This window comes from Puma concolor, chromosome D1 (genome assembly GCF_028749965.1).
Source record: "Puma concolor isolate L17-30 chromosome D1, mPumCon1.1.hap2, whole genome shotgun sequence".
NCBI lineage: Eukaryota > Metazoa > Chordata > Mammalia > Carnivora > Felidae > Puma > Puma concolor.
In genome coordinates, this window is record NC_141676.1 from 40,934,048 (window position 1) to 40,999,216 (window position 65,169).

General features: G+C 46.2%; 1 protein-coding gene and 1 long non-coding RNA gene across 3 annotated transcripts; one reads left to right on the forward strand and one right to left on the reverse strand.

Annotated features, from left to right (window-relative positions):
* Nucleotides 1-34,977: 34,977 nt before the first annotated feature.
* Nucleotides 34,978-40,295, reverse strand: LOC147576606 (uncharacterized). The gene is made up of 2 exons (XR_015240961.1): nucleotides 40,162-40,295; nucleotides 34,978-35,449 (listed from the first exon to the last, which is right to left on the reverse strand). It is a non-coding gene; the product is annotated as an uncharacterized LOC147576606 (long non-coding RNA).
* Nucleotides 40,179-57,477, forward strand: E2F8 (E2F transcription factor 8). Of its 2 annotated transcripts, none has more exons than XM_086677819.1 (13): nucleotides 40,179-40,286; nucleotides 41,476-41,602; nucleotides 43,608-43,886; nucleotides 44,268-44,424; nucleotides 46,828-47,142; nucleotides 47,368-47,529; nucleotides 49,122-49,259; nucleotides 50,993-51,196; nucleotides 51,505-51,592; nucleotides 51,843-52,374; nucleotides 55,755-55,887; nucleotides 56,002-56,390; nucleotides 56,697-57,477. In XM_086677819.1, the coding sequence occupies exons 2-13, from the start codon at nucleotides 41,588-41,590 to the stop codon at nucleotides 56,877-56,879; spliced, it is 2,595 nt and encodes an 864-aa protein (XP_086533945.1). In that variant the 5' UTR covers nucleotides 40,179-40,286; nucleotides 41,476-41,587; the 3' UTR covers nucleotides 56,880-57,477. The 2 variants fall into 2 exon arrangements, with proteins under 2 accessions (XP_086533945.1, XP_025784333.1); XM_025928548.2 differs by lacking the exon at nucleotides 40,179-40,286 and adding an exon at nucleotides 40,766-41,146.
* The last annotated feature ends 7,692 nt before the right edge of the window (nucleotides 57,478-65,169 follow it).

Sequence of the window (65,169 nt, forward strand, 5' to 3'; positions counted from 1 at the left end):
CCCTCCCCTGCTTGCATTCTGTCAGTCTCTCTCTCAAAAAGAAATAAACATTAAAAAAAATTTTTTTTTTTTAAACTACCATGGAGAAGGGCGGGGACAGCACAGAGCTACACACATTTTGCATCTGAACGTTGGAACCCCTAGTCCTTTCCTCCCACCAGGTATGCAGAGCACCAGCAGTCAGACACACCTGCCACCCTCACCCATCACCACCCTTCCCCAGGGAAGGGATCAGGAAATTCTTTATCTGGAAAATCTGAACAGTCCCAAAGAAAAAATTTTCACAGGCCATTGTTTGGGTTTCCCCCAGTGCTAGCCTCCCACCCAATTGCCCAATGGTGCAGTCTACCAACTACCAAACCCCTATATCCATACTCACGCACAGATCTATGCATCAGCTTTTTCATGCCTTATGATCAGGTAGGAATGGACAACCAAGACCTTGGACAATGTGAAGAGAGGCTAACTAAACTCAATCAATAGAAAAAAGGAAACAGATATAATGTAGGAAACAAAGACGAAAGACAGACATCTGGTCAGTTTCCTCAAAATAACTGATTGCTGCATTAAAAAAACAACAACAACAACAAAACAAAAACAAGAAGGGGGCACCTGGGTGGCTCAGTCAGTTAAGCATTCGACTTCAGCTCAGGTCATGATCTCACGGTTCAGGAGTTCAAGCCCAGCATCGGGCTCTGTGCTGACACCCCAGAGACTGGAGCCTGCTTCAGATCCCATGTCTCTTTTCTCTCTCTCTCTCTCTCTCTCTGCCCCTCTCCCACTCACACTCTGTCTTTCTCAAAAATAAAAACATTAAAAAAAAACAAGAAGAAAATATTACCAAAAAAGAGGCAATCAAAAAAATAAGAATGAGTTATTGAAATTAAAACTATTGTCATATAGGGTCACCTGGCTGGCTCAGTCGGTAGAGCATGCAACTCTAGATCTTGAGGTTGTGAGTTCAAGGCCCACATTGGGGGTACAGATTACTTAAGAATGAAATTCTTGGGGCGCCTGGGTGGCGCAGTCGGTTAAGCGTCAGACTTCAGCCAGGTCACGATCTCGCGGTCCGTGAGTTCGAGCCCCGCGTCAGGCTCTGGGCTGACGGCTCAGAGCCTGGAGCCTGTTTCCGATTCTGTGTCTCCCTCTCTCTCTGCCTCTCCCCCGTTCATGCTCTGTCTCTCTCTGTCCCAAAAATAAATAAAAAACGTTGAAAAAAAATTTAAAAAAAAAAAAAAAAAAAGAATGAAATTCTTGGGGTGCCTCAATGGCTCAGTCAGTTGGACATCCGACTTCAGCTCAGGTCATGATCTCACAATTTGTGAGTTCGAGCCCCGCATCGGGCTCTGTGCTGACAGCTTGAAGCCTGGAGCCTGCTTCGGATTCTATGTCTCCCTCTCTCTGTCCCTTCCCCGCTCATGCTCTGTCTCTCTCTGTGTCTCAAAGATGAATAAACATTAAAAAAATTTTTTTAGTGAAATTCCTTTTAAATGAGAGTGTATATAAATAATAAATGATGGCTTAAATTAATAGATGAAAAAATAGGAAGATAAAGTTGAAGGCTCTTATAAGATGTAAAACAGAAAAACAGACTGAAAATATGGGGATAAATAGAAGATTCAACATATGAGCCAGGAGGCCCAATATCCAACTAATAAGAACTCCAGAAAAAGAGAACAGAGTGAAAAAGAGGGAAGAAATTAATACGAATGAATGAATTTCCAGATTAAAGGACCCGCTGCAGCCCTGCACAATGAATCACAAAAGGTCCTCGCTAATGCTTCTCATAATAAAATTCTGAACCCTAGGGATAAGGAGGAAACCCTAAAAGCTTCAGAGAGGAAAAACTCACTATTTACAAAATACCAAAACCAGACTGACAAAGGACTTCTCAAGAATAGCACCTTATAGGGGCACCTGGGTGGCTCATTGGGTTAAGTGTCTGACTTCGGCTCAGGCCATGATCTCATGGTTCAGGAGTTTGAGCCCAACATTGGGCTCTGTGCTAACAGCTCAGAGCCTGGAGCCTGCTTCAGATTCTGTGACTCCCTCTCTCTTTGCCCCTCTCCTGCTTGCTCTCTCTCTCTCTCTCTCTCTCTCTCTCTCTCAAAAATAAAATAAAGCATTAAATTTTTTTTTTGTTTTAAAGAACAGCACCTTATACTAGAACAGTGCTTCTCAAAATATGAATCAAAGAATTTGCTTATTTCCAATCTGTCACTGGCTGCTACTTTTTTTAAAATAGAGTAGAAAACAATTCCTAGACAAAACAAAATAAAAGCCAAAGTAAAATGTTATCATCAGCTTCAATAGACAAACAATGATGCAAATTAGTATAAGTTTTGGAAAGCTTACTCTCAGTTTCTGTACTTCTCACGGATGGATGGCAGATAGTTTGCAGACTGATGCTGGCCCGAGGACCACACTTTGAATAGCAATGTGGAAGAAGAAATGCCTTCAAGATTCTGGTTCTCAGCCCCAAATTGCATACCCAAACTATCAATCGTCAGAGAGCTGAACAATGGAATGTCGAGGCTGGCAAAAATGAAGACAATCTATCCTCTTGGATCCTTTCCTCCGAAGCTACTAAGAGGTGTTCAAGCAAAATGAAGGAGTAAATGAAGAAAGTGTAAGACAAGGGGAACTAAGGATGCAGTCCTATCCGTGTCCACCTGGATGGCCGGTGTTAGTGACAGCCCCCATCCAGAGCCACTCGCTTTTCTATCTCTTGACAAACAATCGCCTGTAGCCTTCAGAGTCTAAACCCACAGGTGTGAACCTCCAATGGGGCTGAGGTATTTGTGCACTTGTTGGAGAGAATCTATGACAACCAGGCAAGGAAAGTGCCAGAAAAAGAAAGGCCTCGGCTTCACCTGTGCCTTTGCGAGGACATTTTGACCTGTGAGCATACCCAGCATCCAGGGGGCCTCGGCCCTCCTGCCATCATCCAGGCTCAAACCCGGAGGTTGCTTCTCTGGGAGACTTTTAGAGGGGCGGGCACGGAGGTGAGTGTGAGCCTTTCCGCCTGGTGCCTGCTCCCTCCCCTTGTGTCTGCTGATGTGTATTTCACTCTCTTCCTTCCACGCTGGCGGTCCCGGAGAACAATAAAAAAATCTAAACTATTTGCATTCCATCCGAGTTAACACCACATTTTCTATAATTATCCCCGCTGCTAAAATCATTTTCTCCTGTGCTTTTTGAGCGAGAAGGGAGAGGCGGGGGGGAGCAAATTAATTCCTTGGCAACAAAAATCTAATTAATCAAAAATGGTTCTGAGTCACTCAGAGCCTCTTCAGCCCATGACAACAGCGGCCAACAGCAGGAACGCTTAGCTTGGTAGTAAGAAAAAAAGGAAAAAGAAAACTTCAGATGGCAGTTTTCATGATCATGCAAGTGGAAGAAGGCAGCATGAGAATAAGAGCAGAGGGTTGGAGCCAGTCTGAGTTGGGCTTGAATCCCCGCTCTGCCATTTCCTGCTGAATAATCTTGAACAAGTTACTTTGTCCCGTTGGGCCTTGCTTCTCCCATCTGTAAAGTGGGGATGACAACACTGTTTCATAAAGTCGGTGGAGAATCTGAAATGATGTCTGTAAAGCCTTCACCATATTTGTCACATGGAAAACACTAAGCATCGGTGATGAGTTATTAGCAACCCCAAGTACTGATGCTATTACATAAATTACAAACTTTTGGGAGACATTCTTCTCAGCTTTTTCAAAAGCTGTCTTTAAACAGCCTCGACTAACTGCATTATATTTTCAGGAATACATCCTAAAGAAAGAATAAGAGATGTATGAAGACATTAAGTTGCAGGAAAGCCCATTGTGCTGTTCATTCTAGTAAAAAAAAGGAAAGAGAAAGAAAGAAAGAAAGAAAGAAAGAAAGAAAGAAAGAAAGAAAGAAAGAAAGAAAGAAAGAAATTAATTTAACTTACTAAATGTCCTAAAATGAGAATTGGTAAGTAAATCATGGCACACCCATAAAATGAATAATCACTCTTCAAAGTGGGTGTCAAAAGGGAAATGCTTATTGATGGAAACATGGGAGTTAGGGATAGGAAAGTGAAGGAAGCCAGTTACCAGTATAAAGTATATACTGTAAAGTATAAGCCATGTGTATTTGCTTCAAAACATTTTCTACCTGTGTGTATATATGTACAGAAAAAAATTTTCTGGAAATATGACCAAGGCTTTTTTCTTTTTTGAGTATTTGCTCTCTTCTTTTGACCTTCTGTATTTGTAAATTTCTTCATTTTGAACATACTCCCTGTGATTTAAAATTTTTGAACATTTACTTTCTATAGAGAACCATAGATTCCCTAATTCTCTCAACCTCACAGCTCTCTGGATGTGACCCTTGAATGATTTAAAGACCACCTGGAGGCTCTGTAAACACAGCAGATGCACAGTTATCTGGGCCCCACTTGTCAGCCTGGCTCCCCGATGATTTCTACAAAAGCTGCCAGCGCTGTGCCTCCCCGGTTAATAGGCAATAGCCCCTATGAAAGAAATAATTCCACATTGATGTTAACTGGGGTCACCAGTGGAGCACGGGGTTTATTTGCTGAGCCATACCTGCTGGCTTCGTCCTCTTCGGGCAGGAGGAGCAGGGGACCCTGCCTGCCTGCCTTCTGCCTTCCCTCTACTCCCCAAGAGAGCTGTCAGCTCTAAGGTAGGACTGGGCTGCCAGTCCACCTGCTGTCCTTCTCCCCAGCCCTCAGCGGCCACCTGCCCACACAAACCCAGGGCTGCCAGAGGGCTATGCCCCCCTTCTCCCCTCTGGTCTTCCTCAACCAGTGCCCTATGTTCCGCTGAAGAAGCGACGTGCCTTTTCCTGCCCTCCCCGCAAAAAAAACCCCACACCCATTCCTGCCTGGGAGAAAAAGACAGCTGTGCTGTCCATCACGTAGAGCCACTATTGCGGTCTCACGGGCAGCAATGGGAGAGTCACGGGGCTACATACCGCCAGCCCTCAAATGTCCAAGACAAGCCTCAAGGCCACAGTTTCAGGTCCCCTGTCACCTCCAGGTACAGTCCATGGAAAGCTCAAGGGGAAGAAAACTCCCCAGGCTTTGAGCATGGCTGGGCAAAGGAGAAAGGCGATGTTGTCCTCAGAGTTCAAGACTCTGACGGACGTTCGATGACATGCCTTCAAGGCTTTTAAGAGCTTTTCCCCCAGGGGGCGCCTGGGTGGCGCCTGGGTGGCGCAGTCGGTTAAGCGTCCGACTTCAGCCAGGTCACGATCTTGTGGTCCGTGAGTTCGAGCCCCGCGTCGGGCTCTGGGCTGATGGCTCAGAGCCTGGAGCCTGTTTCCGATTCTGTGTCTCCCTCTCTCTCTGCCCCTCCCCCGTTCATGCTCTGTCTCTCTCTGTCCCAAAAATAAATAAACGTTGAAAAAAAAAATTTTTTTTTAAATAAAAAAAAAAAAAAAAAGAGCTGTTCCCCCAGAGATTCCCGCGAGGCATGAAGCAGGTGTCCACAATGAAATGGCATCTCCTGGAATCCCTGGTGGAAGGAACAAATCTTGAGGCAAAACGATGAACTAGAACGCTTTGGCTGCAGAAGTTAAAAGCGGAAACAGTTCAGTGGAAAATTGGAAGAAGAATAAAGCCCCCAAAAGAGCTTGAAGAAGAATAAACCGGGTTGAGGTACCCACCAAACACCACGCGTGTCTCCATGTGTTGGGTCTACGAGTGCTACAAAGATGGGGACAAAGCCGCCCTAGCGAGCCCACTGGATGCGTTCCTTTACGTGGCTGATTGTGTTTTCCAAAAGGAACCAGCCATGGCAATATTTCTGTTCAGACATTGCCTTGCTACCCCTCCGCCAACATGTGGAGTCTAGTTCCCCTCCCCAGGGGTACACACAGCCCCCTGTGACGGCCTTGACCAGGGGGCAGAACTGCCCCCCTCCCGAGACCGGGTCATAAAAGCCAGTATGACGTCTGCCTGGCTCTCTCTCTCTCCTTTCTGGACCCTCAAATGTGGGCGCCCCCATAAGGTGGGGAGACATTTCAGAGACAGATCCACGTGGAGAGGAACAGAGCCACCACCCCTCCCCCCTTCAAGCCAGCCTTGCAGTGAGTACAGCCTGCAGCCTTTGAATCTCCCGGCTGAGGCTCTTAGCACCGTGGCGTGGAAGCAAGCCCTCCCCGCCATGCCCTCCCTGCATTTATACGTGAGTCCAATACATGGTAGTCTCATGCCACTGAAGTTTGGAGACATCTGTTACTCAGTCATAGTGACTGGAACATCTTGGTTCCTTGAACAGAGCCTGGGTTTTCAGAGCCAGGCAGACCTATTTTTAGATCCTAGCCCTGCCATTTCCCAGTTGAGGGATGCTGGCAAAGTCACTTAATCTGTCTGAGCCTCGTCTTGCCTGTCCGTAAAATGGGAATAACATCTGCCTCACATGAAGGCTTGGAGGAGTACGTGCCACGTTGAGTATCAGGCGGCTGGCCCAGCACTGCGGAAACAGAGCCTGCTGTGAGCAGTCCAGGCACAGCGGTCATCCACAGGCTACGGTCCGTCAGCCAGGCATCCCTGAAGGAAGGGAGACGAGCACAGGCTTGACCAGTCTGGACAGAAGGAGACAAGGTGCGAGGCTTCCAGGTGGGCCCAGAGCGCTTCCTCTGTGGGCCCGGTTCGGGTGCGGATGGGCCTCCCTGACCCCCTGCCCCTGGGGCCCTGCAGTCCCTGACCCAGGGGCTACCCGCGCAGTCATCCGGACCTTCTGCGTTACTCTGAAAACAGTTCTGGCCTAAGCCAGAGGGCAGCAATTTAGATGCCCCACTTTCTGCCCCCTCTGTCCAACCTCCCCAGCAGACAACCGATAAAGGCAGCTGCTGAGAGCTCAGAAAAATTCCTGACGACTGCTGACGGCCTCCCCACATCTCTGACGTCCCACTCGCTTCCGACCTGAGTTGTGTCCCACTTTATCCCTCTGCCTGTTCTTTGTCTCTGAAAGGGATTGTGGTTTCTCCAGCTTGAACTTAAATGCTCTGGGAGGACTCTGGCTCCTTCCCGTCTTCTGGTTCTTTCTGTCTGACCCCAGCGTCAACACTAGCCTCACCTTAATAATAAAGAGTAGCCGTCATTCATTGACCTTGTAAACCTCCAACAATCTTCTGAGGTTGGTATGACTGGTCTCATTTAAGATGGGGACACACATGCCACTCAGAGACATTAAATCACTAGCCCAAGGACACCAACAAGCTAGTGGCAAAGGCTCTGGGACCCCTAAGATCTAAGATCTCTACCCCTGATACCTCATTGCCTTCGCTGGCCTTTGTAGCATGCACACACACACACACACCCCATAGCCTGCAGTGTGCTAGATCATTCCCCACTGGCTCCCTCCCTCCTTCTGGCCCAGAGTCCTTCCCTGACATCCCACAGGTAGCTGTCTGGACACAGACACTCCAATGCTGCCTGCTCGTCTTGACTCCCTACTCAGCATTGAGGACACCCCCAGCCCCAATGGCCAGGCCATCCAGGATGACGCAGGTGCCAGAAGTGGGTCAGCTGTAGGTGATGGGAAGAAGGTAGGCTGAGACCAGGGAACTCACAGGATCCAAAGAACATAGAGGCAGTCCCTGGGGGTGGCTTCTCCGGGCCTGGCCTCTCCTGGGATGTCATTACGGGGCTTTTGGTAGTCACTCAGACCTACAGATAAGGCTCCAGCCCAGAAACTCTTGGAACCCTGCTTCTTGGGTAGAGAATGAACATGTGCCAGGCTTTCCAGACAGTCCTTCTCATTCACTGCTAGCAATTAATAAAGCAATTGTCAAGCTGTTTATTGGAAACTGCCCCCACCCCTGCTCAGTACAACTGAGAAAGCAAAGGAGTTATTATTACCTCCAACTATCAGAAATCTTGGTCAACTAGACAAAGTCAACATGGCAGGTATTCGAATGAAGGGATGGGTGAACGTGGTCACCTGTAAGCTCCATGAGGACAGACACCACGTCTGCCTTGCCTACCAGGTACTCGCGACGCCCAGCACTGTCCCATGTAATAAAGCCTTCGGGGGACAGGGATTATTATAGTCCAGGGGTGAGCTGATTGGGGCGTGATGAAGGGGCAGATGAAGGAGCCCCTGGGAAGAAAATGCTGGCAGATGGCATGATAGATTTAGCATGTGAAGGAAGAGAAGATTCTCGGACTTCCCCCAGTTTAGAACGTGGGAGAGCAGGAGGCACACCAGTGGGGAAGCAGAGGAGAGGGGATGCTTACAGGAAGGGGCGCTGGCCCAGTGTGAGTGCTCAGTGTGCAGGAAGGAGGGCATGCTGAGCTCTGGAGCCTGGAAGGATGTCACAAGAAAACGTCCCTCAGGCAGCTGGCTAGACAGGAGCCAACCTCTAGGGAGTCATCTGCAGAAGCGATAATTGAGGCTGGTGGAGGAGGGAGGGGAAAGGAAGTCACTGGGGAGGGAGTGGAGTGCCAAGGAGGCCTGTTTAGCCAGATGAGCCTTTTTCAGCTCAACGGAAGGACCTGCCATGTGAGTGAGGGGTCCCGGCGTGACACATCTAGGGGCAGTGAACCAACCCCAGGGTTTCAGAATCCCTACCTAAAGCTGCAGGACACCAAGACCACAAGAGCAAGCAGGGACTGTGCTGGGAGGCCTAAGGCAGAAGGGGCAGAAGGGGAGTTCAAAAAGCAGCCTTCCGACTTCAGCCAGGTCACGATCTCGCGCTCCGTGAGTTCGAGCCCCGCGTCAGGCTCTGGGCTGATGGCTCGGAGCCTGGAGCCTGTTTCCGATTCTGTGTCTCCCTCTCTCTCTGCCCCTCCCCCGTTCATGCTCTGTCTCGCTCTGTCCCCAAAATAAATAAACGTTGAAAAAAAATTAAAAAAAAAAAACAAAAAAACAAAAAAAAAACAAAAACAAAAAGCAGCCAAATCATATAGGTCAAAAGTATCAAAACGGATGAGGCCAAGAGTCTGGAAGGAAAGCAGGGGGTGGGGGGCGCTGCTCAGGGAAGAGAGAGAAAACAAGGAAGGGCTGGATGACTATCTGGGGAAGAGGGGCTCAAACCACCAGAGCAGGGGTGTGGCCACAAAAGGAACAGGATCAGGGAGATAAAGCCACAGGCGTGCAGATTTTTCACGCCCAAAGATGGGACAGAGTAATTGGGAAGATGTGTAATTCCCATCACTAGGGGTATTTGAGCCAAGACAGGATGACTGTGGAATAGACATGGAGAGCACCCGGAATCCTCACCTGGAGCTCTCACTTCTGGCACCTGCATCATCCCGGATGGCCTGGCCATTGGGGCCGGGGGTGTCCTCGATGCCGAGCACATAGATGTTCATTGTATATTTTTAAATGAACAAGGTAAGCCATAAGTTCCATGAGCTCCCAGGGCTGCACTATAGAATACATACTTGTTGAAGGAATGAATGAATGAGTAGATGAATGAGCTAAATGTCCCTTGGTAAACATTTGGCACAGTCCCTAAATCACTACTAAATATAAACTGAGGACACCTAGTGGTACCATGAAAAAAATAGAGGTTTTCAGGCCTAATTACCCATAAAACCCATGGTTTCCAAACCATGTGTCCATGAGGCCATTTTGAAGATGCGTAAATAACTTAGAAATCCTTCCAGAAGACGCGGCAAGAAGGCCTATTGCCTCTAGGGGAAGGGATGGAAGGCAGACCTTTATCCTCTTGCCAGGTCATGACAGGGGCTCTGGAGAATTTAAATTTGCATAATTGTTTCCCCCTGACTGGCTCCTCTCCCTGCTAAGGCTGAGGTCCCAGAGATGCCTTTCCAAGTGACAAGTATATTGTCAACGCAGAGCAGATCCATGCACTAGGCCTGTTGATTGGCAGTCCTATCAAATCACAAAGGAGGCCCCAAATGAGCAACTTTGGGGACCCGCAGGAGAAGGCTGGTGAGAACATGTTCTCCCCGCCCCCACCCCCACCCCTACTATGGCTGTTAATTGAGAAGGGGAGCCTCGATAAATTGTATTGAAAACAGATAAACAACTCAAGCTGTGTTTATTAAAGAAATAGCAAATGGCACGATGCCAGCACGAATGAGCTTCGCTGTAATCAGTGTATTTATTTCACCAAAAAAAAAAAAAGCCTGTCTGGGCTTCTTTTAAGCCTGATAAATTCATTATGCTAAGTTTCAGCCTCCATAGAACTGAGGCTTTTCTATATGTTAATTCATTTTAGTAAATAATTATTCTGTTTGGTTGAGGGAATACATGTCTCTATAATTTAATAATTGGGAGGGTTATTACATGTGATTAATAGGAATCATAAGCAAATACTGAGAGTATAATAAAGAAGGTGGGTGGGGAAGTGGGAAAGATTCTCCATCCCCCACCCTCACCCCTACCCCTTTGCAGAGTTTCGGTACCGGAACAGAGAGATTGTCTTTCTTATTCATCTGAGATCCGTATCGGATACATGACACGCTTCTCTTTGGAGCTTTGAAATGTGCCTCAGTGTGTCTGTATGTAAGAGGTGAGAAAGGACAAGAGAGAAAACCTAGAGAGAGAGAGAGGGAGAGGCAGGACCTTGAGTGACTGGTGCCTCCAGGCCAGAGGCTCCCAAATGCCCATCTGAGCCCTGACCTGTCCCTTCAATGCTGACCAGAAACAACCCTCAGTGAGAGGAGAACAATAAAAACAATCTAGTGGCTTTTCCCCACAGCCAAGATGTCCCCCATTTTAAAAAAATTATGGGATCATCCCTCACCCAACTGGAGTATTAGAAAGTGTCTTGGGGCGCCTGGGTGGCTCAGTCAGTGAAGCGTCCCACTCTTGATTTCGGCTCAGGTCATGATCCCACAGTTTCATGAGTTCAAGCCGCGCCTCGGGCTCTGTGCTGACATTGTGGAGCCTGCCTGGGATTCTCGCTCCCTCCCTCTCTCTCTCCCCCTCCCCTGCTCGTGCACTCGCTCTCTCTCTCTCTCAAAATAAATAAATAAAAATAAAAATAAAAAATGTCCTTTTGTAAAATAAGGATCATCAGTAACATCCGTCTCTATCTCCTTACTTGTAAAAATGTAAAGCTGGCAATGTTTGACCTCTTCCCTCCAATGTTTTTTGGCATTTTTCATTAAGAAATGTACCAGTCTGTGAAGCCCCAAAGGCTTAGAACCTCTGCTTTAGACCAGAGCCCTTTGTCCTCAAGAGTGAGACCACCCTGGGACCAAACTCCCATATCTGACTTTCCTGGGCTATTTCCTTGTTTATTGAATGGTGAAACTGATTAACCTACATATTAATCTAGCAATTCAAAAATATTGAGGATCTACTGTGTGACAGGCACTATTCTTAGAACTGATGATAAAGCACCTGATATATTTCAGTAAATAATTGATGGATTTAGTTGAAGAAATGCGTGGTGCTTAGGAAGGGATCAAGAGTGTTTGTTGACTAAATGAATGGATGCATTACGCATAGTTGTTATGAGATCGTGGATATGAAGGGCATTTATACACTTCAGTGTTGTTGTTGCTGCCCTTGTTCCTGCCAGGAGATGGACCTTCTGGGCCCAGCCAGGGCCAGCTGCCTGCAAGGAGCAGGACATGAACTGGCACCCTGCTCGCATTCCAGACACACGGGCTACTGTGCCGCCGCCCTGCCGGGTGGCTCCCCACGACCTGCTTCCCCTCCCGACCTGCACACAAGACCTGCTCTCTGACCCCTGCCATCCTGATCCTGACCGCAGCCTTTCTCAGGCCTGATCTTTCCCAGCCCTGCCCACCCCTGACTGCTCTGGCCTATGGATCCGCATCCAGCCTCAGGGTCCTCCCGCCACTGCTGGTAACCCTGCTTCTCAGACTGGGACACGAAGCCCCAGCGGTTTCTGGGCCTGGGGCTGCCTCCTGCCAAACGTGCCTCCTCTCTACAAGGGACCGGTGAACTTGCTAAAGTACAAGTCCTGATGCCTTGGAGGCACTGGCCAGCTAGACCAGGATCGGTGTTCCTGTGAACGTGGTGCACCTAGAAGCCACAGAGAGGGGAACGCTTCAGAATGCACTAATTGGCTCACGAAATACATTTCGTTTGTGCCTAATACACGCCAGTCATTCTGCAAGGCGCTGAGCAGATGGCAGTGAAAAGGCACAAGTCCTTGCCGCCATGATGCTTAATTTTCAGTGAACGGATACAAGTACATACATCCAGAGATGTGATCAATGTTAGGAAGAAAAATAAAGCAGGACAATGGGATAAGGTGGCAGAAAGGGCCTCTCTGAGGAGGCGACATTTGAAGTGGACTTTATAACATCTAGGGGAAAGGCATTTCCGGCGGAGGGAATGCCCACTGCCAATGCCCTGAGGCCCAAGCACACCGGAATGTTTTAGAAATGGCAAACGCCAACGTAATAAGACCTCAATGGGCAGTCGGTTCATGTGGCACTTCGAAGACCATTGTGAGGGCTCTGGATTTATTCTAAGTCTTTAAGAGACCGATACGACATTTTCTGATAAATCGAAAGGAAGGGAAGGCTCGAGCTGAAGCCTGGCCTGGCCAACTGCATAGTCATGAAAAAGGGTACCTGTCTTCAGAGAATTCCTTCTAGCTGTTTATTCCTCCTGCCCCTCCAGCCCCACCTGACACCCTTCTTACCACCAGCCCCTACCATAGATCTTTGGTCATCTCTCATTCCCACTGCTCATTTTGGTCACTGACCCATCAGCAAACAATCCTGAAGGTGGGCGACAGCCACCACGTGCTGAGGACCATGCTATGCTCAGGGCTGCTTGCTCAGAAAAACAGCCTGTTTTTTTTTTTTTTTAATGTTTATTCATGTTTGAGAGAGAGAGAGAGCGCCATTGGGTCAGGGGCAGAGAGAGGGGGCTCAGAGGATCTGAAGCGGGCTCCACGCTGACAGCAGCAAGCCTGATGCAGAGCTCCAGCTCATGAACCACGAGATCATGACCTGAGCCAAAGTCGGATGCTCAACGGACTGAGCCCCCCAGACACCCCGGAAAACAGCTTGGTTTGATAGACAGTCCCAGACGTGGGATCAGAGATATTGGTTCTAGTCCAGCTTTGCCATTCAATAGCTGTGTGACCTTGCACAAGTTACTTAACCTCTCTGACCTGTCTTTGTCTTTAAATGGCAGTTGTATCAACTGCTCTGTTAACCTCATGTGGTGGTGAGGATCCATTGTGACAGTGCTTCAGGGAAACTGCACAGTGATAGACTCTGTCAGCTGCTCCTGCAAATTGGCTCTAATCATCAAACCCTAAACTTGCCTAGAAGATCTGGCCCTTACTGCTAAGTGCCTTCAAACACCATCCTTTCTGACTTCCCTGGGCCCTGGGCCCCTGGGTTGTCTCATTTCCCTTCCCTCCTTCAAACTCTTAGTTTTACTGTTTCTTGGCACTCTTGGAAATATGGACACTTGAGGTCCCGAAGGGCACAGAAAACACGTATGACACATGTAGGGCATGGGTTCATGTCTGACACCTCCAGGGCTGGGCTAAGATCTCCTCCAGATACCTACCTTAACAGCTTCACACACACACACACACACACACACGTCAAGAGGGCCCTTGATAACACTCCTGTCAGGGATGATGGGGGAATCATTGTTTACTCATTTATTCAGTCTGGCTGTCAGGAAGGCAGTCATCAAACATTTATTTAGAGGCTTCTCTGGGCCAGGCTGCATGCCAGGTCCTGCGGCCGCATCAGTGAACTAGGAGGGCCTGGCCCTGGCCCGAGGGGAGCCCAGTCAGAGCTACGGTCAGTTTACCAGCACCCAGAGAGCTGTGGGGGACTCCAAGGTCCAAGGTGCAGCAGGGTTCCTCTGAGGAAATGTCTGTGTCCCCTCTCTTGAAGATGGTGTTCCCATTTTGTGGAGTGGTCCATGGGACGAATCACCTTTCTCCATGGAAGCGGCCACCCCTGGCGCCTGGCAGTGACAGGGATTCTGACCTGGCTCCATGACGCCAGGTCAGTTTCTAACTTTGGACACCTCCCTTCTGCTCTCGGGGCCTCAGGATCCCGGGTCTGTCGTAGGAAGGTCTGCAGCAGTCAAGCTTTCTCCACCCTTCCGCTGTCCTGGAACTCTCCTCGTGATTTTGTCCCATACGCCCCCTCCACCTTCAGTTCGCCCCATTTTATTGAACAGTTACTTAGTACGAGCCGGGAAATGTTGTAAGAGCTTTGCATGTATTGACTCATTTAACCGTCAACACCGTCATGAAGTTCGCCCGCTAAACAACAGCTAGTAAGTGCGGAGTTGCGAATGCCACTCGGGCAACTTGGCTTCGGAGCGCATTCTCTTTATTATCATATGCTACTGCCCTAAATATTTTTTTCAATGAATTCACTTTTTAATGTCAATTTCTTTTTTTAAAAAACTCATATATCACGTCCGTCAAGCGAAAAACTGTATGACTGGCCATGCATAGAAGAGACACATTAAAACACATGCCTGTGAAATTTAAAACTCAGTATTTCTCCATGTGACTCCTCAGATCGTCTCTCAGACCACCAGGGGACACTCAGGGACACCTGGAGGGGACACGCTAATGGCTTTTCCAGCCCCATTACATCGTGACTTTCTGTCACTCCCAGACATCTGCAGGCTTCCTGAGGAGGAGCCTGGGGGCAGACGGTCTCACGCCTCTCCCCGCCCACGGGATTGCCACTCTGCCCTGCACACTGTGAGCGTGTCCGGGGGGATTTGGCTGCCACCAGCCTGGGGCTTCGATGACTCACCTACCTCCTCCCTTGTGGATAAAGCGCCCACTCAGGGGCTGGCGGTGCTCCCTTTGCACTTTGCTTTCTCCAAAGACAACCCACCAGAACTGTATCCAACCTCCCGCCAGAGTAATAGAGTCACAGACAATTCTCCATCGCCCTGGGTCCACAGGGCCCTTCAGGGAACACCAGCAGCAACTGCATGTGTAAGGCAGGTGATCAGAGGTGGGTGCAGGCCTCACGGCCCGGGGAACATGCGTGAATCACACCTCTGCCGCTCCAGCTCGTCCCAGACTGGCATTTCTCCCACCCTCCTCCCCCTGCCCTGCGCCGGGCTCTTTATAAAACCAAGGGGGCTCTTGCATTGACAGTGAAAGGAAGGGAGGAGAAGCGGGAACTGATGACACAGGACAAAATGCTCCCCCTCACACTGAACAGTTTTCCTCAACTTGGAGTTCAAATTCACTTGGGCAAGACGTCATTGTTCAGGGAACCAAATTCTGCAAGTGCCAGTGATGGGCAGGCTGGCTGCTCAGGGTATCCAGCTGGCTCCCTTCCAGAGGCACAGCTGAGTCACAGAGAGAAGAGAAAAGGACGTGGGGCACCCCCCTCCAAATAAAGTTTGAACCCTGTCTCTACCACTCTGGCAAGGGTGAGCTTGGGTGAGTCATTCATCTTTTGGCCTCTACTTTTTCATCTGTAAAATGGGGGAAATATCTGGGACCCGCCAAATTCCAAGGGCCATTGTTGGGACAGAGCAAGAGGTGGCTCTGAATGTGTCCTGAAAGCAATGAAACTCCCTGTGGTTGTGGGCATTTGACACGACAAGGTGTTAAACACCATCACCTGGTGACACGGAAGCCAGTGCCGGGGACAAGGGAGGTTGGCTTTGGATTTACCCTCTGAAAATTAGGGCCCAGTCCTCCCCACCTCTGAGGCTATAGTAATGTGTCTAACGAGGCATCATTTAGCCTACAAGATGACCAGACTCTCGGGAGGGCAGGAGGCTAATGAAATGAAGTCTTGACTTAAGCAGGGTTGAAAATATTTTCAAACTCCTTATTTTGTTCTAGAAGGAGATAAAGGCCTGACTCCCACTGTAACTGGTTTACCAAGGAAAATTTGGCTTGGGCAGGAGGGAACAACTTCAGTTCCGTTGGAAATTCCGATAGATGGCCGATACTTGGGATGAGTTGAGGTTCCAAGCAGCAGGGTTGTTTGCTCTCATTTGAGTTTAGGGTCTGTTACATTTGGGTTCCCGGGCCTTTGGTAATGGGGTCTGGCTGAGCAAATGGCATTCATCACACTGTGCCTTTCCAGTACGTCTGCAAGTCAGAATCCACTTGATAGACAGCATTCGGACTTCGCTGTGCCCACTATGAGAATACGCTGGCCCACACAGATGGAGCATCCGCCCACTACTTCATTCATTTCCTCATTCATTCGTTCCACAAACATGTATTAAACCTCTCCTGTGCCAGGCCCTCTCCATAATGCTGGGAACACACAGAGAAGACTTTGTCTCTGATCTCAGGAAGCCCGTAGTCAGGTGAAAAACAAACTCGTAGGGAAATAGATTACAGTGTAGCATGTCAAGAGCTATGATCAAGGCCTACGCACAGAATAGGACAAGGACGAAAACTCAAAGCAGCAGTGTGGGCCAGGTAAGTCTTCCAGGATAAGGTGGCCCCTGGTCTGGACCGTGAAAGATGAGTAGAAGAGTTCATTAGCTCCACGACCTTTACTGCATTCTGATTTGTATTTATTTTCATGGCTGTGCTTATTTCCATGCAGATGTATGCACACGCACACACACACACACACACACACACACACACACACACACACACACTCACAGAGGCCACTAGAACATCAGCACCATGAAGGTGGGGAGTTGTGTCTTGTTCACTGCTACATCCCCAGCACTTAGACAAAGAATGGCACATATTTGTTAAACGAATAACAGGAAGGAGGCATTCAAGTCAAAGAGCAAAGCATGCTCAAAGTGGCCCTTAAGACAAACTAAGTTAAGGGGCGCCTGGGTGGCTCAGTCGGTTGAGCATCCAACTTCGGCTCAGGTCATGATCTCGCGGTTTGTGAGTTCGACCCCCGCGTCAGCCTCTGTGCTGACAGCCCGGAGTCTGGAGCCTGCTTCCAATTCTCTGTCTCCTTCTCTCTTTCTGCCCCTCCCCCACTCATGCTCTGCCTCTCTGTCTCTCTCAAAAATAAATAAACATTAACAAATTTTTTTTTTTTAATTTGCCAAGAAATAGGCAGGCAGAGAAGGTTGGCACCAGCCGTGGGGCAACAGCATTAACCAGTGAGAAAAACGGAGCAAAAAAACCCAATCATTGGTACCTCAATTAACCCTTCCTCCTCTGACAAGCCAAAGCCCCTGCAATGGGCTAAGGTGACAGAGACAGAGCTAAGGAGGCCATTCTCATAGAGCTGCCACTTGGAATGGTTGCAACTGAGCCAATAAAGTTCATTTCAGATTCTACAGACTTAGGACTTGTGACAACCAAGCAGCCACGACGTGGAGGGAAAGCAAAGAGTCTAAACCCTAATACCACACTCACCACTCATCACCGAGCCAGAAAGGACATCGGACATCGTGTCCGACAGCAAAGTAACGTCGGGCCTTGCCAAAAGGTGCAGATGATGTCAGCAGGTCACCAGAGGGTGTTAGCCGCTGTGCACTTGCACAGGATCAGAGGGGAGGCGAAGGAAGGGACTTCATTCTCCAAGAGGAGAGGCTAGTGGAGGCAGGGAGCGCATCAGCGGTGGGCGGTGGGACTGGCCTAACTGTTCGCAGTACAGAACAACGCCCGAGGAAGACCCCTTTCCTGCGGCATCAGGAAAATGCCAGAGAGGAGGAGCAGAGCAAGGAAGAGGAAAGCCCTTGATGCTGGTCACAAAGGCAAGCAGGAGAGCCTCCAGCCAGAAAGCAAGGCGGTGGGGTAAGGAGACAGCAATCGAGAATCACATATTCAGTGGAAACCGAGGGAGAGGGGATGGTCAGAAGAGCTGAAGCATCTCATAACGGCAGCGTCGGGATGAGTGTATTTAACCGACCGTGAAGACGCGCCTACTGAGTCAACGAGGTCCCCTGCACACAACTCTTCCTTTTGAGGGGTGCTGACTCCTAGCGGGAGGGGTGGGGGGGGGGATGGATGGCCCTCGAAATCAATTCCCCGTCTTGCACCAGGGACATCAGTGATGGGGCAGGAGGAGGCCCGGGCTGCCAGGCCAAAGTTCTCCCTCTCACCAGCTCCTAGTCACCTCTGCCTCTCCAAGCTGCAATTTCCAGGTCAGCAAAACGGGAACCAACAAAACATGTCACATGAGAGTGGTGAAGCTCAAATAGCAGACGTGAGGATGCCTGGAAAGGGTAGGCATTTGCCTGTATTTTTAACCGGTGAGGACACTGAGGTTCTGAGGGGTGATGAGATTTATGCCCAAGAAATCAACAAATGGGAAGCAAAACTAAAATTCCCGTGTTAAAGAACAAAAATTCACCTGAGTAAATCTGGAGGTCTAATTGGCCTTATTGATTCATGGATCGGGTAACATCATCTCATCTAGCAGGTAGAAGAGAGGAGTTTAATAGGAATGAGGGTGTGAAGGTGGGGCAAGGAGTTATTAGCAAAAGAAAATTAAGTATTTTTTCTTATTAATTTTCTTAAGTAATTTTTTCTTATTTTTGAGAGAGAAAGAGAGCAGGAACAGGGGAGGGGCAGAGAGAGAGGGAGACACAGAATCCAAAGCAGGCTCCAGGCTCTGAGCTGTCAGCGCAGACCCCCATGTGGGGCTCGAACTGATGAACCATGAGATCGTGACCTGAGCCCAAGTCAGACCCTTAACCGACTGAGCCACCCAAACGCCCCCGAAAAGGTTTTTTTTTTAATGATGATATCTAATGCTCCCAGATGTGGAGTAAAACACGCATTCTTACACCTTGCTAGTAACGATGCACATTGACTGTACTTCTCTGGAAAACAGTTTGGCCATATTTAGTCGATTCTTGTTATTTCCATCAGTTATGTATTATGAAGTCACCGTGAACACTGACTTAGTGAATGCTGAACAACCAGTCCTAGGGGAAATACAAGGTTAGATTACTGTTGAGCCTCTGGTCAGGATGGTTTTGTCTACCAATCAACACCCACCTTGTTTTATGTGTGTTTCTATTCAAAGACACCCTATTTAATATACCGTATATTGTTGATCCATTAACACTGAACTCATAGCCAATAGCCCTATATACCCCAGGCCTGAACAAAGCTTATCCAACACAGGTATGTTCTCCACAAGGCACATCCCAGCTTAGAAACATTAGCCTGTGCTTAGCAACACTAGCCAACACTTAAGCACTAGCTTGGAGGGACACGCTGTGTTGTTATTATTGTTGTTGTATAGCTTGCTCCTCCTGTGCTCACTAGAATGCCCATTTTCGGTACTACTCACCTCGATTGAGATCAGTGGAAGATTTGGAGGGGCTTCTCATTTTTCTCTAAACCTTTTTAAAAATTTGCATTGCAATACAATTGACGTGTAACATTGTGTTAGTTTCAGGTGCACACGTTTCCAAATTTGTGTGTGAGACGGTTAGTCTCCTTAACGACCGTCACCACCCATAGGTACAATGTTTCTCTTGTGACGAGAACTCTTAAGATCTACTCTCTTAGCAAGTTTCAAATATACAATACGGTGTTACTAGCTAGAGTCACCATCGAGGTTGTCTTAACCAGAAACGATTACACTTTCTGTTTGCAAGCTCTTTCTCTTGTTAACTCTAATTTTTAAAACACACCTTAGGAAAACGGGATAGAAATGCTTCAACTTCTTGTTATCAGTCGTATCACCACTTTTCTTCCCACCTAATGCTCTGCTTTTGTAATGCCCTTCCTCAGAGAGCTTTCAGTATAATGGGGATAAGTCTGTGGGTTCTTTTTGGGTGTCCCCCCCCCAACAATAGTCCTTGGTTTGTGGAAAGCACAAGAGGAGGGGAGTAAGGGGAATGAAGCTGCTGAGATTAGATCAGATTCTCTGGCTCAACAAAACCCCTCATCTTTAAAACTCCTGGAAAAAAAATGGAGTTTAAACTGAGTCAATAATGTGATCATATTTATCCCTTAAAAATGTAATTCAGAAATCACGGAGTAAGGATTAGTGAGAGAAGATTGATGGCTGAGAAATCAGTTTTTCAATATTTGCATCTTTTTGCAGAACGGCTATTTCAATATAAGATATTCTCTTATAAGATATTCTAATTATAAGAATATATATAAGATATATCAATATAAGATATTCTAATTATACCATGTAAAAGAGATACAATTTTTTTTTCCTTTCAACCTTTTGACCCCTTCATCCGTTTCTCCCACCCACCCACTCTGGCAACCACCAATCTATTCTCTGTGTCTGTGAGAGAGGTTTGGGGTTTTTGTTTTTCAGATTCCACATATAAGGGACCACGTATGTGGCATTTGTCTCTCTCTCTCTGACTCACTCACTTAGCATAGTGCCCTGGAGGTCCATTCACGTTGCTGCAAATGGCAAGGATTTCATTCTTTTTATGGCTGAATAATATTCCATCTATATATGTGCACAATCTCTTTATCCACTCATCCATCAACAGACACTTAGCTTGTTTCCACGTCTTGCCTATTGTAAATAATGCTGCAATAAACATGGGGACACACATATCTCTTTAAGTTGCTGTTTTCGTTTTCTTTGAATAAATACCCAGAAGCGGAATTTCTACATCATAGGGTAGTTCTGTTTTTAATTTTTTGAGGACCTCCCATTCTGTTTTCCACAGTGGTTGCACCAGTTAACATTCCCAACGGTGCACAACAGTTGCCTTTTCCCCACGTCCTCACCAATGCTTGTTACTTCTTCTCTTTTTGATTCTGACCATTCTGGCAGGTGTGAGGTGCTATCTCATTGTGGTTTTGATTTGCATTTGCCTGATGATGAGTGATGCTGAGCATCTTTTCATGTACCTGTTGGCCATCTGGACGTCTTCTTTGGAAAAATGTCTGTTCAGATCCTCTGTCCGTTTTTTAATGAGATTGCTTGGTTTCATTTTTGTTTGGTTTTGTTTTGCTATTGAGTTGGAGTTCTTTATATATTTTGAATATTAGCCTTTATCAGATATATGATTTGCAAATATCTTTTACCATGCAGGAGGTTGCTTTTTTATTTTGTTGATGGTTTCCTTTGCTGTATAGAAGCTTTTTAGTATAATGTAGCCCCACTCATTTATTTATGTGTTTGTTGCTTTTGCTGTCGGTGTCCGATTCAAAAAATCTTCAAGACCAGTGTCAGGAAGTTTATGTCCTGTGTTTTCTTCTAGGAGGTTTATGGTTTCAGGTCCTACATTCAAGTCTTTAATCCATTTTGAGTTCATTTTTGTGTGTGGTGTAAGAAAGTGGGTCCCGTTTCATTGTTTTGCATGTGGCTGTCCGGTTGTCCCAGCACCATTTTTTAAAATTTTTTTATTATTCTTTTTAATTTTTTAAAAGAGAGAGACAGAGCAGGAGCGGGGGAGGGGCAGAGAGAGAGAGAGAGAAACACAGAATCTGAAGCAGGCTCCTCCAGGCTCTGAGCTGTCAGCCCAGAGCCCAACGCAGGGCTGGAACCCACAACCCGTGAGATCAGGACCTGAGTCGATCGGACGCTCAACCGACTGAGCCACCCAGGTGCCCCCTTCCCAGCACCATTTATTGAAGACAGTTTTAAGCAGTAAAATCACGAAAAGGCACAAAAACGCAAAAACCTGGGCCCAAGGTAGACTGTGAGGGAATCCCTGTTCACAGTGTAACTGAAACAAGGAGGCGGGGCCTCACCTTGCTCCGCCTCACTGGGAATGAGCGCGAAGGGCCAGCTCACTCTTCCACCCGCGCACGTCGGCGAATGACCGTGAAGCCCAGGGAGCCCCGATTCGGAAGTCACAATCAGGTTTTAGCAAGCAGGTGAGTTTGCAAATACAGAATCTGCCGACCACAAGGATCAACTCTGTCTGTTAAGAAGCTAAAAAACTCACCCTGAGATGGAGACAGGTAACGCAAATCTAGACTTGATTTCACAAGTGCTTTTTGAATTAACTGGTCCTATTTCAGGTGAAAAAGATCCATCTGAGCCCCACAGCATGGGCTTGAGTGGCAAGAGCCACTGTGTATTCCAGGCTGCAGCAAAGAGAGTGAAAGGCCCGCCAGTTGGGTTTGGGGACAGGGAGCATCACAAAGCCAGGCACAGGCTCCCCTGCTCCTCACAGACTCAAAGCTCTATCCCTGTGGGACAAATTCCAACCAAGGAGCAAGCCCTTCTCAAGTGTGCGCTGAGCCCATAGTTCTGGCGATGGCTCAGAGGTCAAAGCCCCTTCTGCTCTGGCTTATCTCCCTCCCCTCCCCTAACTTGTTTCTGTCACCCTGGCCTCTCTGCCGTTCCCTGGAACATACCAGGCAGGGTATGTCCCCACCTCAGGGCCTTTGCACTCACTGTCTGTCCAGCCTGAGACATTCTGTCTCCAGATATTCAGGTGGCTTTCTCCCTTACCTCTTTCCTTGCAGCTCAGGGAGGCTTTCTCTGCCTGCCCTCACCCATTCTCCCCTCCTCGTCCCTGTTCTGTCTCCATAACAGGTATCACAGTTTGTTTCACTTGTTCATTTATTGTTATCTCTCCCTGACAAAAGCTAGGGGAAGGGGATTTTTATCTCTTTATTTTTTAAAGTTTATTTATTTATTTTGAGAGAGAGTGACAGACTTTCTCTCTTCCTTCTTTATAAGACAAACTCCAGAAGGGCAGAAACCTGTCAGTGCATCGGGTTTCTCCCTAGTACCTGGCAGAGTTTGGCTCCCTGCAGGATTTGCTGAATGAATGCAATAAGAAAACAGAACCACAGAGTGGGAAAATATAGCTTACCTAAGGTGAAAATCAAGTAAATGCAGGAACTGGAAATCAGATCCGTTCAGTAATTCCCCAGATAATGTTGATGTGCCTCCTTCTCAGAGTCAGGCATGAGCTGGGCACTGGGGTGGGGGTGGCCAAGAGAGACCAGCTCCCTGTCCTGCTGTGGCTTACGGAGCCCAGTTCCAAACCTAGGGGTCCTCCTCTCTGCTTCTCTGGCCCTCTCTGGGTTCTTTCATCCACACATACTTTTCTACCTATGATGAACGCTTTCTCACAAACGATTGTGTTTGTGATTATACCTCTTTTTGGTGTTGCCAGTTAAAATAGAGTTATATCTGAACTACAATGAACAACGAGCAATTCTTTAGGATAAGTATATCCCACGTGATACTCAGGACATACTCATACCAAGAAATTATTCATCATTACCTGAAATTCAAATTTAACTAGATGCTCTGGTTTTTTTTTTCTCTCTTCTCAGTCTGGTAATGCTACACATTTACAGACAAGGAGACGGGGGCTCAGTGAGAACAAGGTGACTTAAAAGGCTTGCCCCGAGGGCACACAACCAGTGGGACAGCCACCACCAGCCTATCCAAAATGGCCTTACTCTTCATTCTCTCTCAAAGACCCTGTGCATCTGTGCCCAAGCCAATTCCTGCTGTCTAAACTCATTGCACTGACAGCACAGATCCTGCTTGGAATTCTGTGTCCCTCTCTCTCTCTGCCCCTCCCCTGCTCAGGTGCTCTGTCTCTCTCTCTCAAAACAAATAAACTTAAAAAAAATACCTGCAATGTATTCACACAATGGAATACTACACATCAGTGAAAAAGAACAGGTTTCCATCACACGCGACAACCAGATTCGTGAGTTTTTCTGTGTTTAGACACATCAACTTAAAAACATGATATTGAACAAGAAGTGTCCAGATACAAAAGAGGAGATCCTGTATAATTCTATCTATATGAAGTTCCAGAATTGGCAAAACTAAGCTATGGTAATAGAAAAATGATTCCTGTGGCACAAAAACAGACACTCAGATCAATGGAACAGAACAGAGAACCCAGAAATGGACCCACAAACGTATGGCCAAGTAATCTTTGACCAAGCAGGAAAGAAATATCTAATGGAATAAAGACAGTCTCTTCAGCAAGTCGTCCTGGGGAAACTGGACAGCGACATGCAGAAGCATGAACCTGGACCACTTTCTTACACCAGACACAAAAATAAACTCAAAATGGATGAAAGACCTCAATGTAAGACAGGAAGCCATCAAAATCCTCGAGGAGAAAGCAGGCAAAAACTGCTTTGATCTTGGTCACAGCAACTTCTTACTCAGCACGTCTCCAGAGGCAAGGGAAACAAAAGCAAAAATGAACTACTGGGACTTCATCAAAATAAAAAGCTTCTGCACAGCGAAGGAAACAATCACCAAAACTAAAAGGCAACTGGAGGAATGGGAGAAGATATTTGCAAACAACATATCAGATAAAGGCTTAGTATCCAAAATCTATAAAGAACTTATCAAACTCAACAGCCAAAAAACAAATAATCCAGTGAAGAAATGGGCAAAAGACAGGCATAGACACTTCTCCAAAGACGACATCCAGATGGCCAACCGACATATGAAAAGATGCTCAACATCACTCATCGTCGGGGAAATACAAATCAAAACCACAATGAGATAGCACCTCACACCTGTCAGAATGGCTAAAATTAACAAGTCAGGCAACAACAGATGTTGGCAAGGATGCAGAGAAAGAAGATCTCTCTTGTACTGCTGGTGGGAATGCAAGCTGGTGCAGCCACTCTAGAAATAGTATGGAGGTTCCTCAAAAAATTAAAAGTAGAACTACCCTATGACCCAGCAACCGCACTACTAGGTATTTATCCAAGGGATACAGGTGTGCTGTTTCGAAAGGACACATGCACCCCCATGTTTATAGCAGCACTATCGACAATAGCCAAAGTATGGAAAGAGCCCAAATGTCCATCGATGGATGAATGGTTAAAGAAGACGTGGTGTGTATATATATCTATATCTATATCTATATCTATATCTATATCTATATCTAGATATAGATATAGATATAGATATATAGATATATAGATATATAGATATAGATATAGATATAGATATAGATATAGATATATCATATGTAGAATCTTAAATATATACATGTATACACACACACACACACACACACACAATGGAGTATTTCTCAGCAATTAAAAAGAATGAAATCTTGCCATTTGCAACTACGTGGACCTAGAGTATTATGCTAAGCAAAATTAGTCAGTCAAAGAAAGACAAATACCGTATGACTTCCCTCATATGAGGACTTTAAGACACAGAACAGATGAACATAAGGGAAGGGAAACAAAAATAATATAAAAACAGGAAAGGGGACAAACAGAAGAGACTCATAAATATGGAGAACAAACTGAGGGTTACTGGAGGGGGTTGTGGGAGGGGGGATGGGCTAAACGGGTAAGGGCCACTGAGGAATCTACTCCTGAAATCATTGTTGCACTATATGCTAAGTAATTTGGATGTAAACTGAAAAAAAAAAAGAAAAATAAAAGAGAAATGATTCCTGGGGGGAGGGAGGGTGACTACAAAGGGACATGAGGGAGCTTTTGGGGGCTTTGGTAATGTACATCTTAATCTGGGTGAACATGACGCATGTGTATAAATACATAAATCCAAGCTGATTGACATTTACACACTTTTCCATTTGTAGGTTATACTTCAGTGAAAAACTAAAAAATTAATACATGCTGTGAAAAATGAACAAAGTGAAGACAAAGCTAAAAGAAAAAAGTCGATAGTCTCGCCACTAGGAGACTGCACAACTGACTCTTAAAGTGTATCCTTCCACATATTTTCCCAACAGTATTAACTTTTCCTACAAAAGGCGCATTTCCTACAAGAGGAATTCAGGAGCTAGCACCAATCACTAGAGGTGTTAATTTATTTAGGACTCTAAATTTCTGGACATGTCTTTTACTTACCCAGAAAGCCCTGACACAATTAGATTTAATTTAACCATTTTTAGAAGAGCATGAAACAATTAATATCAAATAAATGGAATTAAAACCAAATTGAACACAGTCTTTCAATGATATGACTCAGAATTTGATTTTAAGTACAGTAATGAATATAAAACGAAAGTGAGGCGTCGGAGGCTGAAAGGGCTCTGGAGCCTCCTGGGATCCAGAGTGCCACCTGCTGGTCACGGTCTGCAATGACATCCCACCACCCTATCCTGTAAAAGCGTGGCCTCCCTACTTACAAGCCCCAAATATACCTCCTTTTCTTGTAGAAGTTTGTATCTCTCCCAAGAGCTTCCCAGAAATCCTTGCTTCCCTGGTGCATTACACAGTCCCTAGCACAGAGGAGTAAGTTAATAAATATCTGTTAAAGAACGAATGAAAGGATGGATGAGTGGACACATGGACAAAGGACAGAAAGGCCTTCTTGCCCTACCCATCTCTTTGTTTTTAATAAAAATTAGGATTTTATATACAAATATATAGTGAAGTGATTACTAATAAAACTAACACATCTCTTTGCATTGTTACCTTTTTGTGATGAGAGCACCTGCATTCTACTTAGTATATTTCCAGTATGTAATAGTCTTATTAAGAACAGCCATCGGGGCGCCTGGGTGGCTCAGTCGGTTAAGTGGCCGACTTTGGCTCAGGGCTCAGGTCATGATCTCGTGGTCCGTGAGTTCGAGCCCCACGTCGGGCTCTGTGCTGACGGCTCAGAGCCTGGAGCCTGTTTCGGATTCTGTGTCTCCCCCTCTCTGACCCTCCCCCGTTCATGCTCTGTCTCTGTCTCAAAAATAAATAAACGTTAAAAAAAATTTTTTTTAAAAAAAGAACAGCCATCATGCTGTGCATGAGGTCTCTAGACATGGTCATCCCATATTACTGCAACTTTGTGCTCTTTGTCCAACATTTCCCCCACCTCCCAGCCTCCGTTAACCACGGTTCTACACGCTGCTTCTATAGATTCAACTTTTTAAGATTCTACATATACGTGAGAGCATGCAGGGTTTTTTTTTTTCTGCGTGGGCTTTTTTTGGAAAGCGGGTAACCACTGGGGGGAGACCAGATGAATGTGCGGGATTATTATGACAACCCGACACAGGCGGTGGAGGAGTCAAACGGTGACCAGGGTGAGCAGTCAGGCTGCAGAAACGGGCACTGCGTTAGAAACAGGAAACAAATATATGTGAATGTCTTGAGCCAGACACTTAATAGGCATCTGACAGATGTTAGCTCTTTTCCTTTCCCTCTTCCTCCTTCACAGTCCAGCTCACAAATCCTTTCCATGGGACCCGACGAGCTAAGCATGAAGATTTGTCCTTTTCTGGGCTCATTCAGAGGTGAGGTGATGTTCAATGTTGGTCTGGTACCAGTTCTGACACAGGCCAGGGCCACTGCACCTGCGGCTGTGAGCTGGCCCGTCAGAGCCCTCCTGGGTTTGGAAAGGTGGTTTCTGAGACATCACTGTCAGGCTGTCTGATAGTGAGGTGCCCATCTGAGCGTGTCCGCTGTTGACAGCACTTGACAAGCGTCACGCTGGTCTTGCTTTTAGATGCCGCACAGTGGGGCTCTGGCCTGCATAAAGGCGGTGTGATGCAGCGGAAAGAATACGGACAAGGGGTCAGAAGGCTGGGCTCTGCCACTCGCTGGCTAGGTGACCTTGAGCAAGTCAGCTTGCCCTTGACGGTATAGAAACCATCTCTCTGGGACAGCGTGATGAGATAACGCCTGGGAAAACACTTCATAAACGAAAGCATTGGCTTGGTTAAAGTGTGGCTGTTCATGAAACCCCAAATGAGCGTTAGACACTAGATGTGACCTGAGTGGGCTCAAAACTACAGGCAGTGTCGCCTGCATTGGTCTGGACCCGGCCTCTACTTATGGAATCCAATCCCATTTTCGCAGCTGCATCACAATGTTATTCCCCATTGAGCTTAGGCCTGCCACGACCCACCCCCTGCTGGCTTTGGAAAATATGGACCGGGCCTCATACCCCACTCTCTGTTTGGGCAAGCAACTTTTTGAAACCCAAAGTAGATTTTGTGTCACATTTTGCACTAGGTAAATTTAATCTTACTGCTCTGGCCCATCTATACACGTTATTAAAACGTTGTTGGGGGGCCTGGGTGGCTCGGTCGGTCAAGCGCCCGACTTCGGCTCAGGTCATGATCTCACAGTCCATGAGTTCAAGCCCCCCGTCGGGCTCTGTGCCGACAGCTCAGAGCCTGGAGCCTGTTTCAGATTCTGTGTCTCCTTCTCTCTCTGCCCCTCCCCTGTTCATGCTGTCTCTGTCTCAAAAATAAATAAACGCTAAAATAAATAAATAAATGAAAACATGAAAAGAAAATTTTAAAAACGTTGTTAATACTACTTTGGCTTTCCATATGTTCTTTCTCCTTGCCAACTTGAGGACAGCCACACATTTCAACAGCGTCCAGTGCACGCGTTCATTTGTTCCATATACGTTTACTGAGCACCTACTATTTCCTAGACACTGTGATAGGAGCCAAGAGATGCAGAGGGTGTATAGCTGACGGGGGTGGCCAGTGCCCTAGTAGCAGTCGCAGCGCCGTGGCTGCTAGGGGCTCAGAGAGCAGGGCCTCCCTATTGGTGTCAGCAGCAGTAGGAAGGTTTCCCAGTTCGGCAGATTTGGCAGAGGCCGGTAGCCGTTCTCCTCTTCTTTCTCAGCACACCACTGGCCTATATTTTCCAGCCCCAATGATCCTTGGTGCTTCCACATTAATGATCACGTCTTTCTTCTGGGGCAGGTGAAGGGATGAAGTCCACTGTGACAAGCCTCTTGTGATGTCCTCTGCCTTCTAAGCAAAGAAGCTCCAGGTAGCAATAGCTAGCCTCCTCTTACTTTTCTAGCCTCCCCCCCACCTCATCCCCTGGCCGGTGCACATGCTCATTCTGCAAATACTGGAAGAGACCCTGCTGTGGACCAGACGCTTGTGTTGGGCTCCATTGCATTCTCTTAAATCCTGAATTCAAAATCTCCGCAACGGGGAGCAGGTGCCTTCCCCATCGGGGGTGTTCCTTTCCCTAGCCCTCTCATCCCAGACAAGATGACTACCTTAACCTCTGCACCCCTACAGCCCTGGCTTAGCGCTCCCAGGCACGATGTAAAGGTGTGGAGCTAGGAAGGACAAGTGCAAGGTGTCAAGGCACACCTTGTCCTCTTGGTCTCTTTCTTAGCAGAGCGCTGTGTGGAGAAAAACCCGAGCCCCGAGGAAAGAGACACAGACTCAAGTCCCAGATCGGCTACCAACCAGTGCTGTGACTTTAGATGCCGGCCTATAGAGCAAGTTCTGTAGATTAGATCTTTGGGTCTCCACTCAGCAATAATACCATTCTGATTCTCTCTGGGCTGATCCCTAATTCCTGAGTGGATCATCCACTCTCTTTTCACCTGGGCTTGGAGAGGAATAAAATATTTTTCAAGAAGATGCCGAAGGAAGAGGAAAGAGGTTAGCCAGCCTCCCTTATAAGGAAACATGTGCTGGGGATAAGCAGCCTGACACTGCAAAACAATTGCTAAGGGTTGTAACTTCAGGATATCCTAAGATTCTTCCTTGCCAGTAACTTGATTTCTTTTAGGCCTGGCCTAATCTTGTCCAGACTTAAGTTCCACACTAACCACTGAGGCTGGATTGAATTATTCACAGAATTTCTACCCTGGAATGGTTTGGGGGATATTCTTTGCAGATTGCATTCATCCTTCCATGCCTTCGGGACTTCTCAGTAATGAGCTATTTGGATAGGGGGTCCCTTCGCTTTCTTGGGCCTTGTTTCCTCACCTGTGAACAAAAAAGGCCGCTCCTCCCAGGTCTCGAATGTCTTTGGTTCTGTCATTGCAGGTGCCTCAGCCTGTGACGCATGCAGCTCACGACCAGCAGCAAACCGTGGAGACGGACACACACACACACACACACATACGTATGCAAAAAGGATGCCATCTGATAATTAAACGCAAAAGGAATTATGCAATTAGCAAAGGACGTTGATCACACAACATGTGAGGCTAATTGCAGCACATGTAAATGTTTGCTAAATAAGATAAATACGGGTTTGCAGTCACTCTGGTGCACAGATTGAGTTGTAAAGTTAAGAAAAATATGAAAGTTGATTATGAGACAGGAGTGATAAACATAGGGCATGTGCACTAGGCTGATTAGGATTATTAACTGAGTAATCGTCTCATGCCTGAAGTGGAGGGTTCTAGGAGCCCCTGGCCCACAATCTGATGACTGTGTAATGAAGTTGCCATGTTTCCTAGGACGTGGAACACAGGCTCCATTTTTACACGGCGCCGGCCCAGCAGCTGAGACTGGTTACCCTGGCTCGCCAACTTGCCCAGTGCGCATCGCTGAGGTGGGCAAGGCTTTGCGGGCTGACGCAAAAAAGAAAGGCCGGATCCGGACCATCCTCAGAGTCTCCTGAACCCACCTGCTTCAAGTCTGTGAAGCATTTCTTATGTGAGTGAACCTCTCAGGCTCAAGACTGTCCATGGAGAGGTGAAAAAGAGTCCTGGACAGGTAGCCCCAGGGAGAACCTCGGTTCTGGAGACAGACGGTGTGGATTTGAATCCTGGATCCATCATTAATTCTCTGGCAAGTTACTTCAGCTCATTGTGCCCTGGTTTCCTCATCTCTGTCACGGGGACAATAGTATCACCTATCTTTCGGGGTAGATGCAAGGAATAAAGGAATCGTTACCTATAAAAGTACCAAGAACACTATCTGGCACATATTAACACCCAAAAAGTGACTTATTTCTTCGCGTTTAGTTTCCTCCCTTCATTAGTTCATTCATTCAACCAAGTAATGGCCCACTATGCACAAGGCACTATGCAAGTAACAACGACCATAGCGGGAAACACACACACACGTGCACGCGCACACGCACGCGGGTTCCCTCCTCACGTTGGGATTAGGTAGGAAACGTTGGCACACAGATAACTGCAGTGAAGTTACATGTGAGATGTACTGCTTAAGTGTTACAAAATACTCCGGGATGGGGCATCATGCCTGCAAGACAACTGGAGAAGGCTTCATTGACGACAGGCCAGGATGAGATTTTAACAGAGGGGAGACTGAGTAGAGAGATGTGTAACATTCTAGGTAGAAGGTACCGCATGGGCAAAGATGCTGAAGTGATGTGTGGGGCTGGAAAGCAGCTTTGAGGTCAATTGTGGCAGGGGGACATGGCGGCGGGGGGGAGGGGGGTGGATCTCAATTTCAAGCCCTGAGTAACTTTATTATTAACTTTATTATTAACTATTATTAACTCTATCTATTATTAACTTTACCCTGTGAGCCACAGAAAGTCCTTGGAACATTTTAAATGATGTTTTAGGACAAAGCAGTGTTAAAGGAAGATGAATCTGGCAGGACGAGCAGAAAGGATAGAAAAGGAAAAGACTGGTGACAATGTGAGCTAGGAGGCTACTGCAATGGTCCAACCATGCAGTAACAAGGGTATGAATGAAAAGAAATGCAAGGGACATTGGGAAGGACAAACTGACAGGACTCAGTGACCAAGAGGATGTGCGGAGCAAGGAGAAAGAGGAGGAGGAGATGACTATGGCTTTGAATGTGAATATCACGGACAGAAAAGGGGGCTTGCTAGTCAGCAAAGATTCTGATTCCCAGTTACCCAGCACATTATCCAAACAAAGCTCTCCCCATAGGAAGGAGCACAGAGTAGTTCTGAACACGGGCTTACGAGTCAGTTAGGGACACCTGCTATGCTATTTGCTAACTGTGTCACCCTGAGCCAGTTTTCACCTCCCAGAGCTTTCCTCCGTTGCAAAATAGGGATAAAAACAACATACTCCTCAGGAATGTGAAGATTAAATAAGATAAAATGCTATGATAATGTGATGCACCTGCAAAGTACCTGTCCAAAGAGAGTACGAAGTAAACGCCGAACAAAAGAATGCCAGAGCCCCCAAGTAGGGGATACAAAATAATAATAATAATATTCCACACTCAAATTCTCCGGAACAAATATTCACATTTTGATGATTAAGCTTTTGAGCCAGAAGGAGAAACAGCAGTGAGGAACAATCTCTGCTAATGAAATTGGCCCATGAATTTGGGTAAATTCCTCCCGTCTTCTCATCAAGGGCTCCATCATTTTCCTGCCCATGCCTCTCAGGCAACACCAGCTTCCACATCCCTTTCCTGATTTCCAGGGACAAACGTGGCCAAGATGATCCCAGGGGCTGCTGACCAGTCAGCTGCTGTGTGTGAACTCCAAAGACCTATTGACACAGCTGCAGGCCCCTGGGCCAGGGCCGGGGGGCGGGGCCCTGTCTGAAACGCTTGAGCTATACCTTGAGAGCAGCAAAATGGCAAAGGGGCCAATAAACCAGCCCGGTTCTTGGAGGGGGCACTGTCATGCACGCAACAAAAACTCAACACGCCAGAGCAAACTGGTTCTATCAAATGGGCCCCTGGTGTTTGGAAATTACAGACCTAAATCTTGGTCTGATCCATTTTCTGTCACTGCAGAGCTCTGCTCACAGCTGCTGTCTTAACTGCAGGCAAAACTGCCCTTCACCCAAACTGCTGTTAAGTTTTCACGAATACCCACAACCCTCTGAGACACTCCTGTAAGGGTCCAGAAAAACAAAGAAAGACAGCAAACGATGAATCAGGGGATCGACCCCAGTCTGTCAGACTTCAAAGCCTGTGCCTTTTCCCGTTTCCAAGGGGACCTCAGCCTCGGCACAGAATCATACAATGTTGGGACACTCAAGTAATCAAGTCTGCTCTCCCCCTTCCATACCACAGGAGAAGTGCAGCTCAGAGGAGTTGGGTGGCTTGTCTAAGATCACACAGCATGTGACAGTTCCTAGCAAGATACTAGATCATATTAATCAGACTATTTCCTTACAATCAAATACAAATGAATGTTTTCTTTTTTTTTTTTTTTTTTAAGTTTGTTGCCTCGGTTGGTCCCACACCATCCATGAAGTCTTTATGTCACAGACATTTCCAGCCCCTTTCACAGAAAAGGAGCCTGAGGTACAAAGAGGTTCATGGCTTACCTTAGGTCACAGAGCCAGCACAGCCAGGGCTAGAGCCAGAGTCTTTGGGTTGTAAGCCAGTTGGCCAGTATTAACCAAATCAACTCAATGCCGGGGGCTGTGCTTAGAGCAATTAAGATGTTTATATGCTGGGAGAAGAGATACGACAGCAGAGAGCAGGAGAAGGCAGTATGTACTAATAGAGCCAACAAACTAGATGAGAGACCTTAAATTAGGATGCACTTACCAATTCTACTAAGAGATAAGAATATGTTATCTTAGAGTACTTTTTCTTGTTCAGTGTATCTTTCTCCAGCATATCTATAAATGAAGTCCGCCCTCCCCCCGCAAAAAAAGCTGAAGCAGACTGTTGTAGGTTTCAAAGACCTGCCCCCACAGCTGAGCACTGAGCACAGCTTCCCTGTAGCAGGGGATGGCGGGAGGTAGCGGAAGGGGACAGAAGACGCAGACCCAGCTGGTCAGGAGGAATGATTTCCTGGCCAAATAGTCTGGCTCCTGGGAATCTCTTTCCCCAGAGTGATCACAACCAGAAAAAATAAAAAACAAAAAGGAATCTTGATTTGTATGGATCATAAGAATGTAGAACAGGGGCACCTGGGTGACTCGGTGGGTTAAGTACGTGAGTTTGGTTCAGGTCATGATCTCACAGTCCAGGGGCTCAAGCTCCGTGTTCGTGGTTTCTGAGCGGTCAGCACAGAGCCTGGAGCCTGCTTTGGATTCTGTCTCCCTCTCTCTGCCCCTCCCCCGCTCACACTGTCTCTGTCTCTGTCTCTCTCTCTCAAAAATAAACAAGCATTACAAACTGGTGCAGCCACTCTGGAAAACAGTGTGGAGGTTCCTCAGAAAATTAAAAATAGACCTACCCTATGACCCAGCAATAGCACTGCTAGGAATTTACCCAAGGGATACAGGAGTACTGATGCATAGGGGCACTTGTACCCCAATGTTTACAGCAGCACTCTCAACAATAGCCAAATTATGGAAAGAGCCTAAATGTCCATCAACTGATGAATGGATAAAGAAATTGTGGTTTATATACACAATGGAGTACTACATGGCAATGAGAAAGAACGAAATATGGCCTTTTGTAGCAACGTGGATGGAACTGGAGAGTGTGATGCTAAGTGAAATAAGCCATACAGAGAAAGACAGATACCATATGTTTTCACTCTTATGTGGATCCTGAGAAACTTAACAGAAACCAACGGGGGAGGGGAAGGAAAAAAAAAAAAAAAAGAGGTTAGAGTGGGAGAGAGCCAAAGCATAAGAGACTCTTAAAAACTGAGAACAGGGGCACCTGGATGGCTCAGTCGGTTGAGCATCCGACTTCGGCTCAGGTCATGATCTCGTGGTCCATGAGTTCGAGCCCCGCGTCGGGCTCTGTGCTGACAGCTCAGAGCCTGGAGTCTGCTTCGGATTCTGTGTCTCCCTCTCTCTCTCACCCTCCCCCATTCATGCTCTGTCTCTCTGTGTCTCAAAAATAAATAAACATTTAAAAAAAAACCTGAGAACAAACTGAGGGTTGATGGGGGGTGGGTGGCAGGGAGGGAGGGTGGGTGATGGGTATTGAGGAGGGCACCTTTTGGGATGAGTACTGGGTGTTGTATGGAAACCAATTTGACAATAAATTTCATTAAAAAAAATAAATAAACAAGCATTAAAATTTTTTAAAAAAATAATATAACAATTATTACTTAGTACTTACCCTAATGTGTGAATGTTGTGCTAAGTCCTTTACATCCCTTATCTCATCTAGCCCCACAGCAACCCTTCAAGGTGGGTGTTTTGATCCCTATTTCAGTGAGGAGGAGAATGTGAGGCTCAGAGATGTTAAGTAATTTAGCTAAGGTCACACAGATGTAACGATGAGGTGACTTGGAACCACAGTCTATTTCCCTCCAAAGCCCTAACTTGTATCCACATCCTATCCTCGTTCAAAGAAGATAACCGACGGGAAGATGCCTCTCCCTTCTCCAAACCCTGAGTTTCCTTAAGAGGCAACCATCTATGATATGACATAGATGCGACATTATCACAATGACACCAAGCTATAACAAGCATCTGAAAATGTTGGTTAACCAGTATCTTTCCTTTTGTAATAAAAAAATAATGTCATTTCATATCATTCGAACTAACTTGAAAACAATTATAGACTCTTATTTCTGAGATTGAATTTGGAACAAAGCTTAGCGCTATTTAAAATGCACATGTAAAACTATCCATTTTGTGGGCAGATTCAAATGCAATCTACTGTAGCCAACTTCCATACTGAAACATACTGTGAGATTTTATTGAGCATTTGCAGTGAAAGCTGAGAGGAGAGTTACCTACTTCTTTTTGGAAGATCCTAAGTATTTTGTCAACAAAAGGAATTACGTATGTCCTAGTCAATCTCTGTATTGTATGATAAAGCAGTACAGTGAGCAGCTAAACTCTACCAAATTATGTCTGGGTATCGTGGGATATCTTAGGTCAGATCAGATCCTGAAATCCATGACTTCAAGGGGAATTCACAAGTGCCACGGAGGCACTGTTAGAGGAAGAAGTGGGAGACTGGAGGGCTCGGTGACGGCCTGGAAGCCTGTGGGGAGATGCCACGGAGCCCGACGTGGCTGATCGGGACCCTGTTCTGTCTTCCCGGCTCCCCACTCCAGGACACACGTGACAGCGGGGCCGAGGTTGAAGTAACTAACTTAAGCTGACTTCAGTGATCATTCCATGAAGGTCATGTCCCTGCAAAAAGAAATAGAGAGAAAGAAGAGTGGTAAGTGAAAGGCGGGCCTTGTCTCTGTCATCAGAGGACAAGTGCCCGGCACAGTCCCTGGGCTCAGAGCAAGTGACTCCTACATGTGGCTGAAAGGAGGAAAAGAACAGAATATGGGTTCCTAGGGGAGAAAAATACCTACGGAAAACTCACTAACTCGCTAAATAAGTCCAACAGAGGAAGAACGTAGAGAAAAGTCACGTCTGCTAGATTGAGGAGCGGCAGACAGGTCTCACATTTAGGAGAAAAAAATAAAATGATAATAGTAATAATAGTAACAGCAGTTAACGCTTTGTGCCAGACACTGTTCTCCTGCTTGACTGTAAATTCCAAAAGGGCAAGGACTTTTCCTCTTTCACTCACCTGTATACACAGCGCACCTAATTCAGGGCTTGGAAGGCATTCAGGACATGCTATGCATTTACTATGCTTTAGTAAATGAATAGATAAAACAGTTATGCGTATGGGGGGGAGGTGGAAATAGTAGTTAAAGTAAAAAAAAAATTTTTTTTTAAGGATGGTAATTATGAGCTCATTTTCTCTAACATTATTGAGAACCAAGTAGGTGTCAGGCATTGAACTTGGCCCTGAAGATAAAGAGGTTAAAAGACAAGGTATCTTCTGGGCTTGGTGAGATGGCACTCAAGACTAGGGCCTTATTCAATGAACCGACACTTACCAAGCTCACCAGGCTCCTGTTCTGGGACAGGTACCCAGCTGGGCACTCTGGGGAGAAAGAGATAAGGAAGTCCCTCTCCCTGCCCTCCAGGAGCTCACAGTGGTGTAGATGGGGTGTCTGTACCAGAGATGGGTGTGAAGGGTTGTGATCAAGACAGGACATAAGGAATCTGCCTAAAGGGGGTCAGCCCAGTTACCTTTCACGACCAGACTTCAAGCAAAAGGTGATCATTGCTAACCATGGAGCTTTTGGGATTCCTGCACTGACTGGGACTTTTTCATGTAATAAATTCCTGCCCCCACTCCCAGGAATCTGTATATATGCATTTTTAATGCTCTAGAACCTGGAAAAAATGGGTTCTTCCAATCTACAAATAAGCACTAAGACTACATGATCCTCAGCTCTGTGATAATTTTAAGATGGGATGACATAGTAATACAGCGAGCACAGAACTCAGACTCCCATTCTATAAAAGGGTCTTCAGTATTTTGTGTTCAGTTATCCCCAAAGCATTTAAAAAATTTAGATGTGGTAATTGCTCGATATATGGAAGCAACTGTTGCGGCTGCAGCTGAGTCCAGGGCTACAGATATCCATCCAGGGCTCATCAGTTGAGTGAGGTTTCCCACAGGAAGCCAAGGAGAGCTGCAGGGGACTTCTCCCACAGCCGCCTGCCCCTGCCAACAGGCTCGGACCAAATCTAGCTCCACAGTCGGCACAAGCCAGATCCAGGCTTGTCCCACCGCCTGCGTCCCTTGCTTGTATCCACCCTCTTTAAACCCTGCCCAGACTGGACCCAGCACAATTCATCTGGGGACAGAGTAACTAGTTGAAAGAACCAGGGAGGACTGAGATCTGGTCACGAGCAGCTGCGATCTAACCCCGCACCTGGGGATTTGTGCCATTTAAAGCACTAGACAGCTGTTTTGTGGTGGCTGTGCCAACTCATGCTGTTGAAAAAGCGCAACCCCCACATTGCCCCCTGGTCAAACTTGGGAGGTGGGCGGCAAGACAAAAAGGTCTAGGAGCCCCACCAGCTAGGGCACCTCCCTCTCTAGCCCTGGGGCAGGGGGGGCGGGGGGCGCTGCTCTTTTCACTGAGTGCGGCTCCGGTGGTGATGACAAACACATGATTCCCAAATCCTGAATGTTACCTTTGAATCTAGACACCTCAGACAGCACTCATCATTCCCCCTCACGTCTGGTATCTTTTCTCCTTGATTAGTGCTTAACGTATTACACAACATCTCACCCTCCAAGTTGTGCAAACCATGAAGGGTAGCAGCATAGAGTTGAAAAACTGGTCTAACTTCAGTGAGACACAGATTACACAACACGGTGAACAAAAGACCAGAAATAAATGAACGAATATTCCCTTGGATTTTATAACTAATCGACAGAACGCATGTTTGATGGGAAATTTACAAGATTTCCAACCTGCCCCCTCATCCTCCCTTCTCAGCTGCGCAGTAAAGAGACACGTTTTCAGTATTCTCATAGCTTCCTTTTATATTCATGCTGAATTTCAAACCAACACACGATAGTGTCGAGGAGAAAGGCTTCAGCTTGCTTTTTCATTACCTCTTACATAAAAAAGAGTTAAGACTTCAAAACCACACCATTTCATTCTTCATAGAGCTACTTTTCATCAGTCAGTGACTTGGATTGTACTTTCACATGCTTCAATAAGATATGACAATTGTCACTAAAACAAGGATTACACGTCCTGCTTTTTCTCTATTTTGTTATGCTGGGGTGCGGGGAGGGGCAGATGCTTAAAGATCCTTCTCAGGTGTCGCCAACCTTGTTTTCATAGGAACTTTCAGAGACCGTGAAATCGGATGATATATGAACCGGGAGCAGGGAGACCTGGATTCCAATTCTGACTCAACAGCTAACGTGGCCATCACTTAACCCTTTCTGTGCCTCAGTTTCCTTCTCTATAAAGAGGGACACAACTATCCTGTGAAGGAAGTGAGGCCCGGCACCAGCACAGTGAAGAAGAGAGCTTTCAGTGGAAAGCCCTTAGCGGTAAACAAGACTTGGCTTTAGATCCCAGCCCTGTCATTTAGGGACGGTTACTTTAAAATGCTCTGCTTCCCTTTCATGGCCCGTGGTTAACTAACACCCGTGCTGAGTATCAAATGAGATGCCATCTGTGCGGTGTCAGCAGAGGTGGCTGTTCCTTGCGCTGTGTGCCTCACAGGTCCTTGGCACTCGGACCTGGGGCATAAATGCCCACGTAGATCAGATATGAACCCATTCCTCACTGCCTCTGAACACAGGGGAACGGGAGCACTCCCCTAAGGGCTGGGGATGGGGGACAGGGAGGCAAAAATCTGAAACTGCGGCTAAAGCAGAAACACCCACTGCCCCCCTTTTGTTCATGCATGTGTCACCACACCTTGCTCTAGAAAAGGTGTACCCTAGTTCAATAAAAACCAGCTGCTTAGCGCTGCTGGTGGTGAGACTCTGCCCAGTGACTCTCTCTTTATTGTAAATCTGAGACCATCTGCACAGCACCCGCGAAAGGCAGACTTCCAAGTAGAAGCGCCTTCCTGAGCAACATTTGCCTGAAGTCGATATGGCCCGTGCCCCCCAGCTGGCGGCTGGAGGAGAGGACAGGGACACCAGGGCGCTAACCGTTGGGGCAGCCACCCTGTGCACCCCTAGGCTTGAGATCTGCGGGGTGAAAAAGCCACTGCTCGCCACCCGGACCCCCGGTCCTACGGTCTGTCGCTGCAGCGCTGCGACCCCAGCCACCGTAGCACAGCATCCCCGCCCTTACATTGCGTTCGTTCGGGGATAGGAGACTGTCCCGCGCTGCAAATCAGCACTGGTGATTCACTGACACGTAAGTATGAGTGGGACTGGGGGATCGGGGTCGTGGGCCTTGCTGGAGCTTAGAGACGCGAGACCACAAAAAAGAGGGAAGAGCTCAAACCAAACCGTCGGTAGATGGGCGCCCTGATCTAGGCGCGGTTGGGCAATACATGCGGTACCGCGACTCCAGCGCAGGTCCCCAGAAAAGGGGAAACGCTTTAAGGCAGAGAACCGCCGGGCAAGCCAACGCAGGGCAACCCAATCCGGGCACAGGCAAGGCAGCTCTGCCGCCCCGGGCCTCGGTTTCCCTGTCTGCAAAACGAGGGCTTTGGACTAGAGCGTCTCCCAATCCTACTGTTAATCTAGAACTCTGCAATATTCCATGCTGAAACTGTCCGAGGATCGGAAACCGGAAAAAGAGGGGAAAGTGAGGGAAGACGACTAGGGAGGGGAAAAGGACGAGCGGGTGGGAGACCACGGGAGGGAAGAAGGCAGACGCCCGGAACTGGCTTGGCGGGTTTTCAACCTTGCTACTCCTCCTCCCACACCTGAGTTCTCACATCTCGGCCAAGACCCCACACCCAACGAGTTTGGGCACCAGTTGGTCAGGCTTCCCCCTCTGCACACCAATTTTCTAGAGGCCGTGGGGCAGGTGGTGGGCAGCACAATAATGCATGCCAGAGATGGAAGGGGGGACGGTCCCGGCTGGGGTCCGGAGGGCAGGTGAGTGGATCTGGGGCTGGGCAGGGAGTGGGACCGCCAGACCGGGAATCGCAGAGCGCCCGCTTCTCAGTCCTCGTGCCCCGGGCGGGCCAAACTTCATTCCCCAACTTTAGCAAGGGGAGGGGGTATTCAGGGGAGAAAAAAAAAAAAAAAAAAGAAAAAAAAAGTTGCTGAACTTTTCCCCCAACTCTGTCTCGGAGGCGGACCAGAGGGCGGTGCCTGCACCCTGATTCGCCGCCGGCTCTTGTCTGGAGGCTGCGATTGGCGCGCGGGGTCCGGGGCCGGGAAGAGCGGGCGTGGGGGAGGGGAGCGGCCCTCCCAGCCCGCGGGATCGGCTCGCGCCGGGAGCGGGTTAATTTCAAATCGGGGGCTTGACTGCTCCTGGACGGTCACGCTCCCTCTGCCCGCCCGCCGGCCCGCCAAGCCCGGTCCCGGCGTTTCCCTCCGTGGCACCCACCTCGGCGCAGCGTGAGGACCGACTGACGGCCCGACACGCGGGCTCCCGGACCTGAGCGGGGAAAGCGGTGCCGAAGTGTCCCCCGCTCAGCCCCCGCAGGCTCCAACCGTGAAGTGAACTGACAGGTCAGCGGGACGCAGAGGGATGCGGCACCCAGCCGGCCCGGCACCGGGAGAGGGATCGGGAGGGCTGCGGCAGCGACGGCCGTTTCCCGCCTCTCGCTCAGCCGGGGGCCGTGGAGGGAGGAGCTGAGCTCCCGCGCAGAGGGGAGGGGGCGAGCGAGGGGGAGGGGCGGGGATACCGTGGTTCCGGGCGCGGGTTTGCCCGCGCTCAAGCCCCGCGCAGCCAAGGGGCGGTGCCGGCCACGGTCCGGCTTTCCGCGCCAAATTTTTAAATCGAAGGCGGAAGGTCCGGACCCGCCCCTGGCGCCACCAACCAATCGCAGGCCCGCGTCCAGCTCTCTGATTGGTTAGGAATCGTTGCCCTGGGAACGGCGAGGATGCTGTCCGGGAACTGCAGGGCTGGTGGCGCGCGGACTGGGCCCGGGGGGAGGGGTAGTTGGCTGGGCGGAGGGGGAAGTGCGCGGGGCGCGGAGCGAGTGGCGGCCGGGGGACTGTACCTGGTGGCTTTACTGAACCAATGCAGCCTCCTTGGTGAGATCCAACAGCGTGGCGTGAACGCGCCACCCGAATTGAGAGTACACCGCGCCTTTCATCTTTAAGGATGTCCTAAAAAAAAGAATAAGTCTTAATCATAAGGCGCTCTTTAAATACCCGGAGTATGTTCGGAACTTAAGAGCTGAATTTGGAAGTTTCCCATCAAGCTATTTCCCAAGTCTTTACTGCTGAGCCTGTGCAAGTGTGTGTCAGGGGAAAGGTTCAGGCATCAAGATGTACACTTTTATCCAGATGCTTGGGGACGTGTCTGCTCAGCCGGAAGCAGGGCTGGGACGCTGGCTCCGTCCCCAACCCTGACCTGTGAACAGGTGGGTGTTAGTGCTTCCTACAGTCCTTTTCGGTGGGGTCTGGAGAATGGCGTGCCGTCCCTGAAGGTGGGAGAAAGCTGTCACTGGAAGTTCTGTGGTTTGCTTTGAGTCTCGTGACAGTGGATCGGTTTGCTGAAGGAATTTACTGGCGTTTGATGGGAGTTCTCTGCCCAGGAGCGTGATCTCCGGTCGGGAATAAAATGTAAATGTAATTTGTCATTTTTTCGTTAGTCTTTGTTTAAGTGGCCTCTGGTGTCCATGAGGGAATATTCAGCCGATCTCCTGGTTTTATTTTTCTTTAACTTTTTCTATTTCCTTTTCTTTTTAAGGATATTAAACGTTTTAATAGAACTGATTGAACTACTTAAACCATCAGGGTGTTGGGAGCAACTCCAGTTTTTCATTTTTAAAGAAACTCTAAATGTATGAGAAATTTACAGAATGGAGAATGAAAAGGTACCTTTTTAACTTTAGTATTCATCCTCGCAGTTTTAAAAGCAATGCCATCCTGATTTAACCCTATGGTTTTCCCATATCCAATATCTTATTAAAGCTACATCCCTTTTTAGTTAGCTTCTATAAAAACCCAGAAGAAAGGGAAATTTAATTTTTAAAGAAGGGAAGAGTTTGGCCAGAGTTAAGGTAATCCAAAGCTTTTAATAGTTTGATTGCAAATGGAAGTCTCACAGAAATAAGCAGAGAGAAAAGGTATTTTTTTAAGAATAATAAAATTCGTTGGGGCGCCTGGGTGGCGCAGTCGGTTAAGCGTCCGACTTCAGCCAGGTCACGATCTCGCAGTCCGTGAGTTCAAGCCCCGCGTCGGGCTCTGGGCTGATGGCTCAGAGCCTGGAGCCTGTTTCTGATTCTGTGTCTCCCTCTCTCTCTGCCCCTCCCCCGTTCATGCTCTGTCTCTCTCTGTCCCAAAAAAATAAATAAACGTTGAAAAAAAAAATTAAAAAAAAATAATAAAATTCGTTAGCTGCATTATGATATTTCTCAGAATTCTTGAACAATTAGAATTTAGAGAGGGCATCTGACGTGATTTGAGATCAGATTTCTTTTCGAGATGATTTTCTACTGAATCAGCAGCTTCTTAAACTTGGGGGCCATAAATACTATTTGTGAGATAGGCATTTTGTAAATAAGAATTGTCAGCAGGGGTGTCTTGATCAGCGTCCAGCTACTGATAGGTTGAAAAATGCAAAGTTCCTAAAAGGTTTAGATACTAGTCAAATGAGAGTTGCTCTTGTGCCTGATAGTCCGAGGTAAAGGACAGCAGCCTTTAGAGAAATCCCATTCTTGGATCAGCACCTTTCAGGTGCACCTGCCCAGGAGGGTCCCCCATTGTATTCGTCACACTGATTTCCCTGGAAGAACACCATAGCTGGATTGAGGACATTCAGGTTCAAGGCCTGTGTAGCCTCTCTCAGCCAGCCTCTCCTCTTCTGCCGACCAGAATTACATGTAGGATATGGTGAGAATACAAATAGAAAAGCACTTGATAAATCCTAAGGAATCACGGACATGTTAAACAGCCCCATTAATCTTTGTTCCTAAAGTCACTGAGGAATTAGTGAGTCTCTGTGTTCTTTTACTTATTGTCATTCCAAGCATTTCCTTTAAAATAGCGATAGATAGAGAGTAAGAATGTGTGAAGTCCCCAGTGTCCAAAAGTGGAAGAAACATAGTCTCCATTACTCTTACTTGTGAACTGCTATTCATTTACCATCATGTCTCAGTGGCAGTCCTGCCTCTGCCAGGAACCATAACTAATTTTATCTTATGGGGCCCCATTTTTCCTTCTATAAAGTGAGAAGGTAAATATTGTAAGAGCAGACTTTCTTTGCTCGTCGGCACTCTGGGTTTTGCTCCCTTCTAGCTTTTGCCTGTAAGTATGACCATATGCCAGCCCTCACCCTGGTCTCCTTGGCTTTCTGACTCTTCCACATCAGTGGTATTTTACTGAGCACTCAGTGTATGGAGCCATGTGCCAGATGAGACACACACAGATGAATGGGACATGGTTTCTGCCATGTAGGCCTTTACTTATTGCAGTGTTGTGTGTAAAAGTCACTCCTAGGAGCTTTGGATCATTTAAAATTAGCAGTCCTATTAGAGGAAGCTGAGTGAAAGGTGTATGGGAACGCTTTATATTAACTGCAACACTATTCTAAATCAAAAATGATGTCAAAAAGGTTTTAAAATTCTGCCTTAAATGTTTTTTGTTCAATTCTTGGAACATAGGATGAACTACAAAATTAAAAATGGGAAATTTAGCTAGTAAAAAGGACAGTAAGTGTCAAGTGATCATTGGGATAGTTACTAATTTAATCGGCCCTCTAACCTCATTAGGCACTTTTCCCTTGACAATATTTTATTTATTGTACAATTTCTAGAATCAAAAGCTGTATGATAAATCCTGTTTTATGGTGGATTTAATTATTTGCTTGTTTTAAACCAGGAAAATCTCTTTTTTGAGCCACATAAAAGAGGACTAATGAAAACACCTCTGAAAGAATCCACTGCAGCAAATATAGTGTTGACAGAGATACAGCCTGACTTTGGCCCTTTGACCACGCCCACCAAGCCCAAGGAACTCTCCCAGGGAGAACCGTGGACACCAACAGCCAACCTGAAAATGCTCATCAGTGCCGTGAGCCCCGAGATACGAAATAGAGATCAGAAAAGGGGGTTGTTTGATAGCAGAAACGGATTACCTGAGGCCAAAGATTGTTTGCACGTAGGTTTGCAAAAGGCTGGGAGGAGGCTGGTGTGTGTGTGTGTGTGTGTGTGTGTGTGTGTGTGTGTGTGTGTAGGAGCAGGGAGGAGTAGCTATTACAGAAGTGCCAGCAATATGAAGCATCGACACCCACAGACTTATTAGCCTGCTTCGGAGCACAGGACTCCATCAATTCTAGCACTAGGAATCCTAAGCCTTTGACTTATTTCAGCACAAGCCTCCTTTTTCGATCTGCCACACAGTTTACACTGGCTCCTACCTTTCTATTCCCAGTTTTGCAGCTGTTGAAGCTAAGCATGTTAGCCGTCATAGGCAGATGACCCTAATAAATCTGTCCAACTCTATTTCCGATTCAGACATGATTTACCTCTTCTTTTGTAGGAACACTTATCTGGAGATGAATATGAGAAATCCCAACCAAGTCGAAAAGAAAAAAGTTTAGGATTGTTGTGTCATAAGTTCTTAGCACGATACCCTAACTACCCCAACCCTGCTGTGAACAATGACATCTGTCTTGATGAAGTAGCTGAAGAACTTAGTAAGTATGCAAAGAGCTCACCATTTAACCATATAACCATTTCAGGTTAATAATTAAAGTGACTTCATGGACTTACTCCTTCAGACCCACGCTCATCTAGCCAGTGTTCTTAACGACACAGATAATGCCACATGGAAATTATAAATCACTGAAGGCTTTTATTTATTTATAATTTTTTAATGTTTATTTTTGAGAGAGAGAGACACACAGAGCGTGAGCAGGGGAGGGGCAGAGAGAGAGGGAGACTCAGAATTTGAAGCAGGTTCCAGGCTCCGAACTGTCAGCACCGAGCCCAATGCCGGGCTGAATTCACGGACCGCAAGGTCATGACCTGAACCCAAGTCAGTCGCTTAACCTACTGAGCCACGCAGGTGCCCCTCTGAAGCGCTTTTAATTTAAGAATAAAGGCATATAGTTTCCAACTTCCGTGAGTTTTCAAACAGAAGTAAAAATCACAACAGATTGCTTCTGATTGCATTTCAAAAGCTCTGAAGCTGTAAAGAAAGACAACATTGGTTGTTTGTTTCTTTGTTTTTTTATGTTTATTTATTTTGAGAAAGAGTGGGGAGGGGCAGAGACAGGGAGACAGAATGGGGAGCAGGCTTCCAGGGCAGAGTCCCACACGGGGCTGGAACTCAGGAACAAGCCAGGAACCAACGGTGAGAGCCTGTCGTGAGCCGCAGTTCAACACTTAACCAACTGACCCACCCAGGCGCCCGGAGAAAGGCAACATTGTTTTATGACTTGTTTCAAAAACAGCTACAACTTTGAACTTTTGTCTGCACTCTCTGGGCTCCCTCGCTCTCTCCTTGAAGAGCTAGGCTGGAGAATGGTATCTTCCTGGTTTGTGATGAGCCTGTTCCGTGAGTAGAAGCAGGGCTTTAGCATCGCCTGCCACTCGGCACGATTCTGAGGACAATACGTGTTGGTGTTTGGCAAGTTACTGTGATCCTCCTAACCCCTTTATTCTTGTCTTCATAGACTTGAATCTAGTTATAGCTAGAAAGGGGTCTGTGGTAAACTTGGGATACTTTTGGAGTCATGAAAATCTCAGAGTCTGAAACTGGAGAGATAGGAAGGATATTTTAATATGTAGCTGTCACTCCAGGAAGAAAGTTTTGCTCTTCGGATGCGTGTTTATAAATACTGACTTGATTTCCTATTTTAAGAATAGCCGTTTAGATTCATCTAGTCACACACAATTGTAGCTTTGCAGGCTGTACTTTTAATTCAGCAGGTAGCTGTTGATCGCCTACTGTGTGCCGGGCAATACTGTAAAAGCTTGGGATAATGTCAGTGGATAAAAAGAATAACACCCTGGGGTGCCTGGGTGGCTCAGTCAGCTAAACATCCAACTCTTGATTTCGGCTCAGCTTATGATCTCATAGTTTCTTAGTTTGAGCCCTGTGTGGGGCTCTGCCCTGGCAGCCCAGAGCCTGCTTTAGATTCTCTGTCTCCTTCTCTCTCTGCCCCTCCCCCTGCGAAATAAACATTTTTTAAACAAAGAATAAAATCTTTCCTCCTGTGGAACCTACTTCATAGCGGGGGGAATAGATGAGTATGCAAAGGACAGATAAGGAGAGATCATAACAGATATGCAAAGCACATAGCAAGCAAGGTATAATAACATGTTAGGAGGTGATACATGCTGTGGGGAAAAATAAAATGTAGAACAGGGTAGAGGGGGACCAGGAGGGCTGGGAGTGTGTTTTTGCAATGTTACATTAGGTGGTCAGGTCAGGCCTCATTGAAAGGGTGACATCTGAGCAAGAACTTGAAAAGATGGAGGTGAGGAGTGATGAGGGCATCTGGAAGAGGGATTCCAGGCAGAAGGAGCAGCCCAGGAAAAGGCCTTCAGGCAAGGGCACATCTGGCAGGTTCCAGGAACAGCAAGAAATCTCAGTGCTTTGTACCTATTCTATGACAACTGCCTGTGTGTGTGCACATGTGTGTGTGCATGTGTGTGCACACACGTGCTTTGAAGAGTAATATAAAAAAAAACCAGCTTGTAATGTGTGGGGTTTAGAATATTAAAAGACTTGGTTTTGTCACTTACTGGCTCTGTGCCTTGGCCTGGGCTACGTAGCAGCCTGAGCCCCCTTCCCTCATCATTAAAGTGTGAATAATAATACCTGCCTCACCAGTTTAGGATAAAAATTTCCTAAAGCTGTATGGCACAGAGTAGGTCCTCAATAAATGTTACCTTTCCAATTCCTATTATCGTTATTTACACGCTATGAGAGCAGAAACGTGTCTGGCTCGTCCTTACGCTCTTTGTTGAGTGTAAGTAGAATTGTGTCATCCAGACCCGCTGACTCATAAACCGTGGAAGAAAAAGTTACTCAGTTCTCTACACGTTGCAAAACCTGATCCTCGTTATGTACCGTTGCTCATTCTTCGCAGATGTTGAGCGGCGACGCATTTACGATATCGTGAATGTCCTAGAGAGTTTACACATGGTGAGCCGCCTGGCCAAAAACAGATACACTTGGCACGGGCGACATAATCTCCACAAAACCCTGGGGACTTTGAAAAGCGTCGGGGAAGAGAACAAGTATGCCGAGCAGATTATGATGATCAAGAAGAAAGAATACGAACAAGAGTTTGACTTTGGTAAGACCATCAGCCTAGAGGATCATATCATCAAATCGAACACCGGCCAGAATGGACATGCGGACATGTGTTTTGTCGAACTCCCTGGAGTGGAATTTCGGGCAGGTGAGCCATGGTTGGAAGAGCCTGGGCCACAGGGCCCTCCTCCTGGGTCTAAAGAAAATGGTTTCTTAGAGAACGCGGTTCTAAAGCAAATCCTGCCTTTTAACATGCTAAAACGCTGCGGTTGTCAGCTGTCTGATCAGGTTGTGGTATTTTTAGCCCTGTTACTTTAGAAGTCACTTGTCCCTTCATGAATTTTAATTCTCTAATCCTCCTCCTCCTCCAAAGCTTCTGTAAACAGCCGCAAAGATAAGTCTCTAAGAGTGATGAGCCAGAAGTTTGTGATGCTGTTTCTGGTGTCGACGCCTCAGATAGTAAGCCTAGAAATTGCTGCCAAGATTCTAATTGGGGAAGACCACGTGGAAGATTTGGATAAAAGCAAGTTTAAAAGTAAGTGTCAGGACTGCCGTGGGCTTTCGGACCTATTCTGAAACCGTAAAATGTCGCTCAGAAACGTCTAAATGAGCAATACATTGTCAAGTGGGTCTGGAACCCAGATCTCTGCTCTTATAGGGAAGGGTATAAATAACTCTTCTAAAATTGTTCCCAGAAGTGACCTGCAGCCCAGTTGAAAGAATAGGTTCAGCCAGACCTGCTCAAAGTAGGAAAGGGGCCTGGGCTGGGTTCCCGATGCAGAGCTCTGCCCACGCCTCAGTGACAGGCTTTGCAGGAGCCTCCAGAAGAGGAGAGTGTGGAAAGAAGTGCTCAGCACATGGGAAGGGTCTGCAGCATGCCCACGTCTTCTGGGGGTATCAGCACACCTCCACGTAGGGCATGAGGCTAGCCTGAACAGGGGACCTGCCTGACGAGGGGACCGCTCTGGGGAGTGCCCGGGAGCCATCACACCGACTCCTTTCCCGTTCCTGTAAAGCTGCACTAATCCCATGAAAGTATATTCAGACATCTCCAGGTTGATAGTGTCTCTATAAAGACAAAATTAAGTCGAGAGTAAAGGCAGTAATACTGGCAATTGGCTCGGGAGATGTGCAATTTCAACCCACTATGGATGGGCTGCCTGCTTTTTCTGACTCACCAGACAGTTTTCAGCTCTGCGTTTTGCTAGTTAGTCACAGCCTTGGAAACCATTCCAGGAACTGTGGATGTGTACTTTGCTGCATCCCCAGGGAATTCAAAACCTTCTGGCATGGCTACGAAGAACAAGGTCAATTTATAATTTTGTGGTATCAAGCTGGAAGTAAAGACCAGTTTCTTGTAATAAAACTTTTTAAGATGTGTAAGATGTGTAGAATTAACGAATCAGTGATTTGCATATAACATAAGGACAATATAAAAGTTTACAAATTTGGGGGCACCTGGGTGGCTCAGTTGGTTAAGCATCCAACTCTTGATCTCCGCTCAGGTCATGATCTCATGGTTCGTGAGTTCGAGCCCTGTGTCAGGCTCTGACCTGGCAGTGCAGAACCTGCTTGGATTTCTCTCTCTCTGCCCCTCCTGGACTCTGTCCCGCTTTCTCTCAAAATAAATAAACATTAAAAAAATTTTTTTTTTAATTTACACATTTTGATGGGTTATAGCACCCTCCATGCTTATGATACCAAATAAATCTCATTGGTATAAACTGTCACAAGTTGGAAAGCAATACATTTATCATTGACGCTTCATTTCTATTTGTTCATAAAATTCTTCTGAATCTTCATTAGAGGATTACCAGTAAGGGGGACTTTTTATTAAAAATTCTGTAACATAGTTCCCGATAGGGTGATCTCACAAAGTCATTTTTCCTTTTTCAACCTCTGTCATTTCTAAATTCAGTACCAGCAGTAACAGTCTTTTCAATATTTAAAACTATTTTCTTGTTTGAATTAACGCAGTATCACCAGAATAACTTAAAAGAGTCACATTTTTCTCTGCCTGACATTGATGACTAGGATAGCTTTTTGAATATACATGAAGTCCTCAAGAAGCAAAGTCCTTTGATCTTTCATTATTCCATTAAGTGGTATATATCTTTTATTTTCCAGCAAAAATTAGGAGGTTGTATGATATTGCTAATGTCCTGAGTAGCCTGAATCTTATCAAGAAAGTTCACGTTACGGAAGAAAGAGGCCGAAAACCAGCTTTTAAATGGACAGGCCCAGAAATCAGTCCAAATCCCAGTGGTATGTATTTGTTTTCCTTCATTCTTTGCTTCATTGTTTTCAATTAATGTGCGTTGGGAGATGTTCTCCCTTCCCCTTCCTGCCCACATTCCCACATGGAAAGAACATATATAAGTTGTTGGAAAGACAAAGACGAGTGCCAATATGGAAAGTCTGGCTACTGGTTCCATCAACAACCCAAGGGCCAAAACACCTCCAACCCTGTACTCACGAGGCAGAATCTGTGCGTGACAGGATCTGAAAAAGTGGAAAGCATCACAAAACATAAGATACTATTGCTTAATTGTTAGGCTGCCCAGTGGCCATAACAGAGCCTACACACATCGAGAACATGAAGTGAATTCACTCCAGTATTAATATTCTAGTCTCCATCTCAGCTCCAGGGTTCTGACATTTTATGTTCCATCAAAGATCCCACGCAGAAATGTTTAAAGTAGCAGGAACATGGGCCATGGGGGCAGAGGGAAACTCTATGTGGCCTTGAACAAGTTACATCTCCAAGGCTGTTTCCTCACCTGCAAGATGGGAAGAAGAGTGGTATCTTTGCAAGGTTATTGCAGTTTTGAATATACATTGACTGTTGAACAATGCAGGGGTTAGGAATGCAGTAAAAAATCTGCATATAACTTTTGACTCCCCAAAACTTAACTACTAATAGCCTATTGTTGACCAGAAGACTTACCAAGAAAATAGTCAGTTAAAACATACTTTGTATGTTTATGTATCACCTACTATATTCTTACAATAAAGTATGCTAGAAAAAAGAAAATCTTACCAAGGAAATCATAAAGGAAGATACGTTTACAGCACTGCACTGTAAAAAATCTGCATATAAGTGGATCTGCAGAGTCCAAACCTGTTCAAGAGTCAACTGCCATCTCAGAGAGAGGTCCTTTGATGCAGGGGATTCAGAGTGCAGGCTCCAGGGCCAGACTGATGGGCTCATATCCCAGGCCCACGTACTAGCTGAGAGAGCAAGGTCAGTTGATGAATGTCTCTGAAATGGGGATGCATTTCCTAAGAAGTACCTACCTGGTGGAGTTGTTGAGAGCGTCTTCGTCCATTCAGCCTGCTATAACCGAATACCATACACTGGGTGGCTTATAAACAACAGAAGTTTATTGCAGTTCTGGAGGCTGGGAAGTCTTACGAGAGCCTGCTATCTAGATGGCTGTCTTCTCGTCATAACTTACATGGCAGAAGGGACTAGAGAGTGCTGTGGGGCCTCTTTTATAGGAGCACTTACTCAAGAAGGCTCCACCCTCATGACCTAAGCACCTCCCAAAGGCCCCACCTCCTAATGCCATCACATTGAGGGTTAGGATTTCAACCTGTGGACTTGAGGGGACCCCATTATTCAGTCCATAGCAGTGAGAGCCACCATATTTCATCAGGGTAGGACTCCACTGATTATAAGATGCACGATTATATATATATATGATAAGAAAGAGAAACCATTAATGATTACACTCTAGCACACCACTGGTTGGCTGTAAGATGCTGTGGGTTTCAGAGATGTTGAGGTGTGAAATCTTACCTCAGAACTCAATTAAAATAAGATTAACAAAGTTTTGTACAGAAAGCCCTTCAGACGGTGTCTATCCCAGAGCTGGTGCTCTATAAATGTTGCTGCTTTCATTCCTAAAGATCATTCTCGACCTACACTTTGACTTCATCTCCTATGAGGAGGCCGAGCCAGCCGGGTTTTGACCCCCTGCCCTTCTCTCTTTCAGGACGTGGCCAAGTCCTTCCTTTCCCCCATTCCGATCTAGAAGTGAAGCGGCCTTCAAAAGACAACTGTGCCAAAAACCTCTTTTCCACGCGTGGGAAACCAAACTTCACTCGACACCCATCTCTGATCAAACTGGTTAAGAGCATAGAAAGTGACCGGAGAAAGATAAATTCTGCTCCCAGTAGCCCCATCAAGACAAGCAAAGGTATGTTTTCAGTCACATCAGGCTCTGCTCTGAAGAATTCCTTTTTATCTGATTTTTTTTCACTTACTTGATCCCTACGGTACTTGTTAGAGATTTGTTTCAATACCCATATACCCCGATCCACTCACTTGAAGCCTAACTCACGTATGAATGAAAAGACGAAAAATAATTGGTGGGTTTTAATGGTTATGTGATTTGGAAGGGAGGTGCGTGTTTTCTGTTCCTTTGACTTCAATGATGTTTTATCTGTGTGAGCATTCCTTCTTTTGCTGTGACCAACACCACCGCCCCCCTTTCTGTTTTATCAGCTGAGAGCGCTCAGAATCCGGCACCCTTCCCAAGTAAAATGGCTCAGCTCGCAGCTATTTGCAAAATGCAGTTAGAAGAGCAGTCAAGGTAGGTTAGTAATACTCTTTAGTAGCAGGATGAATTACTTTTACGTTGCATCGTTAGGATTACTTGCTTTACGTAAGAATACGCACTAGCCTTGGAGACTGGTGAGACCGTCTTCTCTATAACTTTTATGCAATCATTGCAGAAGCTACCTGCTCGTTTCATAAACGCACGGCTACAATCTGGCCCAGTCTTAGAACATTTTAGAGAAGATGTGTTTCCACTGTGTCATATTTTACATCTTGTCTTTTAGCGAACCCAGCAAGAAAGCGAAGGGACAGCTGGAAAGATGCGGGCACTGCAAACCAGTGTCTCCTCTGCACACCACAGCAAATGCTGAGCTGGAACTGACGGCCCCGCCCCTCATCCAGCCCCTGGGGGTGGTCCCCCTCATCCCCAGCCCATTGTCACCTGCAGTGCCCATGATCCTACCTCAGGCCCCTTCAGGCCCGTCCTATGCCATCTACCTGCAGCCTGCCCACGCCCAGACCGTGACGCCACCCCAAGGCCTGAGCCCGACAGTCTGCCCCGCCCCCTCTTCTAAAGCTACAAGATCAAAAGACTCCACAGATGCCACCACCGAGAAGGCAGCCAATGACGCCACCAAATCCGGTGCCTCCACCAGGCCTGGAAGCTTGCAGCCAGTGACTGAGAGACCAGGTGCGAAGAACCGAGACAAGGAGCCTGCTGGAGAAAGAGGCTCAAAGAGGGCAAGCATGCTCGAGGACAGTGGTTCCAAAAAGAAGTTTAAAGAGGACCTGAAAGGACTTGACAGTGTCTCCACAGTAAGTACAGCCCCGAACCGTGTAAAGCTTTAGGAAGTGCACAGTTGATTAGAGGAGAATTTGGTAGCTTGTGAAATTTACCAGAGCAAAGAGCAGTTTCTCAGAAGACAAGGTTCTGTTCCTTAGTGTCCCATAATCCAAACAAAGCCCCAGACAGCTAATCCCCTGACTGGGATGACGGCAGGGACATTTTTAACCTTTGGAGGAAGGGATTATTTGCTCCCTTTTTAAAGCACCACGGGTGGTTGTCCTTAAGTCTGTTGCTGTGTCACATACTGGAATGCAAACAGCTGTCACGAAAGTCTTAAATAATTTACAAGCAGACGTAACCCCAAATGAATGGGTGGATGCATAGGGTTCCTGTAACTCCTGCTTTCTGAGTCATTACCTAATGTTTGTTGGATGTCACGTACCTGGCATCTGTTGCCCGCAAGATAAACCGTCCCCTCTGTTTTAACTGTCCACTTAAAATTTAAACCAAAATTTCTATTTTATGTAACAGAAAAGTCCAGCGTATCTTGGCAGATTGTAGGTACACTTGATGCATTGGTTTCTAGAGACTTTGATGTTCCAGGTAATTGTTTTCCCTAGGTGGAGTTAGGTTCAGGAAGGAATTAACATTTATTAGATGCTTACCCATATACAGGGCAGCAGAAGTACTAGGCATTTTTATATAGGCTATCTCATTTTTCTCCCTCAGGACAATTACATATGGAGGACATTATCACCAAATAAACACCACTAAACATGGAGGCAGAAGTTAATCTCTCATTTTGTCCCTGCTATTAACTCAAGTTATTTTCCTTCTCTACATCTTGTTTTTCCACATCTATAAAGAATTTATTCCACGACTTTTTCCTGATCATCTACTGGGTATAAAGCACCGTGCTCTGGATCAAATCAAACCCAGCACCTGCCTTTGGTGACTGTTGCTTTTGAATACTTGCCCCAGGGCCACGTTACAGTTTTTGTGAGGTTAAGTGAATTTATTACATGATAATATACATAAAGGGGCTTGTGATCCTTTTAAGGCACCGTATAAGCTGAAGGGTATTATCTGCAACTGTTGTTATTAAAGAGGCTTTAGAGTTTGTCAAATCTTCCCTGAGGATGGCCTCATGGTAACCATTCAAAACATCTATTATCTTGGCATACTATCATTTTGCATGTAATATACATGCTAAGGGGAAAATCACAAGGCTTTGGCTTGATTCAATTTTCTGGGAGGTCCATAATCTCTTTGGGCCAATGGATATGATTTAATAATGGTCTCCTGTTGCTCGCTTAGTTATTCAGGATTAGGATTTTCAGTAGATAGATTTTCCGTGTGCCCCTGCTTCTCTTTTCATCTCTACGGCTTCATTTTGACCATTTCTTTTTAGCATGGACTAAGCTGAACAAAGGAAATGAGAGATTTGTGTGTTAATTCATTCAACAAACATTACTAAGAATCTGCACTTCTGTGGGTGGAGAGAAGACAGTTTAGAAACAAACACAAATATGTCAGGCAATGAACATAAAACAGGCTGATAGAATAGGAAGAAAGGGATAAGAGAGCTAATGTAGACTGGATGAGAAGCATGCAAGCTGAAATATACCAAATTCATTCGACCTGCTAATTAACAGTTCTAATTAAAAAAAAAAAAAAAAGGAATTGGCATCTTAGGTTGAAAGATTTTGTGATGAACGTAGTCTGTAGATAATTGAAAAATAATTATTAGAGTACTATAGGTTTTGCTAAAGATTTGAAAGAATTAAACCAGCCACCAGAGTAACTTGTACCGTGAGAGAGTGTGATGAACGGTAGTAAAGAACAGCTACTTGTAAATCGCCTAAATCCACCCATTAAAACTTTCTGTTCCTGCGGCTTTCAAGGAACCAATGAGTAAAGATAGGGAACAGTGCCAAACATTTCAGAAACAAAACTGATAAATAGCAGTGTCGTGGAACACTGTTAGCCTTGCAGATTTGGAATTCGCTGGTTCCCAAGGAAAAGATGGGACCTATTAACAGCTAGATCAAAGTGTAGACTGTTGTTTTGACAATGGTGAGAAGAAAGATCTGAAGGAAGATAAAAAGAGGGCCCCCAGGTTACAAGAGCTGCTTTTAGCTTTTGCCAGGCCTGCTCGTGGTAAGGCCGAAACAGACTTTTCAGGCAGTTCAGCCACCCATGCAGGCTCTCCGTTTGCTAAAGTAACAGGGGCCAAGCAGGCGTGGTGGGGGGTACACACAACCCAACATTGGCCATTTCTCTTTAGGATATAACTTTATTGCCTGAAGCTTTTGCTCTGTGCCACGAGGGTCTCCAGTATGAACTAATCAGTTCTCTTTTCACCTATAGTTTTTGAACTCTGGTGCCCTGCCCTTCAGTTGGCGTGTTATAAGCGTGCTTGGTATCACCGGAACCTAAAGTGCTAGGAAGAATACATCTGTAGTCGTATAATTACTTTATTCTAAATCAGGGGTCAGCAAACCTTTTCTGTAAAGAGCCAGGTAGTAAATATTTTTGGCTCTGTGGGCCCTATGGTCTCCGTGCTGCCTATTCAACCTTGCCATTGTAAAAATAGAAGAAAGCAGGTATGGACAGAACACAAATGAACGGGCATGGCTGTGTTCCCATACAATGTTCTTTACAAAAGTGGACAGGAGGCCAGATTTTGGCCCAGGATTTGGCAGCCCCCTTCTCTAAGTCAACATTTCTTAAAATGTTTTCCTTGAATACCAATACTACCAAAAGTTTAGCTGCTAAATTGCCTGGGAAATGCTACCTGCTGGATGCTCCTCGGGGATTTACAATGCATGCCATCATTAAAGCCCCCAGGAATTCTCCAGTAAAGACACCATTTTCCTTTGTTCAGTTAACCATTTCCGTGGCAGGTTGGACCACGATTCAAGTCGGGACAACTTGCATCCCATGGAAGTAGGGTTCCTCGGAACACTCTGGGAAGTTACCACTCTACATAATTCAAGAACAACCATAGAATAATACAGCAATGCCATTATGGCATCCAACGGCATTAAAATGGTTCTGACAGCACCACATCACACCAAAAAGTCTGATAGCAGGACTTAGGGATGTCAGTGGGAGGGGATGTGTTGGGCAGATCCTATCTCTAGGCAGGCTGACTGCTAGCTTTAGGACACTTCCTAAGACCACAGATAACATTTAAGACACACATGGTTTTCAAAAGTCAGGAATAGAAGGGAGGGATATTGTCTTCAGGGAGCCATATAGCTGGGCCACCCATAGCCCATACCATTGGACGCTTTGGTCCTGATGAGACAACCAACCACTAAGGGATAGGAGTCCTGGAACAGGCACATGGCCATTTTTCTTCCATATTTGTGTGTAAAATAAATCCTTCCTCCTTGTTTTCTAGACCTTGTTCCCATCAGGATACCTAATCCCCCTCACCCAGTGCTCATCCCTGGGGGCAGAGTCTATGCTGTCTAGTAAAGAAAACTCAAGTACACTTTCCCCAAACCACAGGATCTACAGCTCCCCAATCACAGGTGAGTGTATGTAAAACTATTCAAATGTGGTTCAGGCTCAAGTTCACTTAAGCCTTGTAAGCTTCTTGGACAAATGCCTGTGCTTTTAAGATATTTTCCCCCCTTGTCTTTCAGGTGTCATTCCAGTGACATCATCCGAACTCACTGCTGTTAATTTTCCCTCTTTTCATGTAACACCTTTGAAGCTAATGGTCTCACCAACTTCCGTGGCAGCTGTACCTGTCGGGAACAGCCCGGCTCTCACTTCGAGCCACCCCATTCCCGGCCAGAACCCGAGCTCAGCCATTGTAAACTTCACACTGCAGCACTTGGGACTCATCTCCCCCAGTGTGCAGGTGTCTGCCAGCCCCGGAGCCGTTCCTGTGTCTCCAAGAATAGACCCTGTTAGTGTTGTACCAGAAAATGCAGGTACTCAGCAAGGAAGGGCCACCAGGTACGACTCTCCAGTCCCCGGCCAGAACCAACCGAGTGGACAATCAGTTGCTGCGACAGGGGCACAACAGGTGAGAGTATTTCCATTCAGTGGATTTTTTTCCTGGGGTTATTAAGGCTCAAATAATATCACAGGAGATTCGCTTTTGCTTTGCTTCTTTGGAGAGGGGAAGGATGGGAGGAGGAGACTGAAGGCCTAGCTGCCTTCCAAACCCAGGAAGAGTACCCAGAGAGTCCACAGTACCCCCAGCCAATTGCAAACTATGCCAGGCTCCTACCGTGCGATATGCCCTTCCGGTCCAGCCCTCTGAGGCTATTAGGCCATTCCTATCTGTGTGGGTTTGACTTCCTTTTCCTCTTCCTCTCTTTCCGATCAGCCTGTTCCTGTGACACCCAAAGGGTCACAGTCAGTGGCCGAAAGTTTCTTCCGTACCCCAGGCGGACCAATGAAGCCAATGGGCCCATCCTGCATGGATTTCGATGGTGCTCATAAAACCTCCGTGGGAACTCTCTTTGTCCCACAGCGAAAACTGGAAGTCTCGACAGAGGATGTCCATTAATTGCCAGATCTGGCTTCATTTAATTTTCTAAAGAGTTGTTTAATGAGAAGATATAATCAGACTGATTTGGAGAACACATTCTCTAAAAATATTGTAAATATGTTGGGGGTTTACTTAATTTCAAAGCAGACACTTTTTTCTCTACACACACACACACACACACACACACACACACACACACATATATTTGTACTAAGCCAATTTCAGCCATCAGTCCTATCAGATAAAAGCAAAAAGTTGAACCTCAGGTATATTAACTCCCGGGGGGGGTGGGGGGGAAGGATTCATTGTCTCAGCTGTGCCTATGCTATTATGCAAAGTAACTATATTAAAGTTGACTTCCCTTTGAGTGAATATGTGACATGCCCAACGCCGCATCGTCTTCGACTTTGCACAATGAAAATGCTGTGATGTATAATGTTGTATTTTTAAATAGGAGGGCTATAGCTGTATTTTTTGTAATTTCTTTAATCTGTTCTTGTTGCAGTGTGTCCTTTTGTAAAGTTTGCAACAATCCTCAATCAAGTCTATGGAAAAATTATTTATAAACCGTATTTTTAATCATAAATTGTTCAAATTAAAACTTTTCTAAAATATATTTCACATTTTCATTTGGCCAGTTAGGACGCTGTTGGGAGAAAATGAAAACTAACCTCAGAGGCAAGTCCTTGGTAAGGAGAATACCTTCTGGGTTCCTTTAGACCTGCCAAGTGTATAAAATGTTCCCGTGTTCCTCCCCCCTTTTGATCCCCCCCTCACATGGCTCTACTTTCTGGAGTGAAAATGGCTTTGGAGAGGCTGTTGCTTGTCCCGGGACATGCAGCTAAGTCTCCTGAGCTTTCCACCATGGCCTGGGCACTTAGAAACCAAAGACAGGAGCAGAGGCACTTCCTACCCTGGCCGCGAATGCCGTGAATGGCCCTGCCGTCTACAGAGGAGGGGGCGCTACAGCTCCAGTCCTACCACACTTTCCAAACAGCCCGACTTCAGGGATGGGAAAACAGCAATGGGGAGTCTAATTTACTCCAGGAACTACCACACTGAACCCCCATGAGCTCTAAGGGAAGGAACGAGCTACAATGTGTTGTTATGTGTGCATCTCCTTGACCCCTTTGTTATGGGGATGAATTACACCTTCAGAATTGACACGGGCCTTCACTGGTCAGGGTCTTAAAGCATCAGCATGATACCTATTTCGTATATACTTACTATATGCTAGGTACTGCGCTATACATTTTAAAGACCTAGTCTCCCCGAGCTAAGACGATGAGGTCACAGGCTCATAGAGATTAAAGCAGTAAGTCCAGAATCCCATTGCTAGAATACGCTTCCACATGTATGCCTAGCTGCCATAGTAGGAACCGAGCACACTCCGGGTATTCTAAGCATTTGTAAGGTCATTCCTCTCGAATATACATGTTTTGTTTCTATAACCAAGTACAGCGAAGAGAGCACATTTTCACAACGACTTACAGACTCCCCTTCCTTCACACCATTAGAGAACTAATATGAACTATTTCTTCCAAAGTACCTCTGCCTTTGCTTTTATCCTACTTGGGAGGATATGTGAAGGGCTCCTGATATAAGAAATGTCTCCTGCCTTTAAGGTGCTTATGATATAGTTGAGGGAGACAGTATGTGCACATGAACAAATGAAAGCATTTCCATGCAGAAGGTAACTTGGTAACTAAGTACCAAAGAGAAGGTAACTTGCCCAATGGTAAATATAGGCAAAAGATACACTTCAGTGGAGGCCACCAGATTCAACTACACCCAGACAACTGTGAAGAGAAACCACTCCGGTCATGGTAGGTCTGAGGCGATGAAGCTCCTTACATCCCCGCTCTCTGCTCTAAAGCTGAACTAGAGGGACTGGAGGCCAGGATTTTGTTCTGCCCCCTTATCAGTTCATAAGAAGTAACCCGCACTGCCCCCCACCCCACCCTGGGACTGAGGTTTAGGGAAATCAGATGCACAGAAAGAATGAGCTGTGTTAGACTTCAAGACTGCTCTGAGGATTGTCCCACTGGGTTCTTCTACTCGGATTCATAAGGTTCCCCCATAATCCCTGCTGCTTGGTGTTCATGCCCTTGAGTGTGGGTGGGACCTGTGTCTTCCTTCTAACTAACAGGATACAGTAAGGGTGATGGTGTATGTGTGGTTATGTGTACATGGTTATGTACTTACATTACTTAAGATTGTAGTGTAACCCAACTAGGGAACCCTACATGGCAAGGCACTGGGGACAGTGTCTTGGAGCTGAGGGGAGCCTGCAGCTAACAGCCAATAAGAAAGTGAAATCTTCAGTCCCTCCTATAGCTACAAGGAAAGAAGTCTACCAACAACCTCAGTACGCTTGCAGATGGAGCTTTCTGCGGTCAAGCCTCAGATGACATTGCAACTCTAAATGATACCTTGACCACAGCCCTGGATCTAGACCCCAAGCAGAGAACCCAGCTAAGCCACTCCTGGGCTCCTGACCCATAGAAACTATGAGGTGATCAGTCTGTGTTGTTTTAAGATGCTAAGTTTGTGGGGGCACCTGGGTGGCTCAGTCAGTTCGGCGTCTGACTTCGGCTCAGGTCACGATCTCATAGTTAGTGGGTTTGAGCCCCACGTAGGGCTCTGTGCTGACAGCTCAGAGCCTGGAGCCTGCTTCAGATTCTGTGTCTCCCTCTCTCTCTGCCCCTCTCCAACTCATGCTCTGTTTCTCTCCGTCTCAAAAATAAACATTAAAAAAAAAAAAATGCTAAGTTTGTGGTAATACTGTTATGCAGCAACAAATAATGAATACAACCCCTATTATACAGTGATAAAATTACCAAAAGCAGGACAACTAATAATCCACTAGTTTCCCTATATGTCTTTGCCTTATTTGTTTGTCTTATTATTTTGTTCATTGGTCTTACAGACACTCATAGAAGCAAACAGTACAGGGACATGGTAACCTGAAAGGCTCTCATGGGAGAAGCACTGTCCGTTCATTTTTAAAGCAGGAAGCAACTTTAAAGATGTCAAGTAATAGCACAGTAGTAGACAAAGTTATCTGCCCAGCATGGAGTCTCTTTTCCCAAACTGCCTCCTGGTTTCCTCTTAAGGAATTATGAGGTGGACCCCATGGATTGTAAATCTAGGCCAACCTCCCTGCGATTTGACCCATTGGTCCCTAGCAGTGGCCCCTCACCACTCTGGTCCAGTTACAAGGTTGCTGCTGGGGCTCCTGTCTCCCAACTTCTGGAAAGGCCATGGCACCTGCTCCTGTTCCAGCCTGATTTTCAGCCATCCACTGATTCTGCCGGCCTTTTGTGCCCTTCCAGTAAGTTTCCTTTGCTTAAAGTTGCCAATCCTTTCCACGCCTGGTAACTAAAGGTCTCTTACCAAATCACAGAGGGAAACCCAGAGCCAAGGCTTCCCAATTCCCAGACCAGATACTTCTCTGTTTCCTGGGCCTGGTGGAATCCAACCAAGGAGCGAATAGATAAGGCCTTAAGAAATGCTTATCTCACCAGCAATGCAAGCAACTCACCCACGTTCCCGCAAATTTAAAATACCTGAGAGGGAATGAGATGCAAGGAACCCAGAAAACTGATAAAATTTGATACAAGAAAATTCTTTTAAACTTGGCTTTGAAACAACTTCCCTCAGCCCTCTTCTTTTCAAGTGATTAGTGTTCCTGCAGATAAAGGATAAAGAGATTTTCAGAACTTAAGCAGATAAGCTGTCTGAGCAATCCTATTAATTATATAGAAGCGTGTGGGTTGACTGCAGATTCTTTAAGGCATGTATCACTGGCTGGCTTTCAAATCTTGAGAGCCTAAAATAAGAGATAAGCTGGAAGGAAAAGTGTCATTATTTTAGGTTTAAAAAAACTATCAATTTTTAAATCAACTTTTAAAGAAGTGATTTTATATCTCAATGTCTTATTTGAGTACATTCGGGTCAATTATTTGCTCAGCTGGATAAGTAACTAAATGAGGGCTTGTCACAATGGCCAACATTTTGCAGGACAACACAGGTAGGGAATATATTATCAACGTCTTCTGACAGTCAAGTAATTAACTGCATTTTTGAAAGGCTACAGGAAAATCTTCCATTTTCCAGGAGTTAGGCACAGAGTCTCATTTGCCCTGTAAAAACTGAATTCTATTTAAAAAGTACTTACTCAGTTTTTACCATTTGCTTAGCACTGTATCATGCAAAACAATGTCTATTATCTTACTTTGGATAAGAAAAGATCTTGTGTGGGGTTGCCTGGGTGGCTCGGTCCCTTGGACACCTGACTGGTTGGGCATCCGACTTGGGCTCAGGTCATGATCTCTGGGTCCATGAGTTTGAGCCCTGTGTTGGGCTCTGTGTTGACAGCTCAGAGCCTGGAGCCTGCTTCAGACAGATTCTGTGTCTCCCTCTCTCTCTGCCCCTCCCCTGCTCGCTCTCTCTCTCTCTCTCAAAAATAAACAAAGAAAGAAAGAAAGAAAGAAAGAAAGAAAGAAAGAAAGAAAATATCCTATGTGTGTAAATCTTCCAGAAGTTTATCCTGACTGAAAACTGTTAGTTACTATTGACTAAAATCTTTCTAAAATGATAATATAGTTCCCCAGTTTCTTAAATAGAGTATTTGGAATCTAATTTTTCTTCATGTTTCAGAAACTCATGAGCACTACTGTTTCTTTAAATTCAAAGTCAACCAACAATGTAGTCCATCTATGACACAGTAATACACTCAGAGGTTGTTAGATGTGTATCCTCCTAAAATAAATGGCTCCAGCGTATTATGCTTTTCATGCTGTTTTTATGGTTGTCTGTCTCTAAGTTCAACTTGTCTCTTCCCTCTACCCTCATGGTAATCTCTCTTCTAACCCAGGATAACTAGAAGATTCCAGGGGAATTGAGGTCACCACACTCACTTTAATAAACCATTCCAAGTCAATAGATTTCTAACTGCTTAAGAAATGCTCTATCTTTGTCCTGTGGGGTGAACGCCATGACCTCCATCTCAGGTGTTTCCCTGGCCAATCGGTGGTCTTTCTCACTGTCCACACGAATTCCAACTTGTTGATACTGGGACTCTATGATGGAATGGCAGGAATGCTGAATATAAATTATATACCTATATTCATCACTAAAATCCAACATTTAGACAATAAGGGCATTTCTGCATGAAGATACTGTAATTTTTTAAATTTTTATTCATGTTTGAGAGAGAGAGAGAGACAGAGCACAAACAATGGAGGGGTAGAGAGAGAAGGAGACACAGTTCCAGGCTCAAGCTGTCAGCACAGAGTCCAGTGCAGGGCTCGAACTCATGGACCGCGAGATCATGACCTAAACTGCAGTCACACACTTAACCAAGTGAGCCACCCAGGCGCCCCTGCATGAAGACATTCTGAGAAAAACAACATGTCTTAGATGAACCAGGGCAAAGAGTGCGACTTGAGAGTTCAGAAGAATCATTTTTATTGAGCATCTACTATTATACCTACTTGAAAACAACATCGTAAGGTGGTAACCACTGGCCCCATTTTACAAGTCAGGAAGCTAATTTCAGAAAGCAGGAAGAACATGTCCCAGTCGCAACCTAACGGGGCAAAGCCAGCGTGGACATGCAGAACTGCCTAACAACAACTCCGCACTGATTTCAAAACACCACATTCTTGAGTGCCACTGTACGAAAGCTGTCAACCATTTCCAGACTGTGGTAAGGTAAGCTGATCCTTTTTTTTTTTTTTAACATTTATTATTTGAGAGAGAGAGACAGAGACAGAGAGCAAGCAGGGGAGGGGCAGAGAGAGAGAGGGAGACACAGAATCAGAAGTAGGCTCCACGCTCCGAGCTGCCAGCACAGAGCCTGACGCGGGGCTCGAACGCACACACAGTGTGAGATCATGACCTGAGCCAAAGTCGGATGCCTAACCGACTGAGTCACCCAGGCACCCCGGGCAGGCTGATTCTAGATTGTTCACTGGCAAGGGAGAATAGAGCTTCAAGAACATTACTCCTGAGGTGTCCCTGTTTTTCAGGCTTCCACCTGTAATGACTTATACTGTACGGAGTCATACAAGCCAGAACAACATTTCACAAAACCCCTTCTTGTTATTATGGTTGTGCTTCTGAGTTGGCCAATAGAGGAATGCTTGGCTTCTCAGATCGAGTGGTTGGTGACTGCTCTGATTCTCCAACTCACCCTTTCAAACCTTTACTTCCCTCATACAATCGTTCAAGGTCTAATTCTTATAAGAAATCCCTTATATCATAACTCACCGTGGTTCTGCATCCCTGATTAAACCCCGACTAGACAAGTGACACTTCGGGGAGCAAAAAGGACGGGGGGATGCTCCAGAGGTGGCCAGGGGCTGTCTGCTTCCCAGTGCCCACAGTATAGGATATGCCAGGAAGATGGCACTTGACAAGCCGTGCATCATTTTGGTTGCCAATATGTTCGCAGCCACAAATCTACAAGCTAAAACATTTTTAGGTCAAAGTGCCCTTTACAGATGCATTGCATGGAACTCAGCCACTGCCTTCTGCAGCTATCTGACTCAGCTCACTTATGATGCCAGGACACTCTGCATCCAAGATCTCACCTGACTCAGTCAGACAGAAAATGCATGGCCCAGGAGCCAAAGTCTGGCTGCTAGTCCCAGCTTTGACCCCCAGAACAAGACACTTTTCTTTTTAGCTCTGGTTTCTTCTTTCATAGACATGAGCTCAAGGAAATCATTTCTGAGGTCCCTTAGAAATAAATTTTCATGAAAAGCAAATTCAAAGTCACCAGTGATTCCTAGCACATAAGAAGAAACTGCACTCAACCAAAAGAATTTTGTCAAATATGTGGGAAAGGATTAATCCTAGGGAGGAAAGGGGGCTCTTAATGAAAGCACTAATCCTCAGACATGAGTACACCCAGTATTCCTTGCGGCTAAAACCAAACAAAGCAGACTTAGAATTTATTGTTGCTATTATTCCAAGAAGTTGTAATTTCCATGAAACTAATCTTACAGGTGGGGAGTCCATTTGTTGCATTGGTTTTAATATGTTGACTTTGCCTATTAGTTCTATAATTTTTTCTGTCTGTGCCTGTGACATTATTTGAGATGTCCTATGTCATCTAAAGCTTCAGTTTAAAATTTGAGGGAAGTGAACAGAACTGGCAACTCACTCCACAAGTAGCTTTATGAATGGAATATTCTGAATATAGAGCTTGGGCGTCTCAGGATGGGAGAGAAACTTGGAGATCCTCTCATCCAAGGGTTCCCAAACTTCCAGCATGGACCTCTACTTTGGGCCCCTAAACCAGTGCCATGTTGGCTATCGGAAACCCAGAAGCATCTTCTTTTTTTTTTTAAATTTTTTTTTTTCAACATTTATTTATTTTTGGGACAGAGAGAGACAGAGCATGAACGGGGGAGGGGCAGAGAGAGAGGGAGACACAGAATCGGAAACAGGCTCCAGGCTCTGAGCCATCAGCCCAGAGCCTGACGCGGGGCTCGAACTCACGGACCGCGAGATCGTGACCTGGCTGAAGTCGGACGCTTAACCGACTGCGCCACCCAGGCGCCCCCCAGAAGCATCTTCTAACAATTCTTGGGTTCCTATCCTCAGAGATGAGTCTGGGGTAGGGCCCTGGAATCGTTTTTAGTTTGGGGTTTGTTTGTCTGTTTTTTAAGTTTCCTGGCTAATTCAAATTTGTTGGTAGGTTTGAGAATGATGATCTGGAAGAATCTTCATCCAGTATTTAAATTGTCATTACAGAACTTTTGGTACTAAGACAGAGTAAGTCCATTACAACCTATCTCTCCCATTGATTATAAACAAAACCTCTAGAAATAATACAAAAGCAATTAGCCGAGGACTCTGAAAAGTAAACAGTAGCAACTAGATTGAGAAAGGAGGGCAAAACTTGAAGAACGGTCGGTATGGCAGTGAACTTACTTTCCTTTTTTATTTCTTGGCATTAGTCAGAGGGTGGGCTGATGCTTGAAACTATGCCACAGGACGACAGCAAAACATGTGAAAGGAACCCTCTTTTCTAGACAGAGGATCAGAAAGAGGGGCCCCTGAACCTGAAGATGGGGAGAATCCCTTTAATTTTTCTATTTTTATTCTTTTTTTTTTTTCCTCCGAGTCCTCAACTAGCCCTAAGGTGCACTGCCATAGTGGCAGTGGCATTGGCATGGGCACTGAAAACCCTAAGACAACCATCCCTCAGGACACAGGTATTGGGGAAAGGGGGTCTCAAGAGTCCAAAAAGTATGGGATGCCTATCACCTTCTTCTCGCTCTTTTTTCTCTTC

Bases quoted from the DNA above. Each gene is read 5' to 3' on its own strand.
- E2F8 (XM_086677819.1), top strand. The intron at 47,143-47,367 runs GTGAGCCATGGT...CCTCCTCCAAAG, and splicing joins TGGAGTGGAATTTCGGGCAG to CTTCTGTAAACAGCCGCAAA. The intron at 51,593-51,842 runs GTAGGTTAGTAA...CTTGTCTTTTAG, and splicing joins CAGTTAGAAGAGCAGTCAAG to CGAACCCAGCAAGAAAGCGA.